The sequence below is a fragment of the Prionailurus viverrinus genome, chromosome C2 (genome assembly GCF_022837055.1).
Source record: "Prionailurus viverrinus isolate Anna chromosome C2, UM_Priviv_1.0, whole genome shotgun sequence".
In the NCBI taxonomy this organism is placed as follows: domain Eukaryota; kingdom Metazoa; phylum Chordata; class Mammalia; order Carnivora; family Felidae; genus Prionailurus; species Prionailurus viverrinus.
Window position 1 is genome coordinate 47,681,743 of NC_062569.1, and position 72,089 is coordinate 47,753,831.

The following is a 72,089-nucleotide window of genomic DNA, read 5'->3' on the forward strand; positions in this document are numbered from 1 at the left end:
GGGTTATTATCCCATCCTTCATACCATTCCACCAACCCTGTTTATTCCCACTGGGATAAAATTTGAAAACTCCAAGAAGCAATTTGAAAAAAAGTAACAGGCAATTTTCACGGCTCTAAACTGCATATCAGAGAGTATGATAAGCACAGTAATCAATTAAACCTGATAATAGGGACACAGAATTTATACTATTTTTAAAATAATAATTACATTATATCTTCAAAGCATCCTTTCTTCCTCACATTTTGTAACTTCCTCACATTTTGTCCATTTGTTCAATGGACTTTTCATATAAAGTCCATTAAGTAAAATTATTCCTCCCCTATTGAATATGGGCAGGAAAAATTTTCCTTATTTTCCCAATAGGCCAGATTTGTGCTGACTATGGTGTAAACCAGAAATAGGAACATCAATGCAATAACGTCTCTGCAATGATTAACAGTAAAACTTTAAAACACTCTTCATAATAAGGTTTGGATTAGGTTAAAGTTCTCTTTTCTCAATAAAACTACCACGCCTTATATTCCATTCTACTTTATAGATTTTGTAGAATGAATGCTTTGATTCTGCCTGCGCATCTTTCTCCTTTTAAATAAAGGAGCAATGAAACTCTTCATCCGTGTATTATCAGGGATTTAAGAGTACAATTAATAGTAATAATAGTAATAGTAATAATAATAACAGCTTACACTTGCAAAAGGTTTACCAGATGCTAGCACTGATTTAAGTGCTTTGCAGGTATCAACTCACTTATTTCTCAACACATTCTGTCAGATCAGTATTATTATTCCTCTATTACTTGTGAGGTCTCTGAAGCATGGAACGGGTTAAAACGTGTCCGAAGTCACTACCAAGTAAGTGGCAAAGCTGGGATTTGAATACAGGAAATTGGTCTCTGAAGTCTATGCTCTTAATCAGTATTAAGTAAAAATTCTAAAATAAACCATATGCTATAAATATCAACACTATATAGGCAGGGATTGTGTCTGTTGGGTTTACTTTTCAATACACTGTCTTACACAGTGCCAGGCACATAGTTTCATAAAAGATTATAAAATGAATGCCAAAGTAATACAGGTACATTGCAGAATATTCATAAAATGCAAATAAGAAAAAAATTAATCTGCAATCCCAATATATTGCGTTTTGGTATGCATCATTTCATTCTTTAATAAACATATGCCCTTTTTTGCATCCATACACACAAAATATCATTCTTTATTATATTTGTAGACTTTTTCACTTAGAATATTTCCATATCAAAAAGTCCTTTTCTGCAACAATAATTCTTCCCTTCTACAATATTAGGTATTCTTGCATGATTAATTTTAATTTATATTTTGTAAATAAAGTCCATCTTGATGGGAAAGTCATGCTCTTTCTATATATTTGGGGTTGTATCGTGTTAAAATATAAGGTATTCTCATGTTTCCCTATCTGTAACACAGAATTTGTTGTCTAAAATTCTAACATTAGTAACATTTGATAGGCAATCTGGTTCTTAGTAGACATAAGAATGAGTAAATTAAATGAGTATACGCACGAGAGTACATTTGTCAACTAGTAAGGATGTGATATCTCTTCACGTGTCTTTGTTTAGATGTTATTATACAGAGGATTTATCTTCTGTTTTGTTTTGATTCTTTGAATAGTTTTGTATTAATTATGTTGTTTTCAATTTACAAATTACACCGTCTTAGTTCTTTTGAGATCTGAATTTAAAAATGCATGTCAAAAGTATGACAGCAAATTTATACTCAGCCTAACACCAGCTAATTTCAAAGCATGGCATTTCTATTCTAGAGCCAGTGGAGTATTTTTGTTAACAAGAGGGATAAGAAGAAGCCAAAATTGATATGCTTTTTTTGATGAAATGTTCAAACATTCAAGCTTCAGTACACTCTGTTACACAGGGATGATGGGTTTTCAGGTCTTTTTTAAATTTAATTAGTTGAAAATGGAAAAGTTAATTACATATAATTATAACTTTGCTTGAGTATAGGACTTCCATAATACAGTAGATTAAAAAAAATGGTTCTTTTACTAATAGGTATGCTGATTTAGTCTACAACATCCCAGGAGGGGTTTTGTGGTAATGTTTTAGATGACTTTATCCTAGCTCTATAGACTTGTCAACCAGCACATACAAGATATTTTTAACTTAAAATAAACAACTATATTTTCTTTCTGATTTGAGTCTTATTTTGTGACTATCTCTTGATAACCCCAAATCCTTTACATATCTTGGCTCCTATCTTTTACAAGCAACAATTTCATAGAAACCTTCAAGGGACAATGGGATTATGGACAGACTTTCTTACTACTGTGCATATGATCAAAAACAAATAAGCATCTTCAAAATAAGATTAGTGTTAGGCATATAGAAAGTTTGCTTCATAAATATACAGGACATTTCAAAAAGTTACCAAAAAATTCACTAGTTAAGACAAATATTTTAAGTACAAAAGATATTTTCCAAACTCAAACAATGTAATAAATCAGTAAATTCAATGGCTTTTTCCTTGATCTCCACACTTCCTAAACTTTGTTATACTTGACTTATTATCTACTATTCTTCTTCCTTTTTTTTTTTTTCCCAATTCCCACATCGTAGATATTCAACGACATAGCAATTTTGGATTCTTTGACTTCCTACTTCCTGCTTCCTTCTTTCCTTCACTGTCTCCCAAGTCCCTTAACTGTAGGCCATTCCCAAGACAGTTTCCCTGTCTGCACTCTCTCACATGATTTCTCTTAGACAGTGAGACAAACTCTGTCTTGGAGCTATCTATGTGTTATTTCCAGATTTTTCTTTCTTTGATCAGGCCCCTATCACATCATCCAGTCCTTCACTACCTGGCTATTCAAGAATTACCTGAAATTTTAGCCAGTCTCAAGTGACATAAGAGCAATCTATAGGAAATCTGGAGGGAGACTTCTAGAGAAAGTGAACAAAATTGGTGTTTTTGGAAGAATAACAAATAGTTCCGTTTGTTGTAAGTGTGGAGAGAAAGGAGAATGGAAAGGCATAAGATTGGAGCAATAATACAGGGCCACATTATTTGGCATCTGATGGTCTATATATTTTATGAAGCCTTTGGATTTTATTCAAAATACGATACCTTTGGAGGTTTGAGGTCATGGAAGCAGCAGATTCTGTTGACACTTTTAAATAATCACTTTGCTGGGTAAAAAAAATAGCAGGAAAAGCAAAGACAGGTATAGGGAGAACAGCTAAGTTGTATGCCATTGTACGCTTTCAGGTAAAAGATTAGAAATGAATGCATAGTAAGAGTCAAGGCCAGCCCACGGATGCCTTCTTAAACCATAATATGGGGAACCTGGGTGGCTCAGTCTGTTGAGTGCCTGAGTCTTGATTTCAAGGTCATGATCTCAAGCTCATGAGATGGAGCCTCTCATCTGGGATCCCCACTGGGCATGGAGGCTGCCTAAGATTCTATCTTTTCCTCACCTTCTGCCCCTCCCCCACTCGTGCACCTGTGTGCACTCTCTCTCTCACAAAAAAAGTGTGTATATATATATATTTATATATTTATATATACTGTATGTATATAATATATATAATATATATTATATATAATGTATATAAATATATACTATATATTACATATATAGTATATATTATATATAATACACTGTATATAAATATATATACTACATATTATATATAATTACATATTATCTATAATATAGTATATAATATATACTATATATTATATTATAATATATAGTATATATAGTATATACTATATATATAGTATATATACTACATGTACTATATATATAGTATATACTAAATATACTATATATATATACTATATATATATTATACAATATAGTATAGATAATACTATAATTATAGATAATATAGTATATATAATACTATATATATAGTATATATAATATACTATATACTATAGTATATATAATATACTATATACTATAATTATAGATAATATACTATATACTATAATTATAGATAATATAGTATATATAATACTATATATATAGTATATATAATACTATAATTATAGATAATATAGTATATATAATATGATATATATTATATAATATATAATATATAATATATAATATATATAATTATAATATTATATATTATAATATATATTATATTAATATAATAATATTATAAGTATATTAATATAATATTATAATAAAATATAATATAATATTATATAATATATAATAAATATATATTATATAATATATATTATATATATTATATAATATATTATATATAAAATTATATAAAATATATATTATATATAATATTATTATATAATATAAAATATATATTAAATATATAATAATATAATATTATATGATAATATTATATAACATATAATATAATACAATATATAATATATAATATAATATAATATAATATTAATATATATAGTATATATATGGAGCTATTTAACATACAGTGAAAAATAAAGAAGCACTATTTCTATAATGGTAATGAAGTATGAAATAAAACAGAAAATAATACCGCTTAATACGGTTTATTATTAAAAGCTGGCTTCATTAAGAGATTTGGAATTAGGTAGAGATTTATAAAACGGTTGTTGGGAACTTCTAAATACTTTCAAGAGCTTGAGAGGGCAAAGGAATAGTTCTTAGTCATCTTTACTCTTACTTTAAAACTCATGACTTTCCCCTGTAAGAGTGTGGGGTTTACTGCCATGATGAACATAGCCTTTGATATTACAAAGGGAAGGGGAGAATCTGAGAGAGAAAAACATGGTAAGAGGTTTTTTCCTGAGGTAAAAGAGAAAGAGCTGGAATAAAGCTGAGAGAGGAATGCAATTAAAGAGGATGTTGTGTACATAGCAAACACCAGCTAAAGTGGAGTTAACTGAGCTCTGAAAGGTGGGAGATAGGAAAGAGGGAGACCACAAAATGTGCCTGGCCCACCTAAGTGGGAAGAAAGAATCAGTGTGAAAACAAAACAGAACAAAACAACTTTTCAAATGACTGGATGATGAGCATCTCACAGTTTGGGGGATGAGAGGTGGGGGACCCATCCAATAAAATATATAAATGGTAAGTTTAGAAGATAGGGTTGTTAAAGTAGAAAAACCTTATTCTGTGAACTAATTATCAAGAGATTGCCCTTGGAGCTAACAAAGACTAAAAGATCCTTCCTGAGATTTAGGGGACAAAAATTATAAATGTGTTTACTTAAACTTCTTTCAATGGTGTCAAGGAATTTCCCACTCTAGAATATATTGAGATATTAACTACATCTATTCAGGCAGGTGATAGTTTTCTGAGATCTATTGGCAAAACACTGTCATGCTTTAATTTGTGAGCACTGTTTACTCTTATGAAATAGGATATTAAGGGGTATATAATTCTCAGTTATGTGTTCTTATAGAAGTAGTCTCCTTTATTATTTGATAATATATTCCAAAGTTTATACCTGCTTATATGTGTGTGTATGAGCAGAAAGATCATGCCACATTATTTCTGGACAATGGTATCATAATTTCAACACGCCTCTATTAATGATTTCACTGGAGTTGCACTTCAGGACTCTACATGTAAAACTGATCATGAGAATTGAACTCGAACCTATTGATATAAGGCTATACTCTATGAAATATCACATGTATTTTAAATGTCACTAATTCATACTCCCTTCAATCTAATTCATTATAAAACAGACAAAAAGATAAGTGCATGATAAAAGAAAAATACATGCATTAGCATTTACAACAGTAAGAAAATCGATAAGGTTTTTAAATAATATACCAAAAAAAAAACTCTTATATTTTTATCTTCCCTGGCCAGAGAAATTGTGTTAACAGCATGCTAGCAAGAATCATCCTAATTTTTGCAAACACAATTTTTACTGCAGTGTAGGCAGGGCCTTAAATACATTTCTCACTACTGCATCTATTTTTAATTTCTAATTCAACATGGAATTCTTAATTCACTGTCTCTAAATTGCAGGCTATTTACAAAGGCTTAGGTGAAACACTATGCTTTTACTGGGTATTTTATTTTTAACTTTTCTCTTCCCTAGGAATAACACAAAATGGACCTCTTTTGGAAATGTGATAAGGATATAGCTGGTGCATTTTTCTTCTGCAATATTCAAAATAGATTTCCTGCATCAGCAATGACAGTGTTCTCTCAACCAAGCAAGTATCAGCCAAAGTACACTCTGAACATAATGCACGCAGGGTTAATCAACCTCAATATATAAAGGGTAAGCTATGTGAAGTGATTTCAAAACAACAAAAAAATTCTTAATAGTGTTTAGATATTTTGAAAAATGTTGGTCTCTCTCTGTCTCTGTCTGTTTCTCTGGAAAGTTTGCATGTCTGGGGTTTAGATTTCTTGTTGTTGTTAAAAAGAAATGCACAACCACTTGGTAATGTGCAGTGTGGCTTTACTTTTACTCATCATGACCTTGAACAACAAGATTCTACCTACTTACAAGGTCCAAGTATCACCCACGGGACAAGGGCAAAGTTTCTTGTACACCATACAAAATGTGCATTTTCATTTCTCCCCACAGACAAGTATGAACTTTGAATAGTTTCCATTGCTCTCCCTGTAACCTCAGAATGACAAGGAAGCAGCATCCTACAAGGAGATGTTACAGTAAATGTTTCTTCAGAAGCTTTATAGTGATCTCTTCCAATAATATAAGCCATGAAACAACAAATACATTATTTATGAGGTGTTAATATTTATTGTATCTTAAAAAGTCACCACAGAAACCCAATCTTTGGTGATTATAGCAAGAATAGTTATTACCTGGGGGTGAAGGTGGCTAGTTGCTGACAGGAAAGGAGCTGAGGGAGCTTCTTATTATCTTCAGGGTGGTAGTTGCATAGGTGGAATCCTATGTACAATTCATCTAGCTATACAGGTAGGGCCAGTGCCCTTTATGTATATATACTTGCTTGGTGTGGAGAACACTGTCACTGCTGATGCAGGATATCTATTTTGAATATTGCAGAAGAAAAATGCACCAGCTATATCCTTATCACATTTCCAAAAGAGGTCCATTTTGTGTTATTCCCAGGGATGAGAAAAGTTAAAAATAAAATAGTAACAGCTTAGTGTTTTGCCTAAGCCTTTGTGTGTGTGTGTGTGTGTGTGTGTGTGTGTGAGTGTGTGTGAGTGTGTGTGTGTGCACACGTGGGAGTCATGATGTATCATGGCCAAAATTTAACAAAAAAACTTTAGGCTTTGATGAAAATCAGACACAAGTGTATTACAGGGACATATTATTCTGACTCAATAGTCAGTTCTTACTTAATACCAATAAATAATATTTGACGGAAAGTCTATGTTATGTTTGGATAGAAATGCATTAACCGATAGTAAAGTAATATCTGTTAAAGTGAAATCAATTTTCTTTTTTTGTTCAACTCTCATTTGGGGACAAATTAGATATTTATTCTGTACAGTATCATAGCCTGCATTTCTTAGCCTCTTCTATCCACCTTTTTGTTGTCCACACTCACTCTTCAGCAACAGAAAAGCTATTCTCTTTTCTCAGTAAGGGCGGTCATTTGCCCTTTCTTTAAAAAGGACAAAGCTGAAGCTGAACCACAGAGCAAAACCTTCAGGACTCTAACTCTGCTTTCTGAGCTAGGAGTATTAGGAGAATCTAGGCTGTGTGTAAATCAAAAGGTTTAGGGCTTAGAAAGAGCCCAATGAGTTGTTGTTTTCTTTTTGCTTTTCTGTTTATTTTTTTTAATATAGAAAGTAAATTGGGCATAAGCTAGGAAAAAAGTTATCACCTATGGGAAATTTTTTGAAATGTCTGAGAAAAAAAATCATCATAAATCCCCTTTAAGTATTTCTGGTTGTTTAAAACAATTCTCATCACCTCTTATTTTGATTCATAGGCCTTGTTCCTTTTTTTCCACATGGATTTGGGGAATTTACAGTTTCAGAAATGTGTTGAGCATATTTTATGAATTGAGTGATCTTCTAACCCAAAACAAAATGAATCCTGCCATGCCAATGTCAACAATCTTCTCTAAAAGATTTTAGAATCTTGTTCACAGAGACAATAAGGCCTTTTAAAAAAGGAATAGCAAAAAACAAAAACAGGAGATTTTTTAAATTTGTGATTTCTAGGGAGAGGATAATGCTCCAGAGTTTTATAAAATGAAGGGATGGGAGAGAGGCAAGCCCTGAGAGAAAAAGCCCATGCTACATTTTAATTATTGGCTATACCTTAACACATTTAATTTTGCCTCTAAAAATTCTGAGGGAAGATGACATTCCCTTAATCACCTCTATCAAGAAGAGTAAAAAGAGGTAATTTTTGTTCAGAAACCTCTGAATGAATTTAGTTACAGAAATTACTTTTAATCTCATCCCTGTTATGGTCCTGTTTGTTACAATTACCATTGGTGAGTTTTTATAGTTAGGTAACTGGTCATCCTCAAGGCCACCTCAGAAAAAATTGGTAACAATAAAACAAAGGCAAACCTCAAAGCATAAGAGACTTTTAAAAACTGAGAACAAACTGAGGGCTGATGGGGGTGGGAGGGAGGGAAGGGTGGGTGATGGGTATTGAAGAGGGCATCTTTTGGGATGAGCACTGGGTGTTGTATGGAAACCAATTTGACAATAAATTTCATACATTTTTTTTTAAAAAAAAGGCAAACCTAAGGGCATGTGGGCCCATAATGATTTCTGGTAGTTTACATACACACGTACACACACACACACACACACACACACACACTCAACTACACTTGAAATGAATATTTCAACCTGACCTTTTAACTTTCTCAGTCCTAAAATTACGGCTAAAAAATAACCTCTAAGATGAGTTAAATGGTTGAGGTAAGCATGTTTGAATATTCTGACCTATTTCTCTGTAACCTCCAAAACTCAGCTGCTTAAAACAACAGTAAGAAGTTGTTATCTCATATAGAGTCAGGAATTCAGGAATTGCTTAACTGGATGGTTCTGGCTCAGTGTTTGTCATAAGGTTGTAATAAAATGTTGGCCGAGGCTGTGGTCATCTGAAGGTTTGCCTGTACCTACAGTATCCTTCTCAAAGATGGCTGTTGGCAAATTAAAGGCTTATTGTTGGTGGGAAGCCTTAGTGCCTCCCCATATGGACCTCCACAGAGAGTGGATGAAGCGTCTTCCTGACATGACTGCTGGCTTCCCTCTGAGCAAGTAAACCAATAGGAAGCAAAGCGGAAACTGCAATGACTTTCATGATCTAATGTCGAAAGTTAAAGTCCACGATCTGAAGGCCCTGAAACAAGTTATCTGCCCCCTCCCTCCCATACCTAGCAAACAATGGTAGAACAAAGAACACTCCCCTTGGAAAAGGGGGAAAACTGGAGGCACAAAAGGGATAACTGGTCCATTATGGTTCTGAAAAGAGGCCAATATTGGAACTGGAAATTTCCATATACATTGAATTTGAAATTTCCATATACATTGAACACTCCATTATTTCTGCAATATCCTATTGGTTACAGAGGTTAGACCTATTTGGTGTGGGATGTTGGCCACTACCTCGGCAAATGGCAAAGCATAGAAAACTCTTATGAAAGCTTACCATTTTCAGTTGCTTATGTTTTACGTTAAGAGACTTATAGATTGTAACTAAGTAAACTAGTGTGGCTTGTGTGCTACAGCAACTGTTAATGATACCTAGGCAGTAGTTTTAGAATACCTAAAGGAAGGATAACCAATGCTTAATTAATAGAATATATCCCGTGTCCTATATGTGTAATTTACCATACATGGGCACTGCTAGCTTTCTGTCTATTGGCCGAACAGCTTCTTGAGAGAAGTTCCTTTATCATGCTTATTAGCCACCAGGAAGAAAAAGCTCACAGCTATGACAATATGGCAAGCTGGTTAAGAGCATTGCTTTTGGCAGCAAAAACTTGGAATCACGGACCTACCAGTTACTAATCATGTACCTCACTAATGGGGAAATGGAAAAGATGAAATGAAATAATGTATGTAAAGCACTTAGCACACTGGCTGGTCCAGAGTAAGCCCTAATTATTATTTTTATTACATAAAATTATGGAGGGACACCTGGATGGCTCAGTCGGTTGAGCACTGAACTTCAGCTCAGGTCATGATCTCATGGTTCGTGAGTTCCAGCCACACATCCGGCTTGCTGCTGTCAGCCTGTCAGAACAGAGCCTACTTTGGATCCTCTGTCCCCCTCTCTCTGCCCCTCCCCTGCTTGCTCTCTCTCAAAAACAAGTAAATATTAAAGTAAAATAAAAAATAATGGAAATTATCTGTGTATTTCACTAGTCTTTGGGTCAAAGTTTTCCATTTGCAGAATTAGGGGGCTGGACTCAATTTCTCAGGTTCCTTACAGCCTTACCAGCCTACGGTTTTTCCAGCTGAGTTACCTACCACAGCTTTTTTTTTTTTTTTTTCATAATAATCACTTGCATTTACGCAGCACTTTTAACTTCAAAATCTTTTGGTATCTCTTATCTCTCTTGGTTTTCATCATCACCCTGTGAGGCAGTGGGCAGGGTAGGCACTATTATTCTCATTTGACTGATAAAATGAGATACTGAGGGATTTTAACTTGCCCAAGTTAGTTAGTTGCAAAGTCAAAACTACAGGAATCTGGCTCAGATTCTTTTCTCTAGGCAACATGGCCTGTCTTAGTGTTTAATGTACTTTACTTCAGCCCAGGAAACATGAAAAGCAGTTAAAGAAATGCCCAGAAAAGACCACAGACTTTGAGTATAAATAATATGGGTAGTTTTAATCAAACCCAATGGGAGATAGGATGTGTATTATATCTCATTTGTCCACACCAATCTGAGAAGATCAATTTACTATGCACCTTGACTCCCTCACAACACACCATGATGTTGTAATATGTATTGATACGATGCTGTCATTTCCAAGAGCTGTGTGTAACTTTTTAACCACAGGATATGAGTAATTACTCAGTTCATCAGCTTTCTTCCTTTGCTGTTGATTGTTTCCAGTTTCAGCCAAGGTTTTTACATTAAATGGATTAGCTTCTTGACTATTATAATCGGTTGCCCTATTTGAAAATCAATGGCTAGAAAACATGTCCAGAGGAAATAAAGGGCATGTAGTTGGTGAGCCTAAAATGGATAATTAAGGAGTGGTATAGAGTGACGCTGGAAGTGGATAAAGAAAAGGAGCTGGAGGAAACGTTTTCAGCAGCCTGTCTTCTGCCATGTTCCTTCCCTGAAGTGCGACTCACGCTAATTTACCAGGGCATTGAGCCAAAATGTTGGTCAAATATTGACTTTTCGTTAGCAAGACTATCTGGTCACACCCTAGTTCAGAGTAACAAACCACCAGCACGGTAGGTGAAGCTCCATTACTCTGTATTTAGTCAAAGAATTTACTATCTTCTTACTTCCTGAACCAGAATACCATTTCTATTTTCACAGTATTTATTTGATATGGTCTTCAATCATTGAATTCCTGTGAATGAGACAGCTTTCTTTCTAATCTTAGAAATACAGTAGACAAGATTCCAACTGAAATTACCCACTAGTTAGGAGAGGGTGTGCTCAATTCCAAAAGAGAATCTAAAAAATTTGAATCAAAAAAGCCTCACCAAGTCACTTCAACCTTCTGAGTGTTGAGCTTCAGTCTCTGTGGAACTTTCTAAAACTTATAGTTATGTTATAAATATATATGCTTATGTAATATACAAATATATTTCTTTTGTAGATAAAATATTTATCATATCAATGTACTGTTTATTATATAAATCTCATGTATAGATCATACACACGTAGAATATTCATGTGTTTGTATAAAAACAATAAGATCACCCAGCCAACATAGCATTCTTTCAAGGGTTCAGTGTCAAGAAATGATGTGCTGTTGAATGATGGAAAATTTTTTTAACAAGTTATTGAAATGTCTGGGCTAAAAATTTAGTTTAGGTCATAAACTTCCTTTAAAACATTTATATAAAGTTAAATGCCTGTTTATAAGGAGCTCTTGATTCGATTTTATTTTCCCACTGGGAAGTTTGGGTGGAAACAACTCTAACAAGCTCGCCTGTTCTTAAAGTCTTAAAATGAATACTTCCTCAGGCCCAACTGAAATATAGTCAATTTATTTTGAAGACCTCTAGATTTTTTGTTTTCTGAAGAAAAGTTTGGACTCTTTCGACACATGCAAAAAAATGTTTTGTTAAAAAAGCTTTGGGAATGACAAGGTTTGCTCTCCGCTTGTTAGACCATGGGTGTCAGTCCAGGATTTCACAATCTTCTTATGACCTAGCTCTCTATTAGTACCTTCAGTGGGAGTATGTGTAAATGGGGGCACAGTATATTCTGCCTCTTTGATAAGGAACAGCTATGTATCTCAAAATGAGTACCCACCAAATTTTTTGGAGGCTTCCCCCAAACCTCAATTACAAGGAAGTTACAAGAAGCAAATTTCTAGTTCCGCACCTGGGGTCTTTGCCTTGCCTGTAAGCCTCTTGTGGTTGTGACTTACATTGCTTTGACTTCCTTTTTAGCAGTTCCCATTGCACAGTCCTGGGGGGCACCAAACTGTAGCTAATAAATGCTTGAAAATTTCATTTGGTTCCCTAGACTGATAAGGGAAGGAGCCAAGAAAGACCTCCAGGCCCAATCACAGTCCAGAAATAGAGCCTCAGGGCTGGACCAGCCTGTGTTTGTCCTGTGACATCACTGGTGAATTTTAGCAGACATAAAGCTGTAACATAGTTAAAACGGAGCAAACCATTTTATTTCAGTTTTATTCGAGGTCTAGCTTTCCTGTGATTGCAGGCAGCACTGACAAGTTCTTTACTATTTTTTCTGTCTCACATATAATTTCCTGAGATTGCATGATAACAAAGACAGCTGCATTATTACAATTTAACAAAGTTATTGAAATGTGCTAGAAAGAATATTTTATAACTTTTGTTTCTTTTTTACATTTAAGATGCAAGTTATAAAATATAAATTATTTTCTTTTTGCTCAGTTTTTATTAGCTTCTCATATATTTTTCAGCATTACTTTTTCCCAAAAGAGAATAGCAAAGAAGACAGTTTAAATGACAAGTATCTGTTTTTCACAGTTGTGGCATATGGCCTTCTCTAGAGGCTATGAAATTTGAGAGAATTATTCTCCCAAATCCCTTTCACCTCCTTACACATAAATGACTGCCTAGACCACGTATGGCTGAGTGTTTTCCATTTCCTGGGCATGTCAGCATATCATTCAGAAATGAATTTCCCTTTCAGCCAGTCAGCAAATGTGTAAGGAGTATCTATACATAAACTATTTCCTAGGAAGTAAATGACTAGAACACTTTTCTCTTGACATCTTCTTAAAAATGTTACAGGTCTGTATTGACCAACAAAATGAATGAAATTGGGGTGATTTTATGAGACACAGACGGAAGAGGTCTAAAATATTGTCATTGCTAATAAAGAAGCATGTCTGGCAATGAACAAAACATGTCAGCAGGAGAGAGTGTAATTTTGCATTGATTTTACCACATTGAATAAATTAAAATATAGGGATGTTTAAGCAGAAGGACCTTGGGTAATTTCCACTCTCTTTCTGTTTAGGTTTGGTCTACTGGGATTTGGAGTAAATGTAAATCTGTACTTTTATTTATTTTTAAGTTTATTTATTTATTTTGAGAGAGGCAGAGAGTGTGAGCAGGGGAGGAAGAGAGAGAGGGAGAGGGAGAGGGAGAGGGAGAGGGGGAGGGAGAGGGAGAGGGAGAGAGAGAGAGAGAGAGAGAGAGAATCCATAGCAGGCTCCCAGCTGGTCAGTGCACAGAATGCAACAGGGACAGGCTGGAACTCACAAACCAGTGATATCATGACCTGAGCCAAAATCAAGAGTTGGACGCCTGACTGAGCCACCCAGATGCCTCTAATTCTGTACTTTAAATTATTTTTTGAGGCCTCTTATTGGAGGCTTCTTATTTTATTTTTGTTTTGTTTTGTTTTGTTGTAGGAGGTTTTGTATTATTTTTTGGCATTAGATATATGCTTAAAATATATTTCTTCATTAACTCCATAAATGAAATAATTGCAGAAAATTGATCAGAAAAAATTTCAGAAAAGAAAATATTGAATGAACTCACAGTCCTATAAAAGATACTACTTTCAAAATTCCCGGGGCGCCTGGGTGGCACAGTCGGTTAAGCGTCCGACTTCAGCCAGGTCACAATCTCGCGGTCCTGGAGTTCGAGCCCCGCATCGGGCTCTGGGCTGATGGCTCAGAGCCTGGAGCCTGTTTCCGATTCTGTGTCTCCCTCTCTCTCTGCCCCTCCCCCGTTCATGCTCTGTCTCTCTCTGTCCCAAAAATAAATAAACGTTCAAAAAAAAAAATTAAAAAAAAAAAAAGAAAAAAAAATTCCCTTAAAACTGACATCTGGTAACCATTGTATTTTAAACATATTTGAAATGAAGTCCATCCTTACATGTTTCCAGAGGCTTTTCTTTATTTTCCTTTTAATGGGCAATACCAACCTACCAACTGTTGTACAATAAGTGTTTTGGAACATATTTAGTGTCTTTAGCAATATTACTTTACAAGGGAAAAAGGTGAATTTAGAGAATTGCATTTTTAACACCAATTTAATTAGCTTCATCCTTTTTGCCCCCTTGTAAGATTAGAAGACACGGCATTCCATATAGTCTACTTCCCCTTCCGATTCTGCCCAAATCCTCAGCTGAAGGATTTCTACCTGTAACATTTAAGATAGGAAAACTAATAGGACAATGGAGCCCTCAAGTTGGTGGGGCCATTATGAGTCCAGGAAATATACTTATCCTGGTAACACCACATCTATGAAGGTTGTACATGAAGTAAGAAGCAGAGTCAGAAAAATCTGCTCATGAAGCCATTCAGACTCAACAGAGGCATATCTACTAGGAAAGTAACTTATTAGTTTAGAATAGGGGCTAAAATGTTGGGTGTGCAATTAAAAAAAAAAGATCTCTGAACAGAGCTTGGTAGACTGACTCTCTTTTCTACTTCTGGATATTGGGGACCCTCAGAGACCATTTCTCCATCTTAGAAATGGCCTGGGACATGCTACCAAATTATGGGTCTCAGGTTGTTTTTCCAAGATTCTAGGGTGTATACTTCCCCCCTGTTATTGGTGTCATTATTATACCAATCATTGCTCTGTCAGATGACAGTCACAATGGGTTAGGATTCTGTTTCATAGCTCATTTTACATTGATGATATTCTTGTACATTTTTTATTGTGATATAGCTTTTTTATGGCAAAGCCCCTGGTCTTAAATGTAAAGTGTGGTGGGTTTTACATAGGTATATACACATGTAACTATCACCCCCAGATCAAGATACAGGACACATCCAGCACTCAGAAAATTTCCTTGAGCCCCTCTCAGGCAATCCTATCCCCAAACGTGAACTTCTAGCCTGAACTCTATTCCCATAGTTGAGATGATCATATTTTAGTTGGTTTGTCTTGATTTCATCTACAAAAGTGTTTTAGTCTCATTTAAATACCAATTTTATTGAATAATAAATTAATTTCAGGAAATTTTCCTGTAAAAGATAACCCTGACCAGACTATGTGGAGTCTATCTAAGTAGAAAAAATTAATATGTTTAAAAACTGCCTTTACAACTTTTTAATGCTGTATCTCTCCCTGGTTTTAATGCTCACTGACCTGCTTGCCCACCCCCTTACCTTGTAGCTATAATAAAATCTGAGGAGGGAAGAATTGGGCTGGTGGGTACATCTAGAGAGAGATAAAAATCAAGAACAGTTGAGAGAAATGAAGGAGAGAAACCTGTTTAGGAAAGTAATTGGTGATAATATGGATTAGGGAGGCAGAGGAGTTGAAGATCTATTGGAGAGACAAATTAGTAAAAAGGGAACTATTGTGGGCAGAATTTAATGATTCAAGGATCCATAGAGCACACCAGTCCCAGTGAGCCAGCCAGTTCATATATTGGTCAATATCTGCTTAATAAATTTTTGTTGACCGCATCATAGGATTGCTTAAGCGCTATAGTATTGTGTTGATTTAGCATTTTGTCTTCTCAGAACTGTCTTCCATGTGTGTTGTCTAAGCAAGCTTTGCCTTTCAATCTGAAACATACTAGAAACTGTTCTCTGGCTAACCTGCTAGCTAAAGCAGGACTGGTTAATGTCGATTGGTCTACTATGGACAAAGATATCCTAATAAGGAAACTTTAGGGCCCCCTTCTTGTAAGCTAATAGAAAAATACAATGATCCATTTCAAAATAATGGTTTAAGTGGTTTTCATATTGAATATATATGGATTAGAGTATTCCAGCTATCAGGGCACCTGGGTGGCTCCGCTGCTTAAGCGTCTGACTCTTGATTTCAGCTCAGATCATGATCTCACGGTTTGTGAGATTAAGCCCTGCATCAGGCTTTGTGCTGACTGCACAGAGCCTGCTTGGGATTCTCTCTCCTTCTCTCGCTGTCCCTCCCCCAATCACACACATGTGCACGCTCTCTCTCTCTCTCTCTCTTTCAAAATAAATAAACATTTAAAAAAATAGAGTATTTCAGCAGACTATTAGCATATGGTATAAACAGTTAAGGGAAAATATTTTGTAAATAAAAGCACAAAGTATTTTTTGTTTCTCCTTTGGACTGCTTCTTCTTTATAATGATAACATTTCTTCTAAATTCTACTTTTTCAGTAGAAAACTTGCCCCTATTAAAACAAAATTAAAGCAGACTTGGTTCTTTGTAATTGTTTTACACAGAACTCTCTAACTTCCAAATTTATTCTTGGGATGGGCTAGAAATAGCGCAGGTCAAATTGATGCCATAAAGTAGATGCAATACCAAATCTAGATTTTTTAATAAATCATGAGTATCCCAAGCTAATGTAATGAAGTAAGGGTTTGCAAGTAAATCAATCTGATAGTTTCCTCTTCTTAAATTAAAGTTAGGTTCAATGAACATCTTAGTTAAATAGCTAGGTTGAACTTGGTCGAACAATAGGTGAAGTGAACATCTTCAAGAACAACTTGGAAGGAAAGAAAATGTCACAAAAACTTAACATGATCATTCAGAGCCTGTACATGTGTAGGAGAAGAAATTATTCTATTTCTTTGACTTAGTGATTAATGTTTACAAGCTCTATTGAACTACTTCTCTTCCAATGTTTGCCTCTGTAATTACTGCCCAGCCTGTAAACACCTGATGTTTATGAAAAGCACCCCCTCCCCATTTGCCATGGGATGAATCTGACTGTAGTAGTCTAACTTTCGTCAATATCAGGAAGGGATTCTCTTGTATGATCACAGAACTAACGAAAAAGTGGCGAGATCTGATATCTCATAGGTGGCAAGGAGATGGAGGTCAAAGTCCTAGGCAAAAGAGAAAGCACAGAAGGTACTAAAGGAGAGAGAGGAAATGTAGATAAGCTAACTCTTCGTCAGAGAAAAATCTTTAAGGGACATATCCTGATGCAAAAAGGAAGTGATTAGAGAAAGTCGGGGTTAGACACATTTAGAAAGAACCTCAGAGGTCCTGAAATCTAACCCCAATAGTCAGTGGGTGTGGGCACGTGAGCAGATTATGTCATAACAAATAAGAACAACTGTAAAGGTCTTCCTGCCTTTCCTGAGCCAGTACCTATTTTGGGGTCACTTTTAGAGCTCTCTTGAGATCCCCTGAGGCAATAGCTTTTCCTTCATAAGTTCTACATTCAGGCCAAAATATTTCCCTCCTTCCTCCATTGACACAGGGGCAAGTGAGGGAAGGGATACATATAATTTAGGATAACCTTCTGGTACCATGTCATTCATAACTTACTAGGATGTTGCCCCAAGGATACAGTGTATGAAGCTTGTTAAAGGAAATTCTTGCAAAGAGCTCAGGTGAAACTGCCCTGCCCACTCCCTGTGACACACAGTGTGGTGTGTGACAGAAACCCAGGATGGTTAGGGAAACCATGACCAAGCCTTACCAAGGCGGAAGCCAGCAGGGAGGAAAACCCCAACGTGTTCCATCAGGTCAGCAGTCAGTTTGGCTATAAACAAGTAAGATTGCAATGTTGTGAGGTAATCCTGGTCTGACTCACTTCTATCAGAACCTCACAGGCCGTTTTCATTAATCTCCCATTGAGCAAATAAAATAGTTTCACAATAATGCCATATTTAAATGTTACGTCTCTGCTCATCTAATCCTCTTCTTATCCTTTCCTTTATTTACTTTCCTTGAAATGGATCCAGTTATAATACAAAGTGACAGAAAAGAAAACAAGGGAGGAAACTGTGTAGTCTTCCTCTACTGACGTCCACCCATCCCTCTACCTGAGACCACTTTCTTTTTTTTTTTTAATTTTTTTTTAATGTTTATTTATTTTTGAGAGAGAGAGCAACAGAGCATGAGCAGGGGAGGGGAAGAGAGAGAGGGAGACACAGAATCTGAAGCAGGTTCCAGGCTGTGAGCTGCCAGCACAGAGCCTGACGCGGGGCCAGAACTCACGAACCACGAGAGTGTGACCTGAGCTGAAGTGGGACGCTCAACTGATTGAGCCACCACGCCCCCCTCCCTGAGACCACTTTCCACAGGAGCAGTTACTTGGGGCAATCAGATAAGAGAGAATAGTTAAAGCACCTTAAAGCTGAAGGAACCTTCAAAATCACTGTATTCGGTTCACTACATTTCTAGATGAGAAACATCAAGGTCCCAAAGAAGAAGAGTAACTTGCCTAAATGACACAGGGAGTTAGTGGAAGATCCTGAATTAGAATTCCAGTCTTTTGATTCCTAATCTCAGACTCAAAGTTTTTAACGCTGAAAGAGGACTCAAAACTTTATGGGGCACAAGACTTCTCAAATTCTACTTATATTTTGTTCCAAGAAAGTCTTTACTGAGATTGTAAACTAGCAACATTGGCAACGCTTTCAAACTGAAAAGGAAGAACCCGTGTTCCATCCTTGCTCCCAAAGCTTCTCCTTTTGGAGGAGGCCATGGGAAGAACAGTTTTCCAAAATGACTTGAAAACCACTAATGTTTCCTGATGCTTTTATTTTACTAAAGGAGAACTGTGAGATCTAGTAAGGCTGAGTGATACGCTCACTCTCCAGGATATTCAAGTGGAAAAGTCAGAGCCCAGAGAGACAGCCCCTCAGGTTTTAAGCAATTTAAGAATTCAGAATTAAAGTTGAGTTTTGAATTTATCTCCTTGAGGCCAAAGAAAAAGGGGAAACATGATTCACACTGTCCACAAGGAGAAAAGGTACCAATTGCTCAAGAAGTTACCGTGTACAATGTCACCAACCCTCCTCTCCTCCCTAAAATCAAACCCAGACTTCTCAGTACTGTACATCTCACAAGTTGTACACTCAGCTGAAGTGTGAACATCTGAAGTGAGGGTACAGGCAATCACCCTACCCCTGAGTGTACATATATGTCTTTCTTATGCATTTTAGCTTATAAAATTCTAAGGCCATGAAATATGTGTAAACAAATCAAAGATTTTTCTCAGTTACCCATCATTCAAAAATGACTGGCCAGATTGCTTTTATGAAACTTGGAGAGTATATGTGGGATGGTCTGGTTTCTATTATATGCATACATGAAATTCACTTTAGGGGTCCTAAGAATTGTTCAAATTTATAGCCAGTCACCTTCTTGCAAAGGCTCTGGGTGAAGCTTCCCCCACTGCTTCCCCACTGAACACTAGAGATAGACATGCTCTTTGCATTAAAAAGGGGCTAGGCACAGACAAAACAACCCACGGTTTTATGAACATGCAGCAAAGCTCAACAGAAGCCGCAGGGATACATTTTATTAAACCATGGCCGGTGAGTCACCTAACAGCACCAGGTAGAGCAGCTAATATTCCATATGTTTAAGTGAATATAAATAAAAATCACCTAGGTAGATGCGGCTCTAGCCTTCCTTTAGCATGACCTGCTTCCCAACACAGCTCTACAACAGAGTACAACCCATTAGTCAGATTTCACAGGAACAGGATCAAGTCCATATTCATGCCATTATTTAAGTGAGAGTATAGTTTTCCTCTTCATGAAATTGCCTCCCAAAATAGTGACTCCCAACTATGATGCTGAGACACTATTTTGTGATCCTAAATAGCAATGTTTCCTTGGCATCAAGGTCACTGTACTCCCTAGACTCTATGGGTTTCATAAAGGGCAGGGCAGAGTGGAGCCTGAGTGTGGGTAATGGAAAGACATCTGAGCATAGTCTCATTAGCACATGGGACAGTATATTCCCCACTTAACATTGGAAAAAAGGGCCTCTGGAAACTTAGGTCTATGCAGGAAATCTCTTGACTCTTAATCCAGATTAAAAGACACATGTCTGTGCTACTGACTCTGGCTAATTTCTAAGGTTAAATTGCTAATGAGTAAGAACTCAAGACCTCTGACATTGCTAGGAAACAGATCAGCTCCAAATAATAGGGAAGGTGTGGGAGTCAGGCCTCTAAATGAGCAAAAAGAATATACTCAGTGAAAGGCACTGCTAGCCGGGAAGGAATTTTCTTGGACATGGAAACTGAGAAGATCTCTATTCTCTGGGAGTTTGCATTCGATCCACAACTGAAACCACAGTGGAATCACCCACCTTCTATATGGTTCTAGCATGCATCATACTCTGGAAGCCTTCCAGAAATTAGAGAACTCAAAGTAAAATTTAATGTCCATAAATAGTGCTGTTCCTGTTCTATGAAGATACCTTTGTAAGGCGTTTAAAATATTACAAATGGCTTCTTTTGATTATAATAAGAAATGCCCCCCCATTCTGCCTCACCTATATAGAGCAATATGGAAATAAAATAAGGCGCTTTGTCCTAGAGGCTGTAGTCCCTTTGATTTATAGTCAACAAATATTTATTATACTTCTCTTAGTATACTTGCTTAGTGATCTGGGCATAATGGAGATAGACAATGTCTTTGTCCTCAATAGGCTTATAAATAAATAAGTGAATTAATAAATTAAAAATCATAATTACAGATTGAATAAACAGGCTGATTAAATTAACATGCTGGATGGTGAAACGTCCTACCTGAAAAGGTGACAAACTATTCCTGTGAAGAGCCATGTAGACAGTGGGTGGACTATATGGTCTCTGTAGCATCTATTCTACTCTTCCCTTATAACCTAAACATAGCCATATACCCTATATATGGACAGCTTGGTGGTGTTCCAATAAAACTTTATTAATAGACCCTAAAATGTGAATTTCTTATAATTTTCACATATGATAAATAGCACTTATTTAACTATGAACTATTTAAAAAGGGTTAAAACCTTTCTTAGCTTGGTGAAGTATACAACGTCAAGTGGAGGGTCAGATTTGGCCTGTAAACATGCCTTGCTATGGTCTGAATGTTTTGTTTCCACCCAAAACTCATGCATTGAAATCCTAATGCCTAATGTGATGGTATTCGGAAGTAGGGTCTTTAGGGGGTGCTTAGGTCCACCCTCATGAATGGGATTAGTGCCTCATTAAAGACAGCTCCCTAGCCCACACAGATCTCCCTAGCCCATTCCAATATGTGCAGACACAGAGAGAAGTCAGCAGTGTACAAGCTGGAAGAGGGTCTTCTCCAGAACCCAACCCTATTAGCACCCTGATCTTGGACTTCCAGCCTCCAGAATGTGAGAGATAAGTTTCTGTTTTTTAGAAGCCACCCAGCCTGTGGTACTTTGTTAGAGTAGCCTAAATGGATTGGCATGCCCTTTGTGTAAACTCCTGACTATGTGATTCAGGGAGAATGGAAACAATTAACTTAGGTAGAGCTCGGTATAGCTTCTCTGAAAAGGTGACATCTCAATGGATGAGAGGAAACCAGCTGTGGGAAGAGCTGGAAGGAGAGTATCCTGGGCAGTGGAAATAGCAAATGAAAAACCCCAAGCAGTGAAAGCCCAGAATCCCCATGTTGTACTTTGGGGTTTATTAAGGAATGAAATATTTAAGCAAAAAAAAAAAAAAAACAAAAACAAACAAAAAAAAACAACAACAACCTAAAAATAGATGTCTTATTGCACCTGTGGTATTGATCTCCAGTCATTTGTTGATAAATGTTGTCAAAGGGATGGCATAAATAACCATGAAATTTAATGAAACTTCACATTCTCTGTGATCATCTCTGGCAAAGAATGACGAGTTGATTTTTTTTTCTTTTGTTTATGATTACTTGGCAGAGTAAAAGGGGAATCATTCAAAATCTGCATGTCAATTAAATTGAATTATCCTGTAGAAATGGTAGACATTTTTCATTGAATGTTTTTACTGTACGTCTATGTCATTGAGTTCATAACCATATGTTTGCCAGCCAAATGTTATAATTCACTTGGGTAGGCTTTGTACAATGAGATTATGTACAAAGATGAATAAAATATAGTTAGTTGTATATGCATTTAGAAGTCTATTCATCAGTGTTTTACGTATATATAAAAGGCTTTTATGTTACCGCAGACTTGTAACCTGGCCATCTGGATAGTACGATTGGAGAACATCCATAAAAGTGAATGATGAAAAGAAATGTCCAAATACTGTTTTATATAGTGTTTTTTTTCTGAACCCATATTTCATTTGTGATTTCAAAGCTGGCATAGAAAAAGAAAAGAAAGAAAAAATTACTTGCAGAGACACCTTATGTGGAAGAGAGATGATTATTTCTGTCTATATTTTAAATCCGTGACAGAACTCCAAATCTTACCCAGATGCTGGTAAAGGGGAACATTTTCTTCATTTTAGAAATAATACCCAGTGAACACACCCATCTGTCTATTGTAAGAAAATTTCCAAGTCACATGTTTATCAAGAGAGCCCAAAGTGTTAGTGAGAGCTAAAACACGCCAAGAACAACAACATCAAATATCAAAGAAATTAGTGGGCAGTAGTTTTTAAAATGTATTTCTGGTGAAAATGGTATGTAGGGTGTCTGTTACATACAAAGTACTTCACAATATCAAATTTATGATGTTAAAACAGTGCTAAAAAAGATGGCTAAGAGATTCATCTCAGATGTGAAATAGAAAAATGTTGGATGAGATCATTAAACACTTGGTACCCGTTTCAAATTTTCACCAGGTGAATAAACATATCTTAGTTTGCAGAACCTTTACCTTTGTTAACCTGTATCATTGAATAGTTAAGGATGTGGCATTGTGTGGGAATTTGAGTGTTTTAGGTTTTACAATGGATTATGACAATCTTTAGATATAATTTTAATTAAATTCAACAATCACTTGTCTTACTCCCCGTAGGGTCCGAAATATGAAGATGAGGAAGAATGAAATATTTTCCCGAGATTTCAGGTCCATTAGAAAAAACAGTCTCAAAGAGCTCAGCCTTGAAGCAGAGAAGTTAAATGCTATACTAAAGGGAGAAAGTGTACAGGGAGCAGAAGGAAGGAAATGGTTAATTTTGAAGAAAGAAATCGAGGATGTTTCATAGATGAGCTGGCATGTGAGCTGGGCTGGCAACAATGAGGATACAGGGGAAAGCATCCGGCCACAGCCATTCTCATCCACGGGAAACCACCTATATAGGTTTTGGGGCAGGAAGTGCTCCGATCAGTTCGGATTTGTGTTTGTTTTTCACGGTCTTAAAAAGTTGTAAAATGGAATAAACTTACAGAAAAGTACATACCTTATAAATGTTTGGCATCTGGCTTTTTCTGAAACAAATTCTTATATAAGTGACTCTTCTCCTACCAAGGGGAAAAAAAAATAAAGCATTAGTGCAGAATCCTGAAATTCCGGAGTCAGGGCTGGCTTCATGGGGGTACAACATGAATGAGTGGTGGCATCAGGCTTGGCACTGAGCAGGGTCCCTCGCTTGTCTGAACACTCTACTGTTGCACCTTGAAATTCTTAATAATTTTGAACAAAATACCCCACGTCTACATTTGCACTTGGTCCCACAACTTAAGTAGCCTTTCCTGTCCCCAACCCCTCATTTGGCAACACATTCAAATGTATGGTTTCCCGCCCCCCCCACCCCACCCCGGGCTAACCATTAGTTTTTATTTTCTTTATATAGTTTATTTCCTGTTTACACAAGAATGAACAAAATACTTTAATTTTTTATGAACATTTTGTAAATAGTTGGGTATTTGGTTGTGTCTGGCTTTTTTTCACTCAACATTTTGTGGTAAAGAATCGTCATATTGTGATTCATTCATTTTCTCAGTTACATTTCTACTGAGCTCTATCTACTAGATTACACAAGATTGTTTGGCATGAGGGGAAGAGCAAGACAGGGAGCAAAGAGACCAGCAAATGAGAGGCTGGGTGTATTGGTAATTACAGGGTGAGAGACTGGGACCTATAAATAATACCACAGGAAAATCTCTGCTCTCTAGAAACCAGTATTTCAGAACCCTCAGACTTTTATTTTTTTTATTTTTTCACAAATTTTTAAAAATGTTTTTACTTTATTTTTGAGAGAGAGACAGAGCATGAGCAGGGGAGGGACAGAGAGAGAGAGAGAGACAAAATTCGAATCAGGTTCCAGGCTCTGAGCTGTCGCATAGAGCCCAACACAGGATCTCATGAGCCATGAGATCGGGACCTGAGCCGAAGTCAGATGCTTAACCAATGGAGCCACCCAGGCATCCCAGAACCCTCAGACTTTCAGAACTACTGCAGAGGCAGAGCAAACTTCAATCCAAAGCAACAGCAACAATAAAACCCTGCTTTGGGGCAGAGAAGCAGGTCCTGAGCATCTAGCAACAGATGACAGTGAAGTTAGTTCAACAAACCAAAAATTATTGCCAGCATGCTATGTTGGCCAAAAAATAGAGTATTCTAATTATACACACGCACACACACACACACACACACACACACACACACATTTATATGTATACACATATATGGGTGATATATACATTTTTATAATTCCCATATATACTTTTTATGGCATAAACTAAGGTATAGATGTAGCATAGACAAAAAATAAGAAAGCAAATTTTTAGAATTTTTTTAAGTTTATTTATTTATTTTGAGAGAGACTAAGCCCAAGCGATGGAGGGGCAGAGAGAGTGAGGGAGAGAGAATCAGAACCAGGCTCTGCACTGTCAGCACGAAGCCCTCTCTGGAGCTCCATCTCACAAACTGGGAGACCATGACCTGAGCCAAAATCAAGAGTCTTCAGCTTAAGCAACGGAGATACTCAGGCGCCCCAAGAAAGTAATTTTTTAAAAGGAAGAGGAAAAACAGCAGAGATGACCTGAGGCTGTGTGGCAAAGTTGGCAGGAGCTGTGCTGTGATCCTGGCGTCCGTGATTAAAAATGGATGGAGGAGGGCAAAGGGGCGAGGACTGGGGACAAAGCAAAGTAAGGCCGGATGACTCTGCAGAGTGTGTGGTGAGTGGGCACTTTTATCATGTACCCCTTATATCCATGGTTGAGGGTGTGTTCTCTGAGTGATGTTAAAATCACCAGAAGGCTGCTAGTGGAAGACAGGATCTATTTACAGCAATATTTTAGTTAGTCGGTAGCCCACTGAAGATATATCAGACACTACAGGTTAGCATTCTGGAAAAGACATTCATTATTAAACACTTAACTAACAAAACCATCCCCGGTGCAGTAGAGTGCTAGGGCACTGCTGTGTTCCACAACATGTATTCCATGCTGGCACGAGGGAGAAACAAAAGGCAGAAGCATTTTTAAAAATTGCTCATCTGAAAATAAAAAGGAGTTCTGAGAAGGGTGACCATGTGAAAATGGCTACAAACAAATAATATTTGTTGAGTTTCCTATGTTCTTATGCTGCGGGAACTGCACTGGGCAGATATATCCCCAGTTTACAGATGATGCCATTAAAGTCTAAAGAAGTTGTATTAGTTACCTTTCGCTATACCACAGATTATCCCCAAATTTACCAGCTTAAAATAAGGAACTTTCACAATCTCACAGTTTCTGAGGGTCTGGACTCTGGGAGCAGTTTAGCTGAATGGTTCTGGCTCATGGTCCATCCTGAGGTTGCAGTCAAGCTGTTGGCTGGGGTAGCGGTCATCTGAATGCTGGAAGAGGATGTTAACTTCCAAGTTCACTTTCTGAGTTACTGGCAGGCCTCAGTTACTCACAGCAGTTGGAGTGAGGACCTCAGTTCCTAGTCCCACAGGCCTCTCCATAGGGTTGTCTGGATGTCCCGAAGATGTGGCAGCTGACTTCTTCTAGATTGAGAAACCCAAAAGAGAACCCAAGCCAGAAACTGCAGTCTTTTATAACTTAATCTTAGAAGATAACTTAACCTTTGAACTTCTATCATGGTCTATTGGTCATACAGATCAACACTGAAACACTGGGCAAGCGGAGTGACTATTCAAGGGTATGAATGCCAGAAGGTGGGAATAGTGGGAACCATTCTGGAGACCAGCCACCACAGAAATTAATTATCCAGTTTCACATCTAGAAAGTGACTGAACCAGATTGTGAAAATACGTATGTCAGACTAAAATTCTAATGCTCTTTCTATTTTATAGGAGTTGTTGAACACCAGGAGTCTAATTGTTTTGTTTTGTTTTTTGCAGATTTTTGTGTAAAGTTGGGTTACCCAAAATGTTGTATCATATACACAACCAGACTTGAAAACCAATAGGCTTTGTAAATGTGATTTTCACTGAAAAGATAAGGGATTGTACTTATCTCTCACCAAGTATTTATTGAACAGGCATGAAAAAATGATGCGCAAATTCAATTGCCTGAAAAATCCTCAGTTTCTGGAGACCGATCTGATGTTTGGGGTAAACGCTGTAGGCTGACTTACCCAACACCATTCTCTATTTATTTCTCTCTTGTCTCCATCACTGTAAAAGGTGGAAAAGTTAAATGAGAAATTTTCCAGGCTCCTTTGCAGCTAAGAGAGCATTCAATGCAGTACTGGACAAGGAAATTTAAATGGAAGTCTCTTGATGCTTTTGTTTCTTAATAAAACAGAAGGTCCTCCTTGTACATCCTTGGCCCCGCCCTCCCAGCTCCACCTTCTTCCTGCCACAAAAGCAGACTTGATCTCTGTGTCTCATTTCTCCTTACTGAACTATTGAACTAAATCCGGAAGAACTCCAATTCCAGACTTCTTGTTATGTGAGAAATAAACTTTTATTTGTTTAGCCTCTTCATCCCTTAGTTGGATTTCCAGTTAAGTGCAGCCATAAGTATTTCTAATTCTTTCAGTGTGAGGCAACTTTAGAAGACATTAAAAATAAAATCAGCAAATCCTGAGGGAAGGAGGGGGGGTTAGAAAAGTTTTGTGGCTTGTTAAGAAAACTTAGTTCTAAACAATTTGCCATGTAACCTAAATTCCTACATTATACCAGCTGAGGGATAGGACAACCACAGTGATGTATCTTATAATTATTATTTTTCCTTAGATTCTAACAACAGTGTGGGAAGTTAATTCTTTGCAGATACTGCTGTAAACTTCTAGGGGTATCTCTCATGCCCTTTCCCTGACTGCTCTGTGGGTTGGACCATTTCCTTTGCTTCTGTGTCAGCTCACTATATTGAAGTCTTTGCTGCAGCTGCAGCTGCCGATGCCCAAAGTGACTGCTTTTTTCTGCTGGTATCCACTGAGGATATGCGCTGCCATAGAGGTCCATCCCAGGACCCTCTGCAGCTGCCGTAGCCACCAAAACTGCAAGCTCTGGCGTCAAATGTTGCAGAAGCTGTGGGCCAAATGCTGCTGGCACCTTACCATCTTAGTGGTCCAGAGACTTTGCTATTCTATTGCAGTCACTTTCCCCTAGGGAGTCTCATCAGGGCAATCCCAAAAGGCAACCTGAGAGGTAGACATTCTATTGGCCAGACATCTCCCTTTCTGATGATTTCTGCTGTCCTTGAATCGTATTTATGAGGCTCAACCATCACTTCTCTTACTTCAGAGTAGTGCATTCACTGGCCTGATTTACTGTCCTGGACCTTCCTCTCCTGGCTTGCACACACCTTAGGTTCAAGCTATAATTCTTGAAAAAAAGAAGAATAAAAGTCACATAAATTTGGCCTGATTTAACTTGTAGCTTTATACACTAGTAAAGTGTATCTGAATTAAACATAATAAAAATAGGCTATTTAATATTTGGGAAAGTACATAGCACAGTCCCAAAGCATCCTAGAGGTCACCTGTTGCTTACAGAGCACAAGTAACACATGGAAAGTCAAACATAGTCTTGCTTGTCCAACCCAACCTCTTCACTCCATTTTAATTTACATTTAATGAAGGATCTTTCCAGAACCACAGGCTCACCAAGGATAACAAAACTATTCTGTTTTACAAAATTATTCAGCTTACCCAGAGGAAATACAGTGGTATCTGTGGACATTATTTCTATCTTCCAGCCACCCAATATTAAGCCCCTGGGTCAGCCTATACAAAACGTGTTATTCAAGATAGGGCCTTTTACTCCATATGAGGTTTAATGAGAAAGTCGATTTATCAGACATGTAATTTTCAGAAATTCCTATTCCATTATTACAATGAATATACAATTTTAAATATTGCTTATGCCTGGTATTCTATTCTATCAAATGCTGAGAAGAGTTTAGAGAAAATTTTAGCCTAAAACCATGTCAGCAAAAGTATCTTTTTTTTTTTTCCTGATAAAGAGTTTGCAGCCTTGAGAATAATTCCTTTCCCAAACACAGTAGGAGACATGGAAAGAGTCAGGGGCAGATCTCTTATAAGCCCCAGGGGAAACTTAGGGCAAAAGAGACGGAAGCCTGGGTGCAAAGTGACAAAGACAGCACAAATGTGTTAATGATGCAGAAGTCACTGCAGGCTTTGAATGGTGCTGACACATCAAAGGGCACTGTTTGCCACAAAGAGGAAGATCATTTCTGGATAGGGACAAAACCATTTGGGAGAATACAGCAGAAGCCCTTGATTCACTAGTTAATTGTGCACACAGGCTGCTGTGTTCTGCCGCCCAGAGGTCATGAACCTGAACATGCTTCATCCCACCTTCTGGACAAACAGGCAAATAACCCCAATCCAGACTGTCCTCAGGGACTTTGTCAAGAAAGGGACTTCATACATGAGAAACAAAAATTCCCATCAAAACCCACTAAGTAAAAAGAATTCTTTGAGAAATAAATACTTAAGATATTTGTCTCATTCAACTTTTCATTTCTTATCTATAGAACACCAGAAGCCTACATTGAGCTTTAAGTTAAAGGAGCCACGAGAAAACTAGAACTCATTTTCCACATTTTAAATAATTCTATAATAAAGACAAGAAAACTGTAATAAAACATGACGGGCTTGGGGGGGGCAGCAATTTGTTATTTTTACTTTATTCCTTCTGCTCTTTTATACATTCCAAATTCATTACATACGAATATATAGATATAGAGATATAGCTATATAAGAACATGTATTAGGATGTATATAAGAATATATATATATATATATATATATACGCTTATCTAATGAAAATAATAACTGTTTTTCTTATTGTGACAGAACACCCTATACAAGTATAACATTTTCTAGACAAATATTCCAGTATTCAAAATGAATCATTTTCTGAGCTTAGGTACTCAAGGTTTGATTTTAATTTAGGACACAATAGAAAGAAAAACTCAAGAGACTACGTTGGTAAGGCAGTTTTATTGAGTTCATTTAATTTCCCATTAGTAATGAAACTTTTAATCACATAAGTCAGTGGTTTTTGTGTGTATTTTCACTAAGGTTGGCATATGGGAGATACTTGGCGATTTTATAATTGTTTATTTGTATATATTGATACAAAGCCCTCAGGAAACTTAACAGAACCTGATCGGACAGACTTAAGAAGAGTTATTACGATCCTTCTTAAAAAAGAAAGGAAAAAAAAAAAAGCCAAACTGGCATCTTCACAAATTCATGTAACCCAAATTTAGCAGCCTAGCGAATTCATGCTGTGTAGCTGCACAGTCACTGTTAAAAACAGTTTCATTTCTACCCTGATTCCCAAACCTACACCTGACCTCCCTCCTTTCAGCAGGTGCCTTGCCATTTTTATTCAAGGAGCAAAGGTTGTTTGTAACTTGAACTTTTTCAACTGTTTACCCTCTCAACCCCAGTTCAGGTCTCTTGGTTTTTCTTGCCTGTTGGAGAGAAAGGATGTGTCCAGCATTCCCACAAGGGTCCTCAGACTCCTCCTCTGTCCTCTCCTCAGAAACTTCCATTCAGTGGACATCCTATTGCTTAGATTTCAATCTCTCCATCTTTACTGATGCTTCCTTTCCAATTAAAAACTGAAAGGTGACCATAAAAAATGAAACCTTAAAAACTCTAGGAAAAAAAAAACACTAGTTAAAATGCTTACCTATAGATGGCATCGGCTATAACTACAAACATGATGAAATAAACCTCTACTTTCTATGTTAGAGGACAGGTAGGTACTTATGTTCTTGAGGACTTAGAAGGTTCATATTCTAACAAACCATCTAATTCTTTGAAGGCCCAATCTCAGTGTCACAGAAGCTCAGCAGTCCCGCTGTGTGAGCAAAGGCCAAGGAATGGTACCCTTGTTTATGCAACATACAGTGTCAATGGTTAAGCAGTCCCTACCTGGTAACTTTTACATTAGATTGTTTTCTAGAGATGCCTTTTCACATTACGTGCAAAATTAAGTCTTCTTCAGAGAAAGGGCTTATCCTTGGACACTTTGGTATCTTTCTCCAAGATAGCACTGTTTTAGCTCTTCCATCCAAATAAAGGTAGACTCTGCTCATCTTGAAAGTCATTGTTAGGGGCACCTGGGTGGCTCAGTCAGTTGAGCATCTGACTTTGGCTCAGGTCGTGATCTTGTAATGTTGAGTTTGAGCCCTGCATTGGACGCTGTGCTGACAGTTCAGAGCCTGGAGCCTGCTTAAGATTCTGTGTCTCCCTCTTTCTCTGCCCCTCCCCCACTCACACTCTGTCTCTCTCTCTCAGAAATAAACATTTTAAAAACTATTTTTAAAAAGTCATTGTTATGACTCAGAGAGACTGAAACATTAGTATACATTTTTCTAAGGCTCTAGGAAGCATTACATCTCACCAAAGATTAAAATAATCTTTTACTACAAGTGGAGTCTGGAAAAGGAATAAAATGTAATTCATATATTCATCAATACTTATTGAGGGACTCCTATATAAGCACTCTATCGGGTGCCTATATAGACACAGGTGGCTCCAAAGTTAAGCCTGATATGGACTCTGCCCTCAAGGAATTCACATGGTGCTGGGTGACAAGACACAAACATGTAAACAATTATGGTACAAGATAGATAATGATTCATGCTGTGAGGTCAAGACATCTAAGATTTCATAGGAGGAAGTGACCAGCCTTAAAAATGTGTGCATCAGCAATATCCTTACTTCATTTTGAATCCTAAAACCCTAGTGCAAATCTTTCTGTGGAGATCATCTGAATGTAATAAAAATCACTATTGAAGAATCTCTAATAGAAATTATTTGAATTATGGCACCTTTCTGGTACTGGAGGGCGGCCAAGATTCAATAATACCCGTCCACAAGGCTACCTAAAGTCCTGAGGATGTGGTTTTCCAGATTCTTCTAGATGGGGCTGTCAGGCTACCCAGGGCAGGGTAGTAATTGCCATGTATTTATGGGACACTGCAGCTTTAAAAGCATGTTTCCATCCATTATCTGTTAATTATTATCCCTGATGACAGTCTGGCACCATGTAAAGGGCAGCCAGGACACCAGGGTTCTAATTCTGCTCAGTTCTCTCTGATGCAAAACGAGAGGTCTGGTCATTTGTTTGTCTCCAAGGTTCCATGTGTAGCTAGGCGGGTAGGGCATATTTTATCATCATTTTATAGACAGGGAAACTTAAGCCAGTAGAGCTCAAGGGCTCTGCCCAAGGTCCCAGGTAATAATTGATAACCAATTCTTGAGATTAGACCTCAGACCTGTGGACAAAGTATTTTCTACTATATCATGCTCTACTATATCATATCTGTGGGGAAGAGGACAAAGAGAGGCCCACATAGCATTTAATCTATGTATTTAAGTTATAAATCAAGATAATGAACTGTTAACAAAATGTAATCTCTGCTCTCACCCTGAAAAACACTTCTTTACAGGGACCTGGATGGCCAGGTGTGACTCATGAATTCCTGAACTCTTCCAAGGAAGAGGCTGGAAAGTGACAAGGAAGGAAAGCTGACTCCACTGAGCCCCCTTCCTGCACCCGGTAGGGGCCCAAAGTGCCTGGGAGTGCACACCTCAGCCCCCAGGTCCAAGCACTGTCCACACCCAAACAAAGAGCCACTCCTGGACACAAGATAGAGTTCAAAGGCCCAAACAAATTCTGGAGGAGGGTTTGGTACTATTTGGCCAGGGGATTCCAGAATTCTGACTCCCTGGAGCATGGTCTAGAAGAGGGTTCAAGCTCCTTGACCCCGTGGGAGGGGGCATTACCAGAGAACCACAGGGCTGTGGGCAGAGGTCCCTCTTGCTTGGGTCTACAAGACAGTCTGATCACACTACCTGAAGACTGAACCTAAGAAAGTGTAAACTCCGAGATCTTTCTTGTGAGAAGGTAGTATGGCCTAGTAGTTACAAACCAAGTTCTGCAGCTGCACACCTGGGTTGGGATCCTAGCTTGGCCACTCACGAGCTGTGACATCGCAGTCAAGTTACTGAACATCCTAGGACCTAGGTGTCCTTACAATAGACACCATAATAATTATTATGTAGAGTATACGAGACCTGTAAAACCTCTGGCAGACGTTAAATGTTGGGTACATGTTGCGGGGGGGGGGGGAGCGGTTCTCTTCAGCTGCATTAGGTGAATGTGCCTCTGAGAGATTTTTCTGGAGAATTACATAAGCATACTTACATCCAGGCTCTCCGATAATCAAGGTTAAACCATGCTCTCCACTAAACAGTGGGGGCCAGGGGCAGAGTGGGCACCACCCACCCCACCCCACCCAACGCTTCGGCTGCCGCCCACGTCCCGCCGGATCCGGAGGCAGGGGACTTCATGCAGCAGACGCTGCACGTTGTGAGCTACAGCCAAGGAGCTCTGGTAATGTTAACTCGAAAACGTGGCCGTGAGTCACTGCGAGACTAAGGAACTGAAACCAAGCCTTAGCACACAGCCTGCTTCGTCCGTCTGATGCGCAGGGTTACACACCAGTGGGAAGTGGCATCGGGTTTAAAAAACAAAAAAACAAAAAAAAAGCAGGGCACGGAGCAGGGGTTGACGCAGCTCAGCCCCCTCCTACCCGCTTCACTTTGGCGCTCACGCCAACTTCGCTGAGTCTTCTGACAGGTCTTGACATCTCTCCTCCGCGAGCAAAGAGGGAGACTCAGAGCAAGTCGAGACATCTCCCGCGCACCTCCCGTGAGTGCGAGCCCAGCCAGATTTGCAGACCGCCCGCCCAAAACGAAGATGTTTTATAAGGGCAAGCCCGGGCATTGCTCCACCCCTCCCGGTGACACCAACTCAAAGAAGCCCATTTCCACACCTAGTCCCCCCACTTCCCTGCCTGCAAAACACTTGCAAACTTTGCCTTTGCTTGTGGACCAAGAACTGTAACCAGACCTTTCTCCTCCCTTAAGGGACGGTCGTGACTGGACATCGAGAAGTCAGACTCTCTCGAAAACACCAACAAAGAACTATATTTAGCTCTGAGCTCTCCGCCTAAATTCCTCTTATTTTTTCACTCAGAGCTTCAAAACGACTAGGTTGGGGAAGTGGGAGGAAGAGGGCGGAGGAGCAGCAGAGAAAGAACAGCTGTGCCTCCGCCTCTCAACTCAATCTCTATAAATAACCAATCACCAGCCTAGACTACTTTTTAGCCAATGAAGCAACCCAAACTGGTAAAACCTTGGCGCCAGCCAATGGAGGAACAGCTAGGGGTGTGAGATTTGCGCCCCGGAACCAATGGGTCCCGAGTCTCGGAGAGGTAATTTGAGCTGGAGTGTGGGTGTGTGGTGCAAAAGCTTCCTATTTCTAAGCCCGAAAACCTGTTCTGCCCACTGAGCATGCCCTGACTAGCTTCGGGCGCTGCCACTTTTGGGATCGGGTTTCGGTCCGACCTCCGGGTTTCCGCCCCAGCCGAGTGGGAACGTGGGTGGGACCCGCCAAGTCCCAGCCCGCTAGGGCTCCGGTCGCGAGAGGCGTATCCTTTCCCTGTTGGGACAGCATTTCCAGCCTAGAGTTCCCGTTTTCTTTGTCCAGGAGATGAAGCGCAGGGAGGAGTGGCCAGAGGAAGGCCGAGTAGTGCTTCAGAGGCGAAGGGTTTAGGACAAGCTGTGCCTTGGGTGGAGGAAAATGCTCCGCCCTTCACTCTCCTACCCAAATGCCCTTTGGCTTTCCGGCCCTGAGACGCACAGCCTCTGGGGCCTCGGAGAGCGCAGTCCATGAGCTTTTGATAACGGGAGTGGCCAAGAGCACAGCGCACCCCATTCCCGAGGCGGCCCACCGCGCCCACACGCCTCTCGCGCCGCCCTTATGCACGCACCTATCCTCCCACACTTTCGTCTTCTCACCTGAGCCTTCCCAGCACCTCACCCCGCGACACCTACACACTCCCACACATCTCTCAGCCAGCTCCTGGACCGGAGCTTCGCCGTCCGCTCCGACAGACTCAAATCGCTAGCCCCACCCACAACTCCGCCCCCGCCGGGCCCGCAGGAAAACCCGGCGAGGCGGATCCGGCTGGCGCGGCCGCCGGCGCACTGGGCATGCTCGCCAGGGTGGGGAGGGCCGGGCTGCGCGCGGCGAGTAGGAAGCCCTCGCCCCGCGGAGGCTGCGGGAGAGAGCGCGATGGGCCGCGGCGGTGGGCGCACGCTCTACGGGGACTCATGCCACGCGCGTCCCGGTCCGGCGCGCAATTAGCAGCCACCTCCGCAGCCCGCCGCCACCGCCTCTTGGCCCTCCCGGGCGGCCGCGGCGAGGAACTGCAACCATCGCCTCGCACGGGCTGCCGGCATTGTCCTCCCGGTCCGCCGCCAAGGCTGCCGCTGCCGCCGCGGGCTGCTGCGGGGCCCCGGACCCGCGCCCCAGGGACGCGCCGCCGCCTTCGCCGGCCGGCTCCCGGCACCCTGTTTGGTGAATTCTGAGCCTGGCGCTCCCAAGCCACACTCTCGTAGCTTTTTCCTGCAAAGCCGAGGAAGAGGAGAAGTCCAGCAGCCGAGCCCAGGCTTTCCCCCGCGCGCAGCCCCGACGGGGCCGCGGCAGGCGCGGCGAGAGCGCCGACGGAGCCATGAGAGAGTACAAAGTGGTGGTGCTGGGCTCGGGCGGCGTGGGCAAGTCCGCGCTCACCGTGCAGTTCGTGACGGGCTCCTTCATCGAGAAGTACGACCCCACCATCGAGGACTTCTACCGCAAGGAGATTGAGGTGGACTCGTCGCCGTCGGTGCTGGAGATCCTGGACACGGCGGGCACGGAGCAGTTCGCGTCCATGCGGGACCTGTACATCAAGAACGGCCAGGGCTTCATCCTCGTCTACAGCCTCGTCAACCAGCAGAGCTTCCAGGACATCAAGCCCATGCGGGACCAGATCATCCGCGTGAAGCGGTACGAGCGTGTGCCCATGATCCTAGTGGGCAACAAGGTGGACCTGGAGGGCGAGCGAGAGGTCTCGTACGGCGAGGGCAAGGCCCTGGCCGAGGAGTGGAGCTGCCCCTTCATGGAGACGTCGGCCAAAAACAAAGCCTCTGTGGACGAGCTGTTCGCCGAGATCGTGCGGCAGATGAACTACGCGGCGCAGCCCAACGGCGACGAGGGCTGCTGCTCGGCCTGCGTGATCCTCTGAGGCGCCCGCGGCTGCCGCGCGCCGGCCGCGCTCTGCGCACAAAAGCCAAACGCACCCGACTCTAAATGTGATTCCTCTTCTTGCTTTGAGATTGGAGACGACTTTGCATTGGCCGGGGTGTCCCGGGAGCCCGGCTGGCCTCTACGGCCGGCGTCCCCTGCCTCCGCCCTGTGTCCGAAGGGGTGTCCCGTCCTCACCATCCGAGACCCGGTGGAAATGTGGCTCTTGGCAGCATGTACGTTTCTCATTGATTTTGGTTGACGCATATTTCCCCCGTTTAAATAGCCGTTAGGGCTCTGTATTATTGGCAGCTTGACACCAGCAAGCGAAAGTTTCAGCCTGGAAAAAAATGGGGTGGGGAGGAAGAGGACGGGGAGAAGGTGGAAAGGGAGGGGGGATTTTTTTTTTTTTTCTTCCAACAGCCCTTTTCTAGTTCCAAGTTTTAAATACATGGAAGGAAGTCCGGGAGAACCAAATGAAGGAGCAGGAGGAAGGGAAGAAACTTTTGTTTTTTTCCTTGTTTTCCAGGAGTAGCTGGAAATTGAGATCGGGTTCCTTTTCTGCCAGCTTGGAAGGGCAACCCTGTGACTGATTGTGATTCTAAGGATGTCTATGCAAAGTTGGATTCTTGTTACAGTGTATCCAATCTGAAGTATGCACATCTGAACTGGGACTGTAAACACTGATGCCAATACAGTGTGGGGTGCCAGAAAGTGTCTGCTGATATTTGTGGAAAAAAAAAATCTATTTTGTTTACCTACTGTATCAAAGGGGAGTCTGGGGGAGAACGGTAGTATTTTTTTTTTTAATCAGCTGTGAAAAAAAATGTTACAGATCTGCACATTTTTTGTGTGTACTATTTGTGTGTGTGTGTGTGTGTGTGTGTGTGTGTGTTTAAGTTTAGCCTTTTGTTCTTTTTGGTTGGCAGTGACAGGTTTTGATGACTAGCTCTTTAAAATACAGTACAAAGACTTCAAAAATGTGATTCAGGGCCCCCAGCACCCCTGTGTCTGCAGAGTGCCTTCAAAACTCAGCTGTTCCAGCCGGTGCCAACCTGTGAACTCCCCACCATGTCCCAGAATCTGCTATTCCCCAAACCACTTCCCAGTTTCCTTTCTGTAATCTTCCTGAAGGAGCCAGGACAATAGGGCCTGTTGTTTGGTGAATTTTAGTATTTCCAGCCTTTAAAATGTAATTTCCATGTCTTGCAATGTTTTTTTTTTCTTTCCTTTTTTTTTTTTTTTTTTTTAATTTTGCTTCATTTTGTTCAAATGTTCAGGTATTTAGCTCCCCTTTTATATTATTTTTTTAAAAAAAATTTTGGTTATCTGTTCTAGAGTGTTCCTCCAGAAGCAAAGAGCAAAATTTACTGTTGTGATGTACCAAGAGAATTCCAAGTAATTGTAATTTTTAATTCCAGACACGGCGTTTAATCATTGTCTCTTCGTTTTAAGACTTTTAATACAAATGTCATTTCTAAAGAAACAAACCCAAAACTATTGTTTGTGTTTCTGTGTTTCACATTCAGTGATTTAATAGAGGATCGTGGCCGAGGTGGATAGGGGCAGGTGCATGATGTCCCCCCCACCCCCACCCCATGGAAGTATCTCAGTGACAAGTTGGGTGACATTATTCCCAACTCCTTAAATATGGGAAAAATCATAAAGGTCTAGGAAGCCCTGGGGATATGGCCATTACCATTTACTATAATATAAGCAGGATATTGCGTCTGTTCTGCTGACATGGTGCAGTTTACCTCACTATAGCAGGGAAGGGGAGAAACCGGCTGCTAATACTGCCTTAGATTTGGTGAAGTCACCATCCACCTGACCAGGCAGGGTAGCGCTTTTAACTTTTCTTTCTTCTCCTTTTCTTCTTTAGCGCTTTTAACTTTTCTTTCCTTTTTCTCCTTTTCTTCTCTTCTTTAATGTTTTGTTTGATTACATCACATACCAAGTCAAAAACACGTTTGAGGAAGAGGACTTCCCATTCTGAATTCGCACCCAGTAGTGTTTTCTGCAGTACATTTGTATGGGTTGTAGACAGTATCTCAACACTTAAGGTTTTGATTTGAAAATAGATCATTAGATTAAAAAAGAAGAGAAAGAAAAACTAAGACAAACCCCTTACTCATTAAACTGCAGTTTGTGTACCATTTTGACCTGGTGACATTTTCTAACAGTAGGAGGCAGTGTGAGTTTCTGACTCGAGTTTTGTTTTACTTAGAGGCCGCTTTACGAATATAACCTCTAAAGAATAAAAGATATAGAACTAGATATCAAGAGCCCATTATACATCTTTGCTGTGTGAAGTGTAGCTGAAGTCTTCTGAAGGGTCTTTTGACAGATTTATACTGTTGGGGAAGCCAAAAGAAGTTCCAGGCCACAGGCATTTACAAAGCTGTACTAACATCTTGCCTTAAAATGTGCCCTTGACCAGGTGACCTCTCACTCACTCTTCCAGAGTGGAAGAGGAATAGAGAGTTTGCCTGTGATGGTCCTATGGCCATTTTTTTTTTCATTCTTATGATCTCCCATAAGTTTAGAATCAGACTCAGTTGGACGGCAGTATGTATACTGTAAATAGAAAAGGAAAACAACTCAAATTTATGTATTGCAAATATTAAGTCTTGCATTTGAGTAAATTTAGTCCTTCGATAGGTCTAAAGTGTTGAGATTTCTGAAGACATATACCAAATACTATGTGAAGGAATTTTTTAAAGGCATTTGGTGACTTTCTTTTTGTTTTGTTTTGTTTTGTTTTTTAGAAGCCTTTTGACATAAAGTGCTGCCAACTATCTAACTTAAGACATGTATATAGTCCTGAAAGGGAATATTTGAACATGGAAGTTGGGGAATGAATTAGCTTGCTGGGTGCATTAATCATCTTCACACAGGATTTAGTCACTTGCATGACTAAATTCTTTATAGGTCTAAGATGCCAGGGCAGAAGATTTTAATATGCTTTTACTGAGTACTGTAAAATAAATGCTTTTTGGATTCTCAATGAAAGCAATTTTGTGTGTGCCTGGAGCAGAAAAGTAGTAGTTCTGAGTTTTGTAGCTTCTTCCATTATTTTCTTGACAAAATCGGGAGACATTGGGGGCATTGTTTTAAAGAATATGTCGGTTTATTTGGCTACCAAGAACCCCTTGTAGTAGTATGGTGTGAAAAGATAAGAGCATTTGTTTCCATGGAAAAGTTGGGCAGCCTTGAGAGTGTTCAAGGAAATGAGGGAGCTTGCTGTGAGGCCATCACCTGCCCAAGAGAAACTGGGTGAGAAAGGAACCTTTATCTTGGAGAGCAAAAGTTAACTTTTTAAACTTGACCCCTGCTGCTTTTTAACAGCTTTTCCTTTTGGTCCCTGTCATCCAACCTTTATGTCATTTCAAAGTATTATTTTTGTCCTTCCTTGGTAATAGTCTTAGAAAAGTTGAAGGTATCATCAGAAGTCTAACATTGTCACGTTTGGGAGTTACGGTTCCTAAGTAAAACAATTTTCCATGTTGTTAACTGTAGAAATAGACTTCATTGAATCAGCGTTTTAGGATCAGATCACTTTGGGGTTAGAATTCTTTAAATCTGTGAGACTGTGCACTTTTAACCTTTCTGTAGGAGGGGACCCTAAAATGCTTCATTTTTTTGGCCTTTTCTGGTAGTTTCAAAAGTGTTTTCACCAACATATTAGTGTGCCTTTTGAGTTATAGTTCAGTATTCCTCCCAGTAGGATGGGAAAGTGAGAGAACACTGCTTGTAGCAGCTGGTCTTGAGAAATAGTTGCAAAATGCCTGGACCTCCACTATCACAAAGTGTGTATTCATTTTTACAATAGCTGGAATGAACCATGTACTTATAAAATAAACAAAGACTTAATTTAGAGATCACCACTGTCAGTTAATTGGGAAAAACTTGCTAATACAAATGTCCTTGTGAAAATGTAGCAAATTTTTAAATACTACTAGTAGAATGTGGTATTTTTTATTACACTATTTTACTCAGACTTCTAGGAATAATTGAGTGCATTTGATTGAACATGGTACTAGTTCCAGAAAATATATTTAATAACAATGGATTATGATGGTTTGAGAAGGCTTCAGGACTATCCATCCAGTCCAGAGGTTTTTAAACTTGACTGCATATCAGAATCACCCGGAGGTTAAAACAGGTATTGTTGGGTCTTTCTTCTAGTTTCTTATTTAGTATGTTTCAATATAATCTCATAATTTTCATTTCTAACAAGTTTCTAGGTGATGCTAATATTGCTGTTCCAGGGAGCACACTTTGAAAACCAATAAACTAGTCCAAATTCCAAACAAGTGCTACATCAAGAGCCATGTAGACATTTAGGGACAGAGACCCAGGTCATACATTTTAGAGTGCTGCCTACCATAAAGTCACAGAATAATCTTGACTGAAACTTATAGCTGAAGAGGGCATAGACCATTTACAGTCAGACTGTTAAACTGTGGAGTGTGGAATGGTATAACCACAATGCAGATAGAGTGTGTGACCATTTTCATGTTATTATGTAAACAGTTTGGCTGTGGTTTTCAGTGCTAACCTCAGAAGTTGCCTAAAACAAGAAGGTAATAAGAATAGGGGCATGGCCTCAGTAATCAGAATCAACTTTTCTTCCCCTTGAAAATACTGAAAAGAATGTCTTAGTATTTGTTGTCTCTTTGTTTCAAGATTAAAAACCAAGGCTTTTAACTTTCCACATATCCTAGCAAGGATTCTAAAAAGAAAAAGTGAAAGAAATACTAGAGAATTTAAGTCTTCGTGTCGTGGTGAGCACATGTATGTGTCTGTATGCTTGTACGTAAATACGTGCACTCAGTTTCTTAGATGGACTTTCCAGGAATCTGTTGGTTCATTGTCCTATAGTTGCAGTTATTCATTCTGGGACAGCATATACCATAAACTGCCATGCATCTTGTTTTCTTATGCATCCTAATCTTTTGGAACCGTGACCTGTTAATCTGGTTTGTAAATTGGAGGGGGGAGTTATTTGTAGACTTCCTTTGGTTTTAAACAGACACCTTTGAGGAAATATTTTCTCAGAATAGGAGAATAGAAAGTATGTGCTTTTTCGTCCCACTGACTAAACTCACATTTTTGAAGTAAATCATCTGACAAAATTATATGTGGCTATGTTTATCAGGGGTTTGAATATGTTTAGTTGGTTTATTTGTGGCAATGGCGCAAATGTAACAAAAACATTGCTTTTTTTAACAGAAAAGAGAAAAATTAGTGATGCCTTCAGAATACCAGTGACCAAAAAAGGCCTGAGATTATTTCTTGATTGTTAAAAATATCTTTGCAGTGGAAGTTTGTAAACATAGCTGCAACTGATTTATTCATTATTCAACAAGTATTTATTGAGCACATACCATTAGCTGTGGTGTAAGGACTAATGCTTAAATAGGAGGGAGCCAGGCAAAAGAGCAACATAGTCCTTTTATCACGGCCAGCTGTGAAAATAGCATATATTAAACAATAGGAGTATATGCAGAAGTTCAGCTCCACATGCCATCAATTATAATATAATACTGTGAGTCTGTCTGGCAGGCAAGAGAATAGGCAAATTTGTTGAGAATTGGAACTTTCCTTTAAAGGATATATGGATATTGCAAATAAAAATGAATCCCATGAGGTTTGAGTAACTAATAGTTGTTTTGTTGCATGTGGAACTCTGTAATTTTGTGCATCGTTTCCAACTTCCGTTTTGAGGTTAGCTAAATTTGAACATTTAGAAATAGGAGATCAGTTTGCTTCCATATTTTCACGTCAAAGGGAAGAAAGAAAAATGGAACAAAAGACATGAGATTCGTTGTTACTGTTTGTAAAAAAAAAAATTAAATGAGCACACAAAAACAAAATACAATTGAAATTATTTTCTTTACAGAAAGAAGAAATTGTTGGCACACAGTCTTTTGGTGTTCTTCATGAGAAGAAGATTCAGGGTAGGGTATCTCTTTTGTAGGAGATAATCTAAAAATGTGTGCCAAAGAATTAAGCTGATGCTTTAAGTTTGCTAAGGGTATAGTGATTTTCTACAAAAGCTCTTGTTCTCACGTCTTTGGTACTTATTGGAAGAAGGCAATCAACTCTGAGAAGGAAGTGTTGGGCAACAAGCTGTAAGAGGTGACAATAATAGCAATTATTGTAAAATCATATAAATTGAAGGGAGTTGTAACTATTAACCTCCTGCAGTTTGCAAGATGATTTCTAGTGACTGTTTTATGTAGACTATCTCCTGAATTAACAAGATACTTTTTCAAATGTGGAAATTTAGAGAATTACAGAGAGCAGAATAGTTCATCTGAAGGTACTTCACTGCGTATTTTTTTAATCTGATTATAGGACCACTTACGAGATGCAAATTTATTACTTATAGTTTTATAGCTATAGCAAAGGTCTTAATATTTTACATCTGACCATTTGTAAAAAGTTTCAAAATTTGGTTTTAGTCATGAACTCAGAATATTTTAATGTTCCTTAATATTATACATTTTAATATAATATTTTTAAACATTCTCTTCAAAGACTAACCTTATATTGAATTATATCTCATTCAAGAAAAGAGCCTCCAAGGAAATCTGTACTAGCATAATTCTATATGAACATACATGTCAACAAAATATGTTTTAAAATGCATTTTAGACAGTTTTTCATTCTACATCCATTGTAAGCGGGTAAGGGAACTGCAGAAGTGTATTTCTAAGTTTGATTTCAACATCGTCTATCCTCTAGTAGAAAAAGGCTTGAGTTTGGAGTTCTTTACTCTGAATTTGGCTATCTTAGCTTTACTTCATCATAGTACTTGCTGTTTTTCTTTGTGTATACCATTCCATTCATCCACGTGTGATTCGTGCAAATGGTTTTCTCTGTCACAAATGTAATCTGTATTAATTGATATAAAAAATCTAAGAACTGATTACCTAATGACTATATAAATGTGTTTTCTGTGTAATAGTGTAAAGAGAGAAGTCTTTTTCACACTATGTAGTCCAGACTGAAACAGATCCAACGAGTTAGAAAAAACTGCCGACTAAACAGACATTACCTTCAGGTTTGGGTATAGAGCCTGTGTTTCGTTTTAAAAAATAATGAAGGAAGTTTTTTAAAAAATGCACTCAGTCATGGGAATGTTCATTTTAAGGTACTTGGGACTGCCTAAAAATATTTCCAGACTATCTCTTCTTCGTCACTGTTGGGCAGAGGTCAAAAGATGAGAACCCAAATGCATTCTCTTATTTAAAGGGAATCTTTTACCTTGAAAGGCAGGGACAACAATAAACAAAAACCTAACCCAAAGAACAAGACTTTTTCCTACATTTTTGTATAAACCAGCACTTATTTTATTATTGAGGAAGCATAAATAGTGGGAAGGGTGATAAAGTATTTTCCTCAGTCATTTTGGTAGCCTTCAGCAGGTGGTTTGGTACCCTTGACGTTAAGGCAGGAGAGTGTGATGGAGCTGAGAGGGGAATCAACCGCAGGGCAGGCTGATACGGAAGTGTTCCACATCACACCCGCACTCCTGCCTGCCTCCAGTACAGAGCGTTTCCTCCTGTTCAAATTTGTGATTCATTGTGACTCAGGATTTACTGAGGCTTAGTTCTGCTACTAGCCAAGGGTGAAGAAGTCTATGGGATGGCGTGGTAATGCTACTGTAATAAATTTGACTCTAACTCAGGGTTTCTCAACCTCAGGACTATTAATGCTTTGGGCTCGATAACTCTTTCTGTGGAGGGCTGCTGTCCTGTGCATGTTAGAATGTTTAGCAGCATCCCGGCCTCTACCCACTAGATGCCAGTATAACCCCCGCAACCCAGCTGTGACAATCAAAAATCATCTGCAAACATTGCCAAATCATTCGTTGGGGCCAGGGGCATAAAAGCCCCTGGTTGAGAACCATTGCTCTGGACTTGTCCACGTAAAAATGGAGGAGGCAGGCATAAATCAGAGGAGAGAAAGGTTGGACCTATAGTAAACTTAGAAGACTTTCCTTACTCCAAGAAACGATTGTGAAATCCAAGCTTAAAAAAAAGGGGGGGGGGGGATAATCACTTTGATCAGCTCATTAAATCCATATGAAAGAGACAAACACAGTATTCAGGGATTAAGATTTATCGGGCATTTTACTTACCTGGAAGGAAGGTTTGCTCTGGATGGGGTGATAAACTTGGATGGTCAGAGAGCACCTCAGGGCATGCTGACAACTAAGTAGAGGAACCTGGATGTATAGGAGGAATCCTGAAAGGGAGATCAAGGGCAACAGTGTTTTAGTTTTGTTTGGGGTCCCTTAAACCTCCATCGGGAGACATCTGGGAGGTTTTCAGCCTTACTCAGCTTCCTCCGCTTCACCTCACAATCTCTTCCCTGTTTATCCAGGCCCCTATTCAACATCTGGACTCCTCACTTTGGGGGAGAAAGGATGTGTTTTATGCATCCTGTCCCTCTTTATTTTGCCTTACTATTCCTCCCTCCCTCCCTCCCTCCCCCCTCCCTTTCCTTCCTTCCTTTTTCTTAGCTACCTTCAGAATAAATGACCGTGTGTCCAGGGTGGACTCCTGCTGGTTAACTGCACACACCTACTTGTGTCCAAACCCCTTAGCCGGGCTGTCAGGAAGGAGACAGCAAAGGCAGTGGTGATTGCTTTGTAATGAAGTGCCTCTGGAATCTGGAGTCTCAAGCCAGCACATATGCTTTGGCTGCCAAACCCTGAAACACAGCGTTAAGTATCCTGTCAGCAAGTTCATTAATGTGGAATTAACTCAGTGACCACGGATATTTGATTAACTCTGAACCAGACATGGTTGTTTTTGTTCTTAAGTTTTAAGTGAAATAGGTATTTTCAAACCTGTGCAATATACCCCTAAAAACTTTAAGCAGCCAGCCAATTAGACACCCTACCTGGTGGGACAACTGTGATTCTCCATTTCATAGCGGGCACACTTGGAAACCTACCATTCCTAGTAAGTAGGAGACATAACAGTTTTGTCACTGAGCGAGAACAATCTCCAAGCCCATCAAAAGGCTCCAAGCAGCCAGAAGGGGCTCTGTAAGAAAGGTAGGCAGTAAATGAAATAATTCTGTACAATAAAGTACTGTTTGGTGAGAGTGGATGAGTGATTTGGATGCTTTACAAACTTGCTTCCCAAATTTAGGAATAATCTTGTATTAGAACAAATGGTGTTAACAGAAATCCTTCATTCTCTGTAGTATCTTTGTATTAAGTCGAAAACGGAAACATCAGATTTAATTGGCAATGTGATCACAATTTAGATAGAGAGAACAGATTTGGTTTATCTAAATTTCCTGTTTTTCTTATACTTGGTTTTCCTCTTTTATAATCATCTGTGCTGTTCTGCAACATTTTTTTTTCTTATCTCTAGCTTTTATTGGCTTTGCGGAGTGTTATGTTTTCTGTCTAATTAAAAAGTTTATAATGATAGAAATATTCAGTTATGAATCATTATAGCCAGTAGCCAAGAAAATATATGTGTTCATAAATTTAAACACATAAATTAATTGTATAGGATCTTTTTGCAATGTCATTATTTGTGTTTACCTTTTATAGCTTAGAATGATTTTCCAATGCGATGCTTTCCATGGAAAGGAAATTCTCCCTTTTCTTTGATTAATTACCATTTGACTACTGTTTGAAAAAAAAAAGTAGTAATTATTAAAGTACTATCATGAAGGCTCTCTAGTTTACATTTTGTAGCAAATTACTAACAACTTTTCTTTTTAACCTTTTCCTCAAAGAAGTATCATTTATGAAGAGGAAAAAAAAGCATGAATGGAATTACCCAAAAGTCATACAGTAGTTATTTGGATTTATCATGGCGGTGGTGATTTTGGCAAAATATTTGCCCTCTTAATTACAAGTAACATAATTGATTTGTACTAGCCTATAGGGAAGCATCAAAAATGCATGCACAGTGGGACTATAGTGCCATTTTGCTGTTAACAATTTTGGATGCTGTATAGAGTAATAGCACACTAGAAATAAATAAACAAAATGTTGGCTTCCTAGAAAGTATTTCTGTTTAGTCATTTTAAAATGCAATTTAAAAACTCTATGATGAAAATTTTTCAGCATGATATCATAGTGCCAAACAGTGAGAATTGCCAGTTTTTACATTACAAAAATTTTCCGACCATCCAAATTCTTTTTTTCCCCTTACTTCCCAAGTGTGGCTCATTTTGACTATTAAACACAGTCTTTCATTTGCCAGAGAATCTGAACAGATTTTGTTGTCTGCAATTAAATCAAAATGTCGTTTAAAGTATTACATACCCGGAACCTGATTTTTACATTTCTACTATCAGCATACAAACTTTGTATAGAGTCTGGCTTCACTAAGCAGTAGGACATTCTATCAAAATAATCAAATAAGGAATATAGTAGAGAAAGTGAGCGAATTTTATGATTATTGTCCATACCAGTGCCACTGAAATTTCATTTCCTTATTCAATTTGTGAAACAGGTATTTTCTTGGCTATTCTTTATATGCATTTTAGAACAAAAATAAACTATCTGTAAGCTTGCTATTTTAAAAATTGATCTTTCAGAGTATTTTGGTATTATTCTTTAAAATATAGTTGACCTGATTAGAGCTAAAGCTTTTGCCCAAAATACTAAATCATAGTTCCTATAGCAACCATAATTTACTCTCTTATATAACTCCCTGATTCATGCCATGGTTAATATATGCAATATAACTCTAATTAACTTTCATCTTTCTTTAGATTAAGTGTGTGGTTTCCAGAAATAGAAGGTGGAGGAAGGTGGAGATTGATGCTGTGTTTGTAGAATCTGCAGATTGAGAACAGGAAGATTGCTAAGTAATAGAAGGAGGATTTACTTAGGATTTCAACCATAATATTTTACATTTTGAATCGTGAAAAGAAATTATATTAAAATGCACATTTAAATTCATGATGTGTAGTGCGCATGAATGAAGTTTTTTAACTGATATTATAGATCTTGAATGTAGAGTCTCAAAAAATAATTATCAGAAAACATAGTTAGAATACTGTATTATATAAGATGATGAAGTGAAATATATATTTAAGTAGTTATTTTATTTTCGCTACCTGTAAACCATGAAGAATGCATTCATGTAGTCAATTACATATGGAGCACCAAATAAGCACTGTTCCAAGAATAAGATTCCATCTATGCCTTTAATACATGTAATATGTTTATATACTAAATTTCATTGATTTCCTTCACTAGAAGTTAAGTCTATAAAGGCAAAGACTCATTATTTTATCGCCACTGCCTAGAAGAGATGCTGGCATTCAACACTCAGTATTAGTTGAAGGAAGGAAGGAAGGAAGGAAGGAAGGAAGGAAGGGAGGGAGGAAGGGAGGAAGGAAGTTAGGAGGAAGGAAGGAAGAAAGGAAGAATTAGTCACAAGGGGGAAAGGAAGTAAGTTTGACTAGAACGCTAAAAATAGGTTACAATTACCAGAAAAGGTAGAATACTTAAAAATTCTGCATCAACTGTGGACATATATTATAGAATGAAAACGTGTGGCCTATTCTTTTATTCATTAACCCTGAAAACTTATAGCTTGGAATAAGAATGCTATTATAGTGTTAATGGGACTCAAATTGTCTGTAAAGTTGTCAGGAGCAAAGTCAAAAGAGTTCCAGACAGAACTTTTGGGAAATTAGTATATCTTGTTATAAACCTGTGCCCTGCTTTGCATTCGTTTCCAAATGCAGGTATGCCTTGGTTTATGCAGTGGATATGATTATCAACGAACTATATATAAATTTAATCATATTTAGGGTAAAATTAAGAAACTTACTTTTTAGTGGACCCACCTCTGAATCATTTGAAAACAGATAAATTATTCTAGAATACAGATAACCACTAGCTAAAAATTTGAATTTCTTTTTTTTTTCAACGTTTATTTATTTTTGGGACAGAGAGAGACAGAGCATGAACGGGGGAGGGGCAGAGAGAGAGGGAGACACAGAATCGGAAACAGGCTCCAGGCTCTGAGCCATCAGCCCAGAGCCTGACGCGGGGCTTAAACTCATGGACCGCGAGATCGTGACCTGGCTGAAGTCAGACGCTTAACCGACTGCGCCACCCAGGCGCCCTAAAAATTTGAATTTCTATTATCACATACTGGATTTTTCTTATGTTAGACATTTGTTTCTTAAATTACTTTATCTTTTTATTTGAATACCTGGAATTTTATTTTTCAGAATGGCAGACTCTTATTATTAAACTTAGTAGAGTTCACCCCAGTCATGTTTGCCTGGATTTTCTGTAATCATCTCTGTGTCTTCCTAAGGCTAAGAAATTTGCTGAAACTCAGGTCTATCTGGACTTATTTTTCTATAACCGATACTGAATGGAATTGCTTTCTAAGCAATAGTTTCAAAACTTTTCAAGAGTAATTCATTTGAGAGAGAATCTAGAAATATGTAAACTAATAGAAGCAAATTGAATTTTCATACTATAACATGCTAAAAATAATTTTATTTATTACCCTTTAAGATTTTTAAGATGTTTCTTTGTTTCTTTGTGTGTGTCTGTGAAGCTGGGGAGATCCCAGCCAGGTTGAGGACTTCAAATCTCATTGTTCTACCAGCCATTTGCCCCCCCCTGAAACCCCTCAGTAAAATGGTTTGATTCCCCTCCCACCCAAAAATATTTCTCTGTGGGAAAAATATGCCATTTAGAAAAAGAGTAATAAGAAGGATATGCTATGTTGTGTCTACCAAAGACTGTTAGTAGTAAGTGTTCTCATTTAGGAAAATAGTTTACATCTAAATATTGTAAATATTATAAACATACAGGTATATCTACTTTAGACTTGTTTTAGGCTTCTTGTTAAATTTTAAAAATACCATATAACTTAACTGATTTAATTCCTTACTCCCAGCAAATGCTATCAGCTTTCTGTTAGCTCCACAAGAGGTCATCCATGTGCCCGGTAGGCTTTGCTCTGTGCCACTGATTCTCAAAGTGAGATCCCCAGACCAGCAGCTTCAGCATTCCCTTCCTAAAAATGCAGGTCCAACCTCAGGCCTACTCCATCACAAACTCTAAGGTTGGGACTCAACAATCTGTGTTTTAGTGCACCCCCCATATGTTTTTATTCCTGGTGAAATTCCAGAACCACTGCTCTATGGGAAGGAAAATCTGCTATGAATGGTGCCTGCTTTATAGAAAAGATAAGACATTAGCATGCATGGGTGGCTCAGTCAGTTAAGTGTTCGATTTCAGTTCAGGTCATGATCTCGCAGTTCATGGGTTCAAGCTCCACGTTGGGCTTGGTGCTGACACTCAGAACCTGGAGCCTGCTTCAGATTCTGTGTCTCCTTCTCTCTCTGCCCCTCCCCCGCTAGTGCTCTGTCTCTCTCTCTCTCTCAAAAATAAACATTAAAACTTTTTTTTAGAAAAGACATATACACAAGTGAAAGTAATAACAAGGCAGCAATAATAAAAGGATGACTTTTGCCATAAAATAGTCATAGGTGTAATTGGGATTTCCGGGGAAAACAGATTACTTTATTTTGGAGAGGATATCCCCAATCATTCATCCACTCATTGAAGCATTCTAGATTCTGGGGCTAAGAAAGACCAAGTCTTCGACCTAACTCATTAAGTCTTTGACTTAATAGGTTATTCTACTTACTAATTCACAGCTAGAAAAACTTTTGAAATCACAGAATCCAACACTCTCCAATTTGAGTACATCAGAATCATTTGGCTGGCATATTGCTAAAGCCCACATCCAGACTTTCTAATATAGTCAGGATAGAAGGCCTTGGAAATAGCATTTCTAACAGATTCCCAGGACATTCTGTTGCTGTTTGTCCAGGTTCTCAACTTGCAAATAACTGATGGAATCGATCCCTTCAAGTTAAAGATGGTAATACTAATGCCCTGAAGTATCATTTGACCAGCAAAGTTAGCCAATGGCTAAAACGGAAATAAAACCAGGTTATCAAGTCTCAATTCATCATAACCTCCAATGCAGACTGTCTCTACCGACGCCCTGAAAGAGGATGCCTGCATGACCTTGCAGTGATTCTAAGAAAAACTACAGGAGTAGAGAACTGATAATTTGGTGATATTTCATCCAGCTCTTGTTTATGCTGTATTTTGACTCCTTATCCAAAATCAGCCATGTTATTTACACCTACAATCCCAATTTTGAACCACCAAGCATTCTATTTTGTGTATAAAGATCTGATCTGTATATAAAATCAACATTTCAGACACAGTATCATTTTTAAAAGGCAATTCTAAAACTTACTAATATTATCTTCCTGATAATAGGAGGTTCCCCAGAACAAAGGTCTTCTATTACAAAAGCACTTTACTCTGTAAGTAGTACCTCTTTAATAGATGACCAATTATGGAGCTAACAAAACTTACCATGTTGGCTAAGAGTTAAGGATTAAAATATGTACTGGGAGACAATTAATGGAGATCACCGGCTATGAGTTCTTGGACTGCCGATAATTCACTTCTATTTCAGAAGCATGAGTGCTTTATCCATAAATCCACGATTAAGTTCTCTAATACTGTAAATTAGAGAAAATATATTAATCTCCTTTTGAGTGGTGATAAGGATAGGTCTCCCCCAAATTTAATTAATCTACTGTGCATTCTTGAATGATTACAAGAAAAACTCAGACCCCTCAGCACAAATCATGTAATTGCATTTTAAGTGATAATGTGGAAAAATTGAGCATGGATGAAGATAATCTATTTTGAATTGTAATACGGCTTCCTCTGAAAACTTCAAAATCTATTTTTAGTTGTATTCACTTTAAATGAAGTCTTGTAGGAAAACTCTTTTGATTACCTGAAGGTTAGCACTGAGGAAGGACTAGAAATGAGGAAGAGGAAGGGCAGCCAGATGGTAGGGCAGCCTCAGTGGATGAATCCTTGTGGATATTAGAGGGATGATTTGCTTAATCCCATTGTGATTAATGGCCTATCAACAGATAAGAGCATGTTTTAGACACTTGTTTCACATATACATACACACACACACACTAATTTCCTACTACTGAATCAATGTTACACACAAAGGACAGAGGAAATATCTCTGTCTCCAAGTCTCTTCTTCCCTGTAGTTAATATCTCCTTTCTCCCATTTTGTCAAGTCGGGTATAGAAAATGTTCAGACTCCAATGCAGTTAAGTTAAGTTAGGCACTTTCACTTGTCACAGTCATCATCCAGTCCCCCAAATTAAAGAACAGCTGTTCTGACTCTCATGGGTAGGACATGATGAGCCTTATTTCCTACTTCCTGTGGAGCTCCGTTTGAACTATTTCTGATTCTCTAGAACTTCGAGTAATCATCCACTCTTTAAAAGAAGACAAAAACTCAGTATTACTTTCTTGGGTAATTTGGATGACCATTTACTGCTTTCATGCTGAGGAGAACAACTGGTTTCTTTTGTCCCTAAATACTGCATTCTTAGATTTACCTGGAAAAGTTGGTTCAGCGTAGATACCATGTGCTCAGAAATAGCACAAAGTTGTTCTCTCTCTGTGGAATAAAGCTAAACAATTGTGGGATCTCTTTCTTGAAATAAAGTGTTAATGTCTTCAATAAGCCTACTCGGTAGAAAGCTAGTTGTTTTCTAGTGCAGTTGACTCAGTTTCCTGAAATTGGTTTCTTGGGCTCCAAAACAAAACAAAACAAAACAAAACAGAAAAAGAAAAAAAGAAAAGAGAAGGTAGGGTGGAGAGAAGAGAGAGTTTAAACTAAAGCTGTAACAGATCTCTAATAGGATTTATTTTCTTCTTCCTATTTCTTCTAAGGGTGGAGGTTTAGGGGAAATTACAGTTTTAAAGTGCCTTTCAAGCTCGATTTCCTAGCATTTAAGTAGATAGAGTAACTTCATCACTGGACAAACTTAATTTCATTATTGATAATCCTAAGAATCAGATGTTTCTAATATCAGTGTACCAAGTTGTTTTACTGTCATGGCTCAATCTTTACTATGCACATAAATCACTCTTACCACCCTCGGATCTTACAAACAAGCAGGTTCAGAGTGAGTAGGTCTGAGATTCTGTGAGTCAGACAAGTTCTGTGATGATGCTAATGTTTCTGGCCATGGATCCCACTGAGCATCTCAGAGTATGTACAGAGCAACACACGAGTGACTTTTATAACTAGGCATCTTGTTCTTTTTCCTATCTGTTTTGATTTACATGCACACAATTTCTCAAGATAAAATAACGTCTCTGGAGTTCACAGGTTGCATTGTAGTAAACAGGATTATGAGAAAAAGCTTGAAAGAGAATTGTTTTTCCCAGTAAAAAATTTGGACTTAGGTGATATAATTCTTTTCAATAATGCGAGCAAGATACTAAAAGCCTGGCATCTCTTAAATTAAGAAGTTTGAAAATGTGTCTAATTCCTAATGATTCATTTTGACTATCCTGAATTCTTCAGTTCTCATTGAGAAATAAATGTCAGTACTTAGAAATTTAGTGTCACTCAAAAGCAGGTTCCATTTTATGAATATTAGTGAGTGATTTTCAGACTAAATTGAATTTTAGAATGTTATGTTTTAAGTGTCGGGATATCAACCAAATATGCCACAATTCAATGCCAGCTTAATTGTTATAATATTCTTTTTTTTTCCTCTTAATAAAACATCCACTTGAGAGGCACCTGGGTGGCTCAGTCGGCTGAGTGTCCGACTTGGGCTCAGGTCATGATTTCATGGTTCGTGAGTTCAAGCCCCACATCGGGCTCTGTGCTGACAGCTCAGAGCCTGGAGCCTGCTTCAGATTCTGTCTCCCTCTCTCACTGTGCCTCCCCTGCTCACACTCTCTCTCTCAAAAATAAACATTACATTTTTTTTAATGTTTAAAAAAATTTTTTTAAATCAATTTGAAGAAATATTAGGCGCTCAGGAGATTTGGCACACCAGTGAAGGAATGGCATATTTAGCATCTAATTTATAATAAAATTGTTGGCCAAAACCTTACAGATGAGAGTAAGTCATTTAGGTTATGCTGTTCATATCTACATGGTGATTTACGTAAAGGTAATAAGCATCAATGAAATTTTACAGTTCTTTTAGAATTACAGATAGAATTTTGAGCATTACTGATATAACATAATTTAAGCCAGTAGAGCTATGGTTATTTTTCATTAATAATTTACATAAACTTTAAGTTTTGAATCTAAATTTAAAATGCTTTGTAATTAAGGAAGTTAAATTTAAAAGTAACTAGTTTCCATAATAGTTCAGTCTCGCATGGTAATACATAAGTGATACACTGCTCCTTATATTCTCATTGAAAGATGTTTACATTGTAATAGAAAACTAAAAAAAATCTCATTGCTGCATAACATAGGTTTTGCATACAATTGAAAGACACATTTTAAAAGATTTTAATTGTTTTATTTGGGGTCTATTTGAATGTTCATGATTGAATTAAATCTCTCTTAATATAGATATATATTTTCTTTTTTTTTTGTTTAATTTTTTTTTCAACGTTTATTTATTTTTGGGACAGAGAGAGACAGAGCATGAACGGGCGAGGGGCAGAGAGAGAGGGAGACACAGAATCGGAAACAGGCTCCAGGCTCTGAGCCATCAGCCCAGAGCCTGACGCGGGGCTCGAACTCCCGGACCGCGAGATCGTGATCTGGCTGAAGTCGGACGCTTAACCGACTGCGCCACCCAGGCGCCCCTAGATATATATTTTCAATGAGTTATGAAAATATTCATTTCTCCCTATATACATGTCTCAGCTTTTTATTGAATGAGAAGTTATTTTGTATGTCATTTAAACTTTGGGTGGCTCCTGTGCTGCCTTTGCTAACATTTAAGTGGTCTTCAATTGGATTTCTGGCTGATTTACAGACATATTTATTTATCAACTGCAACGATCAGTTGCAATGGTTTATTTAGCACCCACTACGTGCCAAATAGTTGACATATATAATCTCCTGTAAGTATCAGAATAATTCTACTTGTAGGTAACATTCTTCTTTTTCAAACCCAGAGAAGTTAAGTAATTTATGAGGTTGTCCAGATAAAAAGACACTTAGTTGGTTTTCTAATATATCTGTTCTCCGTCTTCCAAGATTATGTTCTTACTCTCAGGTGCCTCCCGTACTGATGCTCCTGAAATGCCAACTAATTTTAAATATTTACCTACAAAGAATACAAATGTGATTCGTGTCACTACTATTGCAGGAAAAAAAAAGTTATATTACATTCTAATATCAGATCATTGGTATGTTGTGTAGTTTTGATTTTCCCATTCTATTGTTTTATTCTGTTAATTAAAGATACTTATTTTTATTTTTTTTCTCATTATGCAATCCTCATAATAATTGTTTTAAAAATTCTAATCCAATGTTGGTAGTTCATTAGAGGCAACATGAATGCTGCCTCTGAGTCTCTGCCTTGGATATAGTTAGTAGCATTTCTTCATGATTTTATTTTCTAGGTTTTTTTTTTTTACTGTAAGAGTAAAGAATGTTCATTGTAAAAATAATTCCAACATTAATTTATAAGTAAATAGATTCATTTGAAGTATAATTTCTCAAATGAAACCACTATGTTACAACTAACTTTTTTATAATTGTTTCTGCAGTTTCCTCTTCAATACTTTCTTTTTTTTTAAGTTTATTTATTTTGAGAGAGAGAGAGAGAGACATAGCATGAGTGGGAGAGAGGCAGTGAGAGGGAGAGAGAGAGAGATTTGCAAGCAGGCTCTGAGCTATCAGCCTGATGTGGGGCTCAAACTCCCCAACCCTGATATCATGACCCTAGCTGAAATCTAGAATACAACACCTAACCAACTGAGCTACTCGGACACCCCTCCTCTTCAATACTTTCTAAGGATAGAGTTTTTTTATCTTGTTTATTTATATAACCAAGGGTGAGCACAGAGTGGCAAAGAGAAAGAATACAGATTATAGCTGATGAAGCTGCTTATATTTTCCTGTTGATTACTCCATTCTGTTCATCTCCATTTAAAACCTAACTCTAACTTGTTACACAATATACTCCAGTGAACAAGGCCTTTCGTAAAACCCTGCCACCATGTTTGGGTAACAGTTGAAAAATGGTGAATGAATTAATTTACCTATGAATTAATTTCTAAATAAATGAGTTTTTACTCTAACATAGATTTTTTTGAAGCAAACAAATCACTTGTCCAGAAAGGCATCTCTATAATTTTTTTTTTCCTAAGGAAGTTTTCCACATACTTCTACAACTCTTATTCAAGTAATTGTGGCTTAAAGCATAGCTAGAATATTTACCCAGGAGTTATGTCTGCTTTGCAGAAGTAAAACAATCACCTAGCATCATATGGCTGTGAAGGAGAAAAAGGGGAATGCAATCTAGTAAACATTGTTCAGCAAATTACTTTGTTTACTGACTATCAAACACATTAATCCTATATGCTTTTATTCTTTATTCCCCCATTAGTTTGTTAGACAATTGGTGTCATCATCCTGATTGAAGGAAAATAATGTTTGTCCTATGTTCACTTAGGCAAGATGCCCCAATTCTGGCTCTTAGTTTAAATTTACTTCACTGCTTAGGGATTTCTTTTGCATTTATTAGTGGGGCTTTTTACTTTTTTTAACTTTTATTTTTTAAAATTGTTTTAATGTTTATTTGAGAGAGAGAGAGAGGAGAGAGAGAGAGTGTGAGTAGGGAAGGGACAGAAAGAGAGGGAGACACAGAATCTGAAGCAGGTTCCAGGCTCTTAGCACAGAGCCCGACGCGGGGCTCAAACCCACAAACCGTGAGATCATGACCTGAGCCGAAGTCAGATGCTTAACCGACTGAACCACCCAGGTGCCCCTAGAATTTTCTGACCTATATCATCAATGGAGTCACTGTTAGTTTCCAATAATTATTTCAATGCAACAGAAGTGTCCAATTGTTAATGCTTCAAGCACAAACCCTTTCTAAAAATGAAATTGAGGGGGTCACCTGGGTGGCTCAGTTGGTTGGAAGTCCAACTTCGACCCAGGTCATGATCTCGCAGTTTGTGCGTTCGAGCCCCACGTGGGGCTCTGTGCTGACAGCTCAGAGCCTGGAGCCTGCTTCGGATTCTGTTCCCCCCCCCCACCTTCCCTAGTCATGCTCTGTCTCTCAAAAATAAAAATGAACTTGTGGGTGCCTAACCATCTTTAACAAAAGTGCTTCCTTGGCCAGAGTTAAAAGATAGAAGTCCAATTTTTTAATAAATACACTGGTAGAGATTTGTAAATGTGATTGGGATTTTTAATTTTATTACAGGAAGCTTTTCATTTATTCTTCTGTCGAATCAAACTGTAATGTGTATATTTTAATTAGAGCATAGCATCAGTTATACTTTAGGTTTAAAAGAGTAACAGGAAGTAGCTTATAAAATATTAATTTTAAGAACTCAACCCATTCAAGCATTTCCGATTTTTAAATAATTGCTGTCAAAGTCAGATAATTCTGAAAGATTGCTGTGCAAATGGCAGACATAACCTGAAATAACACAGTAAGATGAATATTGCAGTTCCAAATACTGGGAAGCACAACCGAATGCATTTTCTTAGTCTGCATGGAGAAATTGTTTCTAATAGCTTTAAAATAGAAGTCTGAAATGCAGGTATATTTAACAGGAAGAGTGGGGTCTAGCTTTTGGAATTGAATATTCACAGGAAAATCTTATTTTACAAAGTCTAAAATATGATTCTCCCCTGAAGGGTTGTAATACATCAGTGTATCCTACCTAATTATTTACCATTAGTGGTTGCAGTTATAACAGTTTGAGGAATGGTTACTTTGTTTTCCTTACAAAGCTACAAAGCGAGGATGGGGGTATTGGAGGGGTGATATTCAAGGCTGGCCATTCTTATTCTCACTCATTTGCATTCTGATGGACTCTCTTGAGAGGAAAAAATAGGAATAGAGTTACAATGAGCATTCCAGGAACTTAGGAGTGTATCTGCTGTGGGAGCATCATTACTCCTCAGAGTTTCGCAGAAAAAGGGCAGAGAACTATGGTCACAGTGAAAGTTGCTTTTTAAGCTTTATTTATTTTTGAGAGAGAGAGAGACAGAATGTGAGTGGGGGAGAAACAGAGAGAGAGACACACAGAATCCAAAGCAGGCTCCAGGCTCTGAGCTGTCGATGCGGGGCTCGAACCCACCAACTGTGAGATCATGACCTGAGCTGAAGTCAGACACTTAACCGACTTGAGCCACCCAGGTGCCCCAAAAAGTTGCTTTTTAAATCAAAATGTCCTATTGTGCAGAAAACAATGGGAAGTGGGATAAATTTTACATGGTAAAAATAAATGCTTACCTTTCCTTTTGATTTAATTACCAAAAATAGGCTTGAACCATCCCCATTTGGCTCAGAATAAAGAATGGGCCTTGGATAAAAGAAACGCCTCAAATTTTTATATACTTTGGGTGAAAATCAACAAAATTTCAGAAGGATGAAGAGGATTTTTAGATGTGCCTTACGCATGCTGCTAAAGATAACAAGAAATATTATCCTTAGCTCTGAATTCTTTACTTTTGAATATATTTTAGAATTTAAAAATTGGGGGAGAATTGTATTACAGACATAGGAAAAATTATCTGGAGTGAAAGACAAAGGAATGGGGCTTTTTATTGTGTGCTTATGAGGGTATGTGTCCATGAACCCACAACTACAGCATCTGAATTAGATTTCTGGAAAAAATGGAATGTGTAGGAGGCCGTTATAACAGTACAGTGACATGACCTGTTGCTTTCTTTTATGAGAAATGACATGTAATTCCAGGCTAACTTAGGGAATTTAGAGCATTATCTTGAGCTGTTTTACTGCTGGAATCTTTATTAATAAGCTTCTCCTTCTATCGTTTCTCAAATACTCAGATTCAGTAGGTGCAGAAGGGTATAGCCCTCACTTTGACTCCATAGGAAGAGCCCCAGCAGACGTATATCAAATCAGGAAAACCCAAACCTATCCTAACAGCTGGTAGCAGGGTTTTCAGAAAAGAAGCACACATTATTTAATTACAGAAGATGATTTATTCATAAGCATTAGGAATATGAAATAAATTCAATTTATGAAGATTGGTTTCTTACTCGGTGCTGTTATGTGCAATAAGATATAAGGTTAAGTGGCTTATCCGCAGTGACTTGACCTTTCTCTTTATTTTCATTATCTTAACGATTTGATTTCATTAAGGAAACATTAAACAAGGCATTTTATGGTGAATACCTCAGGCCTGGCACTTCAGAATTCATCTCTTTGGCTATTAGTTGCAAATATATTAAACCCTACACCAATAACTCCTACAGCATTTAAAATTTTCATTCAAAAATTCTTGAAGGTTCACTTCATAGCAAAGTCATTTGTACTTTACAAATTACGAAATTTTATCAATATGTTTTATTTTTGTGGTGGCAGAGGGTAAAGGGTTTAGAAACCTGATTTATTATCCATATCTTGTATTCGTCACTAAAAGCAAGAAAACACATAACATGATCTTTGTCCTTCAATGTTACAAAACAAATGATGTATTAGGAGCGCAGGTGGTACTACAGTCTGTCTTTGTTTTAAAATGATTTCCTACCTAATAACTTATTTGAGCAGAGCTCCTAAGCAAATTTATTTAACACTAGATAAACCCTACCCTAAAGTTTATAATACCTACATTGATTCATTTTTTTCCTCCAAATATTCCTTTTCAAAAATTTTAAATAATACAAGAATAAATCTGGTTGGAATCTAGGACTGAGATATATAACCCTTAACATTTTATTAATTATTTGTGTTATTTCCCAGGTCTGCATTGACATAGACACAGATTCAGGGACCAACCCATCTGCAAATTGGCAGATGATAGCAGCAGGAAAAAAAAGTTGATTTAGGGCTTATAAAGTCATGATGTTAATTTTAAAAAACTGAAATATTTATTAAGCTAACATAATTTTTAAAATTAAATTAGTGTCTGTGGTGCCATCAAGTTTACGTATTGCATTTTCAAGTTTTATTAATTTTTAGGTCACTGCTTTTCAAATTAGCCTTGAGAAAATAATTTAACTTCATAATTTTGTTCATTTATTTGTTTGGCCTTGACCATAGCATTGCTGACAGTTTGCAAATGACCTCTCTTTTTTAAAATATATAATTTTATCAATATTGAATAAAGAAACAATTATGGATGACTCATTTATCTATACTATTTTTTTCCCTTAACATTTAAGCTGTGACTTGGCATTCTATTATATTTAATTTTAAAAATACCTTTTTTTCACATGGATTTAAGTATTAATAACTGTGTTTTTCCAAAATTTTTAATTCATTGACTGTGACTTATGATAGAGTTCATATATTTAAGTATCAATAATTTATGTCAGCTCTGCACAAAAGTGGCTTGAAATAAGTGATGTGGCATTGTTCTGAGTTGAATTGTATCCTCCAAAATTCGTTATATTGAAGTCCTAACTCCCAGTACCTCAGAATGTGACTGTATTTGGAGATAAAGTCTTTAGAAAGGAAATTAAGTTAAAAATTTGGGGCGCCTGGGTGGCTCAGTCAGTTGAGCGTCCGACTTCAGCTCAGGTCATGATCTCACAGCTTGTGAGTTCGAGCCCTGCTTCAGGCACTGTGCTGACAGCTCGGAGCCTGGAGCCTGCTTCAGATTCTGTGTCTCCCTCTCTTTCTGCCCCTCCCCTGCTTGTGCTCTCTCTCTCTCTCTCTCAAAAATAAATAAACATTATTATTATTTTTTTTAATTAGGTCATTAGGATGGGCCTTAACATAATTTGACTGGTGTCCTTATGAAAAGAGGAAATTAGGACACAGAGGTGTGAAGACACCGAGAGATGAACCTTGACAAGCCAAGAAGAGAGGTCTCAGAAGAAACCAATGTTGCAGACCCCTTGATCTGAGACTTCTAGCCTCTGGAACTATGAGAAGAGAAATTTCTGTTGCTTAAGTCACCTAACCCATGGTACTTTGTTGTGGGAGACTGAGCGAATTCATACAAAATTTTAAGACCATCTTTAAGAACAAAAAATAAAAGATGAGTCACAATGAGAACTGGGATTACAAAGTTTAAACAACATCATTTCCTTGTTTGTTGCTGTTACCTGCATAACCATCCAATGTGAGAGTCAAATAATTTGAAACCCAGATTTGTGTAAGAAGCATTGAGGAAGAATACGAACTTGCTGAAAATGTACAGTGTAACCCAGTCAAAACACACATAGAAGTTGAAATCAGAGACTGATGTAGTGATAATAAAATAATCACTAATGTGTATCATCATGTGTTGCCATGTGCCGTGTAGTTTTCTGAATAGTTCACATGTATCAGGTCTTGTAACCATCACAAGTCTATGAGACCTATATTACAGTTATCTTCATTTTACAGATGAGGAAACTGAAGCCAAAAAAAGGTAAGTGACTCACCAAGGCCATACAAGTACTAAAGGGCAAAAGGATTTGAACCCAAATAATCTAGTTCCAGGATCAATGCTCCGTTCAGTGTCTTGTGTTTCTGTTGGTTCCTCTTGTAGTAGTCTCTGCGAGCTGTGATGAAGTGCCATGACAGAGACAAAGCAACTGCAGAGGAGGACACCTGAACTGTAGCTGTATATGCCCTTCTGTCAGAGAAGACTAGCGAGCCTGCATCCCCCAAGGAATGGTGTAAGTGAGGGGTGGGGCAAGTAACAGTGTCCTGTGCTACTGGGGTCCTTGGGAAAGGTTTCATTTAAGGATAATACAGTCCTGCTTACTTCTCAGTGTGGCGGGTAAGTTTGAGAAGGTCACACTAGAGGTAGGGAGATGAATCACAAATTGTTACATGTGGCCTGAACTAGTGACTGAGTCATCAAAACTAGAAGCAATGATGCTGAGAGTTGCTTAAGATGGCTTTCAAGCTGGCCAGAGAAAAGCAGTGATTTAATCCTTCCCAGTGCCACCATGAAATGTACAGAATCAAGAGTGAACCCTAATGTAAATTATGGACTCTGGATGATAATGATGGGTCAATGTACATTCATAGATTATAAAAAATGTACCACTGGGCAGGAGGAGCCAAGATGGCAGAACAGCACGGAAGTTTTTTTGTGTGTCTCACGTCCATGAAATACAGCCAGACCAACACTAAACCATCCTGCACAGCTAGAAAACTGATCTGAGGATTAACACAGCAATCTGCACAACCTGAACCACAGATTTCAGCAGGAAGAGAAAATATTCATTTTTATTTTCAATTTTTATTAAAAATATTCTTCTTTAATTTTTTTCTACTATATTTTTTACTTTTGTGTAATTTCTTTTCAATTCTATTTTACTTCTATCATTTCATTTTAGTCTACTTCAGTGTATTTTTTCACGTTTTCAAATAATTTCCTTTTTTTTCTTTTTCTCCCTTTTTTTTGCTAATCTATCAAGCCACTTTCAACCTAGACCAAACACACCTAGGATCCAGCATCATTTATTTGATGTTTTTGTGTGTGTGTTTTTAATTTTTTAATTTTAATACTTTTTTCATTTTAATTTTTTTCAATTTTAATTTTTCTACCTAATTCTTTTTCTCCATTCAAAATGATGAAACAAAGGAATTCACTACAAAAGAAAGAGTGGGAAGAAATGACAGCTAGGGAGTTAAGCAACACAGATTCAAGCAAGATGTCTTAACCAGAATTTAGAATCACGATAAGAATACTAGCTGGGGTCAAAAATAGATTAGAATCCCTTTCTGCAGAGATAAAAGAAATAAAAGCTAGATAAAAGAAATAAAAAATGCTATAACTGAGCTGCAATGTAGATTGGATGCCATGGCGGCAAGGATGCGTGAGGCAGAACAGAGAATCAGTGATATAGAGGACGAACTTTTGGAGAATAATGAAACAGAAAAAAAGGGGAGAGATTAAGGCAAAAGGGCACAATTTAAGAATTAGAGAAATCAGTGACTCATTAAAAAGGAACAACATCAGAATCATTGGGGTCCCAGAAGAGGAAGAGAGGAAACGGGTAGAAGGGTTATGTGAAGAAATCATAGCGGAAAACTTTCCTAATGTGGGGAAAGACACAGACATCAAAATCCAGGAAGCACAGTGGACTCCCATTAGATTCAACAAAAATCGACCATCAACAAAGCCTATCATACTCAAATTCACAAAATACTCAGGCAAGGAGAGAATCATGAACTATGCAAGAGAAAAAAGTCCTTAACCTACAAGGGAAGACAGATAAGGTTTGCAGCAGACCTATCCACAGAAACTTGGCAGGCCAGAAAGGAGTGGCAGGATATATTCAATGTGCTGAATCAGAAAAATATGCAGCCAAGAATTCTTTATCCTACAAGGCTGTCATTCAAAATAGAAGGAGAGATAAAAAGTTTGCCAGACAAACTAAAGGAATGTGACCACTAAACCACCCCTGCAAGAATTTTTTTACAATTTTTTTAATGTTTATTTATTTTTGAGAGAGATAGAGCACAAGAGGGGGAGGGGCAGAGAGAGAGGGAGACACAGAATCTGAAGCAGGCTCCAGGTTCTGAGCTGTCACCACAGAGCCTGACATGGGGCTTGAACTCACAAGCCGTGAGATCATGTCCTGAGCTGAAGTCAAACACTTAACCGACTGAGCCACCCAGGCACCCCAGCCCTGCAAGAAATTTTAAGGGGGATTCTCTGAGGGGAGAAAAGATGAAAAAATAAATAAGTAAGTAAGTAAATAAATAAATACAGAAAGGAACAAAGATTAGGAAGGACCAGAAAACACTACCAGAAACTCCAACTCTACAAGAAACATAATGGCAATAAATTCATATCTTTCAGTACTCACTGTAAACATCAATGGACTCAATGCTCCAATCAAAAGACATAGGGTAACAGAATGGATAAGAAAACAAGGCCCATCTATATGCTGTTTACAAGAGACCCATTTTAGACCTAAACACACCTTCAGATTGAAAATAAAGGGATGGAGAACCATCTATCATGCTAATGGTCAACAAAAGAAAGCCAGAGTAGTCATACTTATATCAGACAATCTAGATTTTAAAATAAAGACTGTATCATGAGATGCAGAAGGGCATTATATCATAATCAAGGTGTCTATCCAACAAGAAGACCTTACAATTGTAAACATTGATGCACCAAATATGAGAGCACCCATTGATAGTAATACCATAATAGTAGGAGACTTCAACACCACACTCACAGCAATGGACAGATCATCTATCAAAAACTCAACAAGGAAACAATGGCTTTGAATGACACATTGGGCCAGATGGACTTAACGGATATATTCAGAACATTTCATCCTAAAGCAGCAAAATATACATTCTTCTCCAGTGCACATGGAACATTCTCCAGAATAGACCACATACTGGGACACAAATCAGCCCTCAGCAAATACAAAAAGACCAAGATCATATCATGCATATTTTCAGAACACAACACTATGAAACTCGAAGTCAACCACAAGAAGAATTTTGGAAAGGTAACAAATACTTGCAGACTAAAAAACTTCCTTCTATAGAATCAACAGGCCAACCAAGAAGTTAAAGAGGAAATTAAAAAGTATATGGAAGCCAATGAAAATGATAACACCACAACCCAAAACCTCTGGGAAGCAGCAAAGGCGGTCATAAGAGGAAAGCATACAGCAATTCAGGCCTTCCTAAAGAAGTAAGAAAGATCTCAAATATACAACCTAACCTTATGCCTTAAAGAGCTGGAAGAAGAACAGCAAATAAAACCCAAAACCACCAGAAGACAGGAAATGATAAAGATTAGAGCAGAAATTAATGCTATAGAAATAATAAAAAAAAAAAACAGCAGAACAGATCAATGAAACCCAAAGCTGGTTCTTTGAAAGAATTAACAAAATTGATAAACCACTAGCCAGTTTGATCAAAAATAAAAAGGAAAGGACCCAAATAAATAAAATCAAGAATGAAAGAGAAGGGATCACAACCAACATAGCAGAAATAAAAACAATAAGAGAATATTATGAGCAATTATATGCCAATAAAATGGGCAATCTGGAAGAAATGGACAAATTCCTAGAAACATATACACTACCAAAACTGAAACAGGAAGAAATAGAAAAGTTGAACAGACCCATAACCAGTAAAGAAATCAAACTGTAATCAAAAAACAAGAGTCCAGGGCCAGATGGCTTTCCAGGGGAATTCTACCAAACATTTAAGGAAGAGGTAACACCTATTCTCTTGAAGGTGTTCCTAAAAATAGAAATGGAAGGAAAACTTCCAAACTCTTTCTATGAGGCCAGCATTACCTCAATTCCAAAACCAGATAGAGACCCCACTAAAAAGGAGAACTATAGACCAATTTCCCTGATGAACATGGATGCAAAAATCCTCAACAAGATATTAGCCAATCGGATCCAAGAATACATTAAAAAAATTATTCACCATGACCAAGTGGGATTTATACCTGGGATGCAGGGTCGGTTCAATATCTGCAAAACAATTAATGTGATTCATCACATCAATAAAAGAAAGGACAAGAACCATATATGATCCTCTCAATAGATGCAGAGAAAGCATTTGACAAAATACAACATCCTTTCTTGATAAAAACCCTCAAGAAAGTAAGAATCAAAGGATCACACCTCCAGATAATAAAAGCCATGTATGAACGACCCAGTGCTAATATCATCCTCAATGGGGAAAAACTGAGAGCTTTCCCCCTAAGGTCAGGAACAAGACAGGGATGTCCACTCTCACCACTGTTATTCAACATAGTATTGGAAGTCTTAGCCTCTGCAATCAGACAACACAATGAAATAAAAGGCATCCAAATGGGCCAAGAGGAGGTCAAACTTTCACTCTGCAGATGACGTGATACTCTATATGAAAAACCCAAAAGACTCCACCAAAAAACTGCTAGAACTGACTAATGAATTCAGCAAAGTTGCAGGATACAAAATCAACGCAAAGAAATCGGTTACATTCCTATTCACCAACAATGAAGCAACAGAAAGAGAAATCAAGGAATCAATCCCATTTACAATTGCACCAAAAACCATAAAATACCTAGGAATAAACCTAACCAAAGGGGTGAAAAATCTATACACTGAAAACTGTAGAAAGCTTATGAAAGAAATTGAAGAAGACACACAAAAAAAGGAAAGATTCCATGCTCCTGGATAGGAAGAATGAATGTTGTTAAAATGTTGATAGTACTCAAAGCAATCTACATATTTAATGCAATCCCTATCAACATAATACCAGCATTCTTCACAGAGCTAGAACAAACAATTCTAAAATTTGTATGGAACCAGAAAAGACCCCAAATAGCCAAAGTAATCTTGAAAAAGAAAACCAAAGCAGGAGGCATCACAATCCCAGACTTCAAGCTATACTACAAAGCTGTAATCATCAAGACAGTATGGGACTGGCACAAGAACAGACACTCAGATCAACGGAACAGAATAGAGATCCCAGAAATGGACCCACAGACGTATGGCCAACTAATCTTTGACAAAGCAGGAAAGAATATCCAATGGAATAAAGACAGTCTCTTCAGCAAGTGGTGCTGGGAAAACTGGACAGCAACATGCAGAAGTAGAACTTGGACCACTTTCTTACACCATACACAAAAATAAACTCAAAATGGATGAAAGACCCAAATGTAAGACATGAAGCCATCAAAATCCTCCAGGAGAAAGCAGGCAAAAACCTCTTTGATCTTGGCTGCAGCAACTTCTTACTCAACACATCTCTGGAGGCAAGGGAAACAAAAGCAAAAATGAACTACTGGGACCTCGTCAAAATAAAATCTGCACAGCAAAGGAAACAATCAGCAAAAACAAAAGGCAACCAACAGAATGGGGAATATATTTGCAAACGACATATTAGATAAAGGGTTTATCCAACATCTATAAAGAACTTATCAAACTCAACACCCAAAAAGAAATAATCCAGTGAACAAATGGGCAAAAGACATGAATAGACACTTCTCCAAAGAAGACTTCCAGATGGCCAACTGACACATGAAAAATGCTCCACATCACTCATCATCAGGGAAATATAAATCAAAACCACAATGAGATACCACCTTACTTACCCCTGTCAGAATGGCTAACCTAACAACTCAGGCAACAACAGATGTTGGTGAGGAGAAGGAGAAGGAGGATCTCTTTTGCACTGCTGGTGGGAATGCAAGCTGGTGCAGCCACTCTGGAAAACAATATGGAGGTTCCTCAAAAAGCTAAAAATAGAACTACCCTACGCCCCAGCAATTGCACTACTAGGCATTTATCCAAGGGATACAGGTGTGCTGTTTCAAAGGGACACAAGCACCCCCATGTTTATAGCAGCACTATCAACAATAGCCAAAGTATGGAAAGAGCTCAAATGTCCATCAGTGGATGAATGGATAAAGAAGATGTGGTATATATATATATACACAAAGAATGAAATCTTGCCATTTGCAACTGTGTGGATGGAACTGGAGGGCATTATGCTAAGCAAAATTAATCATTCAGAGAAAGCCAAATATCATGACTTCGCTCATATGAGGACTTTAAGGGACAAAATAGATGAACATAAGGGAAGGGAAACAAAAATAATATAAAAACAGCGAGAGGGACAAAACATAAGAGATTAAATGTGGAGAACAAACAGGGTTACTGGAGGGGTTGTGGAAGGGGGGATGGGCTAAATGGGTAAGGGGCATTAAGGAATCTACTCCTGAAATCATTGTTGCACTATATGCTAATTTGGGTGTAAATTAAAAAAAATAAAATTAAAAGAAAAAACTGCTGGGAAGTTGTCAAAAAAAAAAAAAGTACCACTTAGGTACCAAATATATAGGGCAGGGGATATATGGGAACTCTCTGTAACTCAAAAACATGATCAATTTTGCTGTAAATCTAAAACTGTCCTAAAAAATTATACTGTCCTAAAAAAAATATATATATATATACTTATATGTGTGTGTGTGTGTGTGTGTGTGTGTGTGTGTGTGTATATCTCACTGATTCATTGTTTTTGTATTGATTCATTAGTTCCACAAATATTTATTGACTGCCTACTATGTGCCAGGTACTGTTCTAAAACTGGAGGATAAAGCAGCAAATAAAACTCATCAAATCCCCATTTTCATGGAGATTATGAGGAAGTCAGACAATAGCAGATACATATGTGACACTGATAGCAGTAAGTACCATCAAGAAAAATTAAGCGTCTTAAAGGGATGGAAAGGGATGTGGGTGGTAAGGAATCTTTTGGATGATTTTCAAGGATCTTCTCTTTTGGATATCTTTTCGATAGGTGTTCAGGGAAGGCCTCTCTGAGAAGCTGAACTTTGATAGACACTCGGGAGAAGTATGAGATGCTGAGGCACACAGAAATCTGAGGACAGAGAAATTTAGGCAGGAGAGAAAATACCCTGAGGCTAGGAAAGGCTTGGTGCCTGTGAGGAACAGCATGGAAGGCTTATGAAGCCTGCAGCTCTGTGAGTCATGGGAGAGCACGGGAGACAAAGTCCAGATCATGCAGAGCCTGGCCAGCGGGGTGAAGATATTGATTTTATTTTGACTGTGATAGAAAACCACTGGAGGGCTATGAGCTAGAAAAAAAAAAATGATCTGACCTAATTTACACAATGGGGGACACGAGTAAAAGCAGTCTGGCTATTAGATCCTGATGGCTTGGAATAAATTGAAATTGATGGGAAGTGAATTGAACCCAAGATGTACTTTTAAGGTAGAACCAAAGGGATTTGCTGATGAACTGGACAAGTGTTGAGACCGAGAATCAAGGATGAGACTGACGGTTGGTTCAAATAGGTGAATGGTGACATGGGGAACACTCAGGGACAATTAAGTCTGGGGGGGAAAACTAGGAGTTTGGCTCTGCTATAGGTCAAGATGCTTATTAGACATTCAAATGGAGATGCTGAGGAGGCAGCTGGCTGTATGGAGTTCAGGGAAGAGGTCAGGCCTGGAGATAGATAGTTGAGAGTCATATGTGCATCCATCACCCAGGCTGGGTGAGGGTGTGAAGAGCTGAGTCCTGAACTTTGGGTTTCTCTAACCTTGAGTGGAGAATGGTCCAACAAAAGAGACTTAGGACAGAGACATTAGGAGATAAGAGGAAATCCATGTACACATATGCAAATCACACAGCAGGTCACCTGCTTTAAAAAAAAAAAAAAGTCCAAGTTGCAAATACCATAGGAAAACCATTAAAATTATTAACACAAGAGACTGGGATATGTCAGGTTTTGGTGTATCCAGCAATTAATTTATACCTGAAAATAGGCTCCCCAACCATCCTTTTTTCCCCTGTTCTATTCTAGGACATAATTAAGCTGCCATTTTTTTCCTCAGCTACTAGAGAAACTATCAAAACCTGAACCGTTTTCAGGTTTAATCGTGGATAAGAAATGCCAACACAAAGAAGAATTCATGAGTATGTGAATATGACAAGTTGTGAATAAGTGAATGTATAAAAATGAAATATGTCTTGACTTACTGGGAGGGGCTTACTATTCATTTTTTTTCTTATTCTAAAACTTTTATTTTTTTTTATTTTTTTTTATTTTTTTTTTTTTTCAAATTTTTTTTTTTCAACGTTTATTTATTTTTGGGACAGAGAGAGACAGAGCATGAACAGGGGAGGGGCAGAGAGAGAGGGAGACACAGAATCGGAAACAGGCTCCAGGCTCTGAGCCATCAGCCCAGAGCCTGACGCGGGGCTCGAACTCATGGACCACGAGATCGTGACCTGGCTGAAGTCGGAGGCTTAACCGACTGCGCCACCCAGGTGCCCCTCTAAAACTTTTATTAATGGTTGCACAGAAGAATCACCTAGAGAGCTTTAGAAAATACCAATGACCATCCCAAACCAATTAAATCAGAATTTCTAAGACGTCAACACTTTTTACATTTTTAACAACACTCCCCAGGAGGTTCTAATATGGAACCACAGTTGAGAATCACTGTCTCCATCCATATATCATTTTATATAGCTGTAATTATTATAATAAGTACAATGTTTTTTATCCTTTTTACTTAATATTATATCACAAATATTTCTTTTTTTTGCATAATCTTTATAACTTAAGATTTGCATAATATGGTATTAATATACTATCATATGTTTATTTATTGTGCTATAGTTAAGATTTAGATTGTTGCATTTAATATTTTGAGGCATATTACACTGCATTTAATAATTATTCACCTGCCATATTGTATTCTTAAGCAAAATACTAGAACATAATATGTATATAGATCATCATATTCATATTGCTTTCCAAAACTTTAAAATGATTTACAATCCCCTGGAGTATTTGGGGAATCAGGTTCATCACAAACTCATCTATGTGGAGTATAAAGATTTTTTTTAATTTTTTTTAATGTTTATTTATTTATATTTTATTAAAAATTTTTTTCATGTTTATTTATTTTTGAGAGAGAGAGAGAGAGAGCACATGTGGGGAGGGGGCAGAGAGAGAGGGAGACACAGAATCCAAAGGCTCTTAGCTGTCAGCACAAGGCACATGGGGCTCAAACTCAGAAACCACAAGATCATGACCTGAGCCAAAGTCTGACACTTAAACAACTGAGCCACTCAGGTGCCCTGAGATTTTTTTTTATTTTTTTTTTTATAAAAATCTTTTTTAACGTTTTATTTGTTTTTGAGACAGGGAGACACAGAGCATGAACAGGGGAGGGTCAGGAGAGGGAGACACAGAATCTGAAACAGGCTCCAGGCTCAGCTGTCAGCACATAGCCCGACACGGGGCTCGAACTCACGGACCGCGAGATCATGACCTGAGCCAAAGTCGGCCACTTAACCGACTGAGCCACCCCGTGCCCCTTTTTTTCTTCTTTAAATAGCTAGAGTAATAGATCATGTTAATGAGGGTGCTTTGCCTTGCAACCAACTTAAAGTCCCTTAAAACACAAAAGAGAATTATTTTCTTATGTGACTAAAGAAGTTCAGAGGTGATTTGAGTTTGAGCAGTGATAAATGTAGGTCCTCAAATAATGGTTCAGGATTCAATTTCTCATTCTTCAGAGGTCATCATTGCATGCTTCTTGATTGGCTTTATTCTTGGGCAGGGTCATTTATCCTGCTACTGTAGATTTTTTCATAATCCCAGCCAGTGATTGGGATTCATTCTGATTGGCTCTGGCTAAATGCATCATTGTGGCTTTTGCTACTAAAATTTGGAATTCTCACATGCCTCTTTTGGATTCAGGTTTGAGGTTACCACTCCAGAAGGACAAAGATTCAGAATGGCAGGGGAGAGGAGCTCTGGAGACATGCCAGGCTATAAAAAACATGTCTGCAACATAGATTTAATATGATATTTAACTTTTCTCTAAACATCATTCAGGTCAATGTTCTTATATTGTTTTCACACCATGTTTAGGGTGTTGATATAGCAATATGTATGTCATTCTTTTTGAAAATTCATTTATGTAACTAAAGTACTAGAGTAATAGAGTATTTATAAAAAGAAAAAGAAATGATTTTAAGAATCAGGCCTTTATTTTTTAAGGAATATATAGATACTCCTTTGATATCTGCAGGTCAGGCTTTGGCTCAAATGCTTATTTGTGAAAGTTGAAATGGAGACTCCTATTGTTCCATGTGATAGTTCTTTGGAACATCTTGTGCTTCCACTAGTCATGTCTCTGTTGAATTTTAGGAAGGGGGAATATTCAGCAGCTCCCAAGAATGTTGCTTTTTAATTTGTTAGCGGTTTTTGGCAAAGATAAGCCATAACTTTAAACAGTTCACCACCGTAATTTTAAAGTTTGCAAACCAAACGAGCGGTCATCAATAATGGAAGTTGTTTCAGTAACGCTGAAAATTATTAATCATTTATTCAAGGTGACAGGGTGTAACACTCAGGCCTAAAATATGCTCATCCGAAGGAAGGATGAGAAAGCAATATAACAATCCCCCCCCTGAACCAGCTTATCATTTATATGGTGTATACAAGGTACAGAGCAGAAAGATGGAATTTATGTTCATTGCTGAGAGCAGTGCATATATGTTATAATCTAAAATGTGATAAGGTCAAGATTATATCAAATTTTATCTATAGTGATACTGAAACATTTGGTTACACAAAAAATATTGTATACCAAGTTTTATATGTGCTTCTTTTTGTTTTCACCTATTAAAATTAATGTGATCTCTAATAGCAGCATGCCATGTTCCTATGATACAGAAGGTGCATTTTAATGTGCTATATTAATAAGAATACTGCCTAGGAAAGGTTTTTGTTATGTTTTTCTTTAGTGTTGACAAATTGAAGTCATCTGGTAAGACAAAGAGTGGAAACATAGCAAGGTAGAAAACACTTATAATATGACACTGTATAATACTTTGAGATGACGAATCATATTAATTTTTTATGTAGGCTGAAATTACCTGATAAAATATATCTGCTACAGATAAATACACAATCAAATGTATAGATTGATATTCTTAAAAATTGATGTTCATAGTAATTTGGCTTTTAACTTTAACTCATAAAGTTTACCTTTAATTCATTATATATTAAAGGTAGTCCAGAGACTAAAATCTCTAAAAATAATATTGGTATTCATTTACCTAAGAATGAAGACATTATTCACACTTAGAATTTGTAAAAATGCTTTTGCGACTATTGATTAGATACAAACTTCTCATTACATATTAATTTCTAGATCTTCAAATCATTGGGCCCTTCTACACAATCTGTCCTTGCAAATGTCCCATAGTGGACATAATATTTATAGATGATCTCTACATTTCTATAATTCAAATATGGATTCATCCTTGCAAGTTGTGTTTTCCTTAATTTATTCTTAAAATAAGAGCTAGTACTTACTGAGTATTTCTATATGCCACTATTCTTCCAAACAATTTACCTGGATGTTGGCGCTATTTTACAAATAAGCTGAGTCAAGGGAAGTTAAGTTGACAAACACATAGGTCTTAAGTAAAGGCATTCTGGCTATGGGTGCAACACTGTATGACCTCTCACGAAGCCTTATGTAACCTGAAGAGTAGAATTTCTCTCTCCTTTGTAAGAGTTAAAGTGTTCACCTACAGTGATGTCACAGAGTGGTAAAAGAGCTGTCGAGGTGGCTGAAGCTTTTTTCTAGGACCCCAATCCATGAACTTTGAAGGAGATGCCAGGAAGTAGTGAAGTTTTGACTAAATTTTCCCATAAAATGTGAAAACCTTAGAAATTTGTCAATGACTGTGTCTTTTTAAAAGTCAATATGATGGGGCGCCTGGGTGGCACAGTCGGTTAAGCGTCCGACTTCAGCCAGGTCACGATCTCGCGGTCCG

The 72,089-nt window shown here is 38.1% G+C and overlaps 1 protein-coding gene across 1 annotated transcript; it reads left to right on the top strand.

Moving 5' to 3' along the window:
• Positions 1 to 35,217: 35,217 nt before the first annotated feature.
• RAP2B (RAP2B, member of RAS oncogene family) lies at positions 35,218 to 60,024 on the top strand. The gene is made up of 2 exons (XM_047875507.1): positions 35,218 to 36,004; positions 59,535 to 60,024. The coding sequence occupies exon 1, from the start codon at positions 35,218 to 35,220 to the stop codon at positions 35,767 to 35,769; it is 552 nt and encodes a 183-aa protein (XP_047731463.1). The 3' UTR covers positions 35,770 to 36,004; positions 59,535 to 60,024.
• Positions 60,025 to 72,089: the final 12,065 nt, after the last annotated feature.

Excerpts from the sequence above, each read along its gene's own strand:
- RAP2B (XM_047875507.1), top strand. The coding sequence starts at position 35,218 with ATGAGAGAGTACAAAGTGGTGGTGCTGGGCTCGGGCGGCGTGGGCAAG.